The sequence below is a fragment of the Lactuca serriola genome, chromosome 9 (assembly GCF_051521515.1).
Source record: "Lactuca serriola cultivar US96UC23 chromosome 9, Lser_US96UC23_V15, whole genome shotgun sequence".
Lineage (NCBI taxonomy): Eukaryota > Viridiplantae > Streptophyta > Magnoliopsida > Asterales > Asteraceae > Lactuca > Lactuca serriola.
The window spans coordinates 190,092,268-190,164,356 of NC_136416.1; positions in this window are offsets into that span (position 1 = coordinate 190,092,268).

Sequence of the window (72,089 nt, forward strand, 5' to 3'; positions counted from 1 at the left end):
CCTAAATGAGGATTCAAAGATCAAAAACGGACGTCAGATGAAGAAGTTATGAATTTTTAACGGACTTTTCCTGTCCCGACCTATTAAAAATGTAATATTAAAAATAAAAGTCAAAATTAGCCGACGAAGTCTAAACAAGAGTGGAGTATATTCTCACCTACGCGTGGATATAAAGAACGTCAAAATCGAAACTCGTATGTGAGAGATACGAATTTTTGAAGTTCAGGACACGAATTCCCACACAAACAGAGGACTCACGATGTGAGCTAGTGACTGATGGGTTCCAGAGTCGGGCTATCATACGCCGGGTCTACATAAGGGGATAAGATCGAACGCACGACGTGAGGCACTCCATGCTCAGGACGTGAGCTCTATAAATGCACCCTATAAATATAAATCGAAAGTCTCAGGTTTAGGTGCTCAATTCTACTCTCCTTTCTACTATTACTCTGTATTAAGCATCCCGAGACTACCTTGACGCCCCGGTTACATGAACAAGCCCTGATGGAAGCCTGGAGTCCTTAAGTTCCCGAGAAACTTGCTTCGTTCCAGTCGAAGTGCTGCCCGAGTTAAACATCGTCTTCTTCAAACCATCACTAGTACCAAGTGAGTTCATACCCCTATATTTTCACGTTCTTAATATATTTTTGGGGGAAAATACAAGTGAAACGGAAAAAAAAAACTTATGTTAAAAAAGAAATCGTTACATACAGTTTCTAATGCTTTATCTACATTTTGTGTATAAATGTTAAATAAGTAAAATAACGTTATTACAAATGTTATACATTACATCCAAAGTGGGTAGTATACCAAGGTTTATCATTCAAATGAAACACACAAAAACTATAATATGTATATAGTTTACGAGATATTCATGATATTTTACACTCTATGAACACTATAAAAAGGAAATACTTACATTTACAAGAAAAATGGACTTTTCATAGGTAAATCTATTTGATACTAACTTTTGTGAGACATTTAACTTCACGTACTTTCAAGTACGCATTTCAAGTCCTGTGTTATAAACCATAATCTTTGGTAGGGAGAGCGTGACACTTGTGTATAGATCTATACGGGATTGACAATCCCGCACCTAAACTGTTAGCTACAGTTGGACCGACATGTTTGGGGTGATAGACATCATATCATTCCAATGCCTGAAGAATGTTGTTACAGGCAGTCTGGGTCAATAGTACAGTTATAAAACTCATATGAAGTATTATCAAATAACTTAGTGTTTATATATACATATATAAATCTACTTACACTATTTTAGGTATGGAAAATACTTATGCATTCCGGTTCTTGGAACTTTTAAAACCACTGTTCATTTATGGAAAATATTGGATTTTCTAAGAAACAAACTCAGTCACTTTATACAAAAAGACATACAATTGTTACACAGAAACACTTATAAACTCACCAACTTAATTGTTGACACTTTTTCAAAACTACTTCTATTTCTTAGGGATTCAATAATACGAGTAAACAACAGCTTTTGGGGAAGCAACGCTAAGGCGTCAATTTCAAAATTATTATATCATCATAATGTAATTTCCTTTGAAACATGTATTACACTCAACAATGTAACTTTTTAAATTATATTTATGATGGTTGTGTTTGCTTTCTTTACTATTTACTCAACTGTTATGATACTACATGAAGTCATCCGCCCTCGAACGATTCCGCCGTTCTGGTTTGGGTGTGTGACACATCTTAACAAGTTTGCACCGAATTCTTATGAAGGCATCTTCCTGGGTTATCCAACCAACAAGGTTGCATACAAGATTCTTATACGGCATACAAGACTAATATTCGAAAGCTTTGATGTCAAATTCGATGACTATTATGTCTGTAACACTAATCCTTCAACAGAAACAATGTTCATCCTAGAAAGTGATATCGTAACCTCCTCGAGTCCGCTAAACATTGTTGAACTTAACTATGACGACCTCTTCGATCCCGCAGAGACATCGCATCTTTTAGAATTTTTGGTGTGTTTGGTAGCACAACAACAACATGCAGAAGTATCTGGACCAATCATGTCTGAAGGAACATCATTCAATACTTCCACCTCACCGGTTGAGGGGGAAAGTTCAACTCCTTTGGAAGTTACAACCATCGAGGTTCTAGTACATGAAGTTGCTACTCCGACACCTATTCACAACCTGATCAATCCATCAATCGTGTCTGAAGACTCTGAGGATTAAAAAGTTGAAAACATTGATACAAGAACGAATCCAAGGATTATTAATCACTCATCAGTCCACGGGGAACCGACATCATTGGTTTAGGGGGAAGTCCCATTTTCAATCCAGGGGGAACTCCCACTACCAATTGTAGAACCGATCCAAATAGTTTAAGATTCATCTATGGTTAGTGCTCAAATCAAGGGGGAACTAATTTCTTCAAACAAACTCGAAGACTCCTCTGACGTAGAGGATATTCCTTCAAATGTAGCAGCAGAGCATCAGCAATGTAGTCTACATATTTGGATGAAAGATCACCCACCAGGTCAAATCATTGGCAACCCATCTTTAGGTATTCAAACTCGTTCCTCTTTGGATTTAAGTAACCATTGTCATTATGCAGCATTCTTGGCATCGGTCGAGCCCAGAACAACAAAAGAAGCACTTATGGAACCCGATTGGATCATTGCAATGTAAGATGAATTGGATGAGTTTGAACGAAATAAAGTTTGGAAATTGGTACCGCAGCAACAAGGCCACACTATTGTTGGTACAAGATGGGTTTACAAGAACAAGTTAGATGAATCTGGTATGGTGGTACGAAACAAAGCACGCTTAGTTGCAAAGGGGTATAGTCAACTTCACGGTGTTGACTACGACGAAACATATGCACCAGTTGCAAGGATGGAATCCATGCGCATTTTATTAGCATATGTAGCTCATAAAAACATCAAGGTCCATCAGATGTATGTGAAGAGTGCTTTCCCTAATGGAAAACTGAAAGAGGAAGTATATCTACAACAACCTCCAGGCTTTAAAAGCTCAGAATTTACAAATCACTGTTACAAGATGGAGAAAGCGTTCTACAAGTTAAAGCAGACACCTAGAGCTTGGTATGAGACTCTTTCAGAGTTTCTTGTCTCCTCAGGGTACAAAAGAGGTATAATTGATCCTATTCTGTTTAGATGAGCAAATGACAAACACTTGATGATCGTTCAAATCTATGTGGATGATATTATCTTTGGTTCAACAGATCAGGAAATAGTGGATGAAGACATAACTTTTGTACTACGGGTACAGGATGTTGCGGATACCCATTTATTGTGATTCATAGAGTGCAATAGCAATTTCTCATAATCATATTCATCACTTGAAGACGAAACACATAGAACTACGATATCACTTCATCAAAGTCCACATCCTCAAAGGTAACATTGAACTTATTTTTGTGCCAACTCATGAAGAAATAGCTGATGTTTTCACCAAGGCACTCGACTCCACAAAACTGAATGGATTTTTGGAAATGTTAGGGATGATGAACCCTGACCCGCAGTTCTTCTTGACAGAATAGATACCACAAACCTTATAAGGTCGTCAAGTGTAAATAAATTGCTTCTTTTTCTTTTCAAAATCAAAACTTTTGAAGCACTTTACTCTTGGATTAGTGTCTAAGTCCATAACTATGTTGGTATGTACTTGACCCGATGGTGCATGGTCCATTTGGGTTACCTTCACCAAAGCAATTTGATAGGATGAATTATGGAGAGAGATGATTAATTATGATTTATTAATATATTATGAGAATAATATATTAAAGGAGAAATTATATTGTTTAATTAATATTAGTCAATAATTAATTAAGAATTAATTTTGTGGCTAAAAAAGATTAATTAAACTTAAGGGACTATAACTATCAATTGTGTGATAGTTGAATATTGGGTGAATGGCCTCCATATTAGAAGAGTGGACGAATTCTATGGGGAAACCCATTAGAAATAGTCCAAGGCTTCTAAAGTGGAAGTCCATGGGCTACTTAGGGCCTAAGTGGTCAAATTACAGTTTCCTTGTTGGATAACCCTAATAGCCTCACATATTTAAGGACCCCTAGGGCACCAAAAACGTGGCTAACTGTGATTCCTTAGGGTTTCTATACGTTATTGGGTGCCTCTACTCTTCTCCTTCTTCATTCCCTAGCTCTTGGTGTTTGTGAGCCATTAGAGGAGTGACACTTGTGACTCTAAGCTCTCAGAAGCCAATCACAAGGAGGATTTGAGATTATTATTGCTACATAACAATCAAAGGTAATTTCTAAACCCTTAATTCAGTTTATAGTATGATAGATCTAGGGTTTAAAGTCTTGGATGAATGCATGTACAATAGAGAAACCTAGATCCAAGCATTAGGGTTTGCGTGAGCACATAGGATGTTCTTATGGCTAAAAGCATCATTTACTCACTACGGTTTTTTTTCTAGAATAACTTGCAGTCATCACCTCACATATGCTTTAAATGACAATGTATTCTACTTAATGAAGTTAATACATTCCTCAAACATTCAATTTGTCGCACATGATTTTTCAGTCATCTTTCAAAATACTTTGCTCAGTCGGGCCTATTTTTGGATGAAAAATAAATAAATCGATTTGCCTTAAACAAAATCTTTTTAAAAATCCTTTTCACTCATCCAATCACATCAAGCAACCATCGGGGTCTGATCCATTCCACTTCCACATTTTTACAATGGAGCAAACCATTTTTCACCCCACGATTAAACGGCGTGTCGTCATGGGCCTGCAACACAATAAATGCTACTCTTTTTCGCGAAAAATATTTCTTGTTGATTTAATTTAATTTAATCTGATAATCGTAAAAACCCAAAGGTTTTTAGCTTTAACAGCTGTAATTAAATCAGTATCAATAATTTTTGAAATCCAGAAGTATAAAAACCCCATTTTCTTCCCAAGATAGCTTTTGCGCTTTCTGCCCTTTACACAGACAAAATTCATCTTCTTCACCTTCTTGCAAAAACTTTATCAAGCAAGTTCTTCAAACTTTTCTACAACAATGGTGAAATCCGATTTATCAAAGAAACAATCTAAAGCTTCTGGTTTTGCACGACCAACTGGATCTGAATCAACTATCGAAGACCTAACTCCATCAATGGCAGCCAGTAATTACAGAGGAATTTTCAAAGACCACAACTCGTACAATGAAGCAATCAAAATCATAATCAAGTTTCTTCTAACTTAACCTCTGTCTGGATACTTGATTCTACCCTAATCCCACAACCAAACAAGGAACAGGAAATAAGGCCAAACCAAACATTCTCAGGCTATAAAATCTTAGTCATGTATAATTGTGATGTATACACTAGGCAACTACAGTAATGATGTCAATTTCATACAAGAAGTAACCCTAGGCTATTAGGCATCATATATCATACAATTCTATTATGCAATTCTTGAAAATCCCTAGACTATCACTGGCATGTTGTTCTACCATACACATTGTATCAACTAACAATATCGTAACTCAGGGTATAATTTTTGACTCTTGTTGATCATACACATCACATCCTTCCTTAGTCACTTTTGAAAACAAGTTTTGAAAATTGTTTTAAAAATTTTGTAGTTCCTTAGTTTGAGTATGGATTCACACGAATGCTCCTCCAATTCACTCCAACCAAGGCTCTGATGCCAACTTGTAAAATCTCAAAAATCGCAAAACATTTAGCTTTTCAAAAACAACAATTCAACCCACAATGTTTACAAAACCATTGCTTTAAAAGTGTTTCTCAGAAATCAGAGTGTCCCACAATTCCAGATAACATAAAACCGAAGGATGTGCATGAGCATGCCTTTTCCTTTCCACTAACCTCAGAAGTACCTGAAATAAAGATAAAACTATAAACCAACTCTTATTGAGTTCCCCCAAAGTACCACCTCATAACATAACAAAGAGCGGCATGCATACATAGCCTTCAACATGAATGGACCGCCTCATCGGGAATTCAGCCTACCTGGACCGCTCTCGGGCCCTTCGGCCTGAGTGGACTACCTCTCAGGCCTTCAGTCTATCCTGACCACCCTAGGTATCTTGTCCTTCAGTATCAGCTAGTCCGTATTAACCCAGTAAACCATAACATATCGATACATAACACTATTAATCAACAACAGCAAACACAGGTAGTGTTACAGATCTACCAGTATAATCACGTCACCAGTAACCTCATGTATTGACATAATATCATACATCAAATCTAGATATATCATCCAATAGGCTGACCTTGGTGCTTTCGACCCATAAGTATACTGAGGGAAGCACACCTCTCAGTCTGAATAAAATTTTGAATGAATCTATGCTCCGACAAGCAGCTCTACCTGACTCTTAATAATCAAAACATTTCCTATTCTAGATTAATAACAACTTCCCAAAATATCCTTGGTCAAAATAAGTTAAAATCAACAAATCAGTCGAGTCAACCTAGCCGTGTCAACTCAACTGAGTCGACCCAGACCTCATACGTGGGGCGTATTTCGGATGTACATAGGGAGTACACATTGTTCGAGGAATCGGGGCTTGAACTGTGTATGCACAGCGTACCAAATGGTATACCCAACGTACGCAACTGGACTTCTTCTTAACGAGTTAAGAGCTTAATACTTAAGCTATTACGACCAAATTGCAGATCTAGGAACCAAATATCAACCTTGACCATAAAGTTTACAGCTGGTGAGTTTCATACGTATTAAATGACAATGTTTGAATGAACTAAAATGAAATGTTTTGTTTTTGTTTGTTTCTTCCTAGAAAATCCCATATTTTCTATTAGTATAAATGTAGCCTTCTATCAAGACCAATGTTTGTTTCTAGAAAATTTATGTTGTTCCGTATGTGGGTAGCAGTTTAGAAGTTCCAAAACTGTAACACAATAATGTTTTTCATGCCTAAAGTAGTTAATTTATTTATGTGTAAAGTCGCCAAGACGTTTGAAAAACCCCGTAAATCAATGTGTTTTTAATACTCTAGGTGTGTTCTATAACCATGCTATTGACTGTATTTGCCTATACACAACGTTCTTCAGGCATTGGAATGTTCTGACGTTTGTCACCCCAAATGGTGTACTGTAGATAACAGTCAGGGCGCGGGGTTATCAATCCCATATAGATCTATACACAAACACCATTCTCCACCTCCAAGGGATTCTGGTATATAATATAGGACTTGAAGTGTGTACTCGAATATACGTGAAGTTAATGTCTCACAAAACTTAGTATAAAACAGATTTACGTGTGAAAATGTTCGTTTGTTCTTGTATGTGAAAGTAACTTCTTGAAATTGTGTTTCTAGTATGTAAAAGTTCGTGATGTTCTCGTAAAACTATACCTATTAAAGTTTTCTAAAAGTGTGTCTTGTTTGTATTGTAAACCTTAGTGAAATGCTCCCTTGTTATGAAAAGTATAACTTTTGTAGTGGCAAAAATAGACACATATACATAGAGTATAAGCAGAGTGTTTGATTTATATATATAACAACATTTTTCATTTCAAAAGACAAGATTTTATCGTGATATGTTTTGCATACGAAAGTTTCCCTATAATAGTTATAAATCACATATGATTCCATTGATAAAAAGTGTATAATGAATCTTTATATAACACACGATAATAATCGTGTGTTTTACTTGTGTTTCCCCCCTTAAAAGCATATAAAAGCATTTATAAAAGATTTAAAAGTGTGGATTATAAGGGTATGAACTCACTTGAAAGATCGAAGAAGGCGAGATGAAAAGCGCGCAGAATTTCGACTCGAGAAAACAGATTTTCTCGGGATTCTCGGGAGCACAAACGACCTTCAGGACTTGAGCACGTGCACAGAAAATGAGGCAAAAACGCAAGAAAGTTGAGAGAAATTGAGCCATTTCTTCGGAACCCTCGCATCCCTTTTATAGGGGCTGGGAACTGCCTCGGTACATTGGGCGTACGCGAGTATGCTAGGTGTACGCGTGCGTCATGCGTGACCGCCTCCTCGACTGCCTCGGAGCTTCGGATGGGATGGGGCATAGCATCGCATAGGGGCGACGTGGACGACCCGAGGCCTAGTCCTCGAGTACGCTGGGCGTAACTCGGATCGACCTGGTGACTCCTCCTTCAGATAATACCGAGATTAAATAATAAAATATATAATTTATTTATTTAATAAACTTCAAAAATTCATATCTTGTTCATACGAACTCCGTTTTTGATGTTCTTTATATCCACGTGTAAGTGGGACTACGCTCTACAACTTTCGTTTAGATCCCGTCGAAAAATTTTGAAATTATTTTTATTATTTATTTTTAAAAGGTCATTGTAAGAAAATTTCGTTAGAAATTCATAACTTCATTATCTGACATCTGTTTTTGCCAGACTTTTTATCATTGTAAAACCATTGCCGAGACCTTCGATTCTCATTTAGGTCATTCCGGCCAAAAGTCGCTCGATCTCCGTTTCGAGTTTTTAGCTATCTGTCGCTAAGCCAAACTTGGAAAAATCATAACTTTTTCATGCGAAGTCAGATTTGGGAGTTCTTTTTACGTACGATCACGGTTTAATGTCATCTAACATAGTAGGTAATTAATTTGAGAATTTTGGACATTTTATTTTTGAAGTTAATTTCATTATATCAAAAGTGGTTACAATACTTGGCTTTTTAGGTTATTACATAGAGTTGAAATATCGGGTTGTCACATCATCCCCCCGTTAGAGGGAATTTCGTCCCGAAATTTAAAGTAAGAAAGATACTTGTGAATCAGAGAAAAAAATGAGGGTACTTTTGTTTCATCTGATCTTCGCGTTCCCATGTGAATTCAGGTCCTCGCTTGGCGTTCCATCGAACCCTCACGATGGGTATGCGACTTTGTTTCGTTTGTTTGACCTCTCGGTCCATGATTTCTAACGGTTCTTCCACAAAGTTGAGGCTCTCATTGATCTCGATCTCGTTGAGTGGAATAACAAGAGTCTCATCGGACAGACACTTTTTCAAGTTCGAGACATGGAAGGTTGGATGTATGTTACTAAGTTCATGTGGTAGATTAAGCTTGTAAGCTATAGGGCCGATTCTGGCGAGAATCTCGAAAGGTCCTACATATCTTGGATTTAGATTTCCACGCTTTCCAAAGCGTATTAAGCCTTTCCACGGTGAGATCTTCAATAGAACACGGTCTCCTACCTGGAATTCCAAAGGTTTCCTCCTTTGGTCAGCGTAGCTTTTCTGTTGGTCTCTAGAGACTTTCAACCGTTCACGAATCTGAACAATCTTCTCTGTCGTTTCTCGTATGATTTCCGGACCGGTGAGAGTACTTACAGGAATTCATCCTTTAGCTAACTGTGTGTCACCAACTTCAGTCCAGCACATAGGGGACCTGCACTTACGGCCATAGAGGGCTTCAAATGGAGCAGCCTTTATGCTCGTATGATAACTATTGTTGTATGAAAATTCGACAAGGGGTAAATGGATATCCCATGCCTTTCCATATTCAATCACACAGGCTCTCATCATATCCTCTAAGGTTTGTATCGTTCTCTCATTTTGCCCGCCTGTTTGTGGATGGTAGGTTGTACTCATGTCTAGCCTAGTCCCCAAGGAACTTTGTAGTGACTGACAGAACCTTGACGTGAATCTACTATCTCTATCGGAGATAATGGATATCGGAACACCATGCAGTCGGACTATTTCCCTTATGTAAGTTCTTGTAAGTCTCTCCATCTTGTCAGACTCCTTGATTGGTAGAAAATGCGCGGATTTGGTTAATCTGTCGACGATGAGCCATATGGTATCGAGTCCACCCGTTGTCTTGGGCAACTTGGTTATGAAGTCCATAGTAATTCGTTCCTATTTCCATTCCGGTATCTCCGGGTGTTGTAGTAATCCCGAAGGTTTCTGATACTCGACCTTAACCTTAGCACAAGTAAGGCATTTACTTACGAAGGTAGCAATAGCAATTTCTGCTTTCATGTTAGGCCACCAGTACAGTTTCTTAAGATCCAGATACATTTTATATGAACCTGGGTGAACGAAATGCCTCGTGTTGTGTGCTCCGGTCATGACCACGTCTCTAAAGCCACCATGTCTCGGTGTCTAGATACGGTCCATGAGATAATATGCTCCGCCACCCTTTATTTCTAGATTCTTTTCCATTCTTCTCAGGGATTCACCCTCCACATGCTCAAGTTGCAAAGCTTCCAGTTGAGCCTCCTTAATTTGTGTGGATAAGTGGTAATGGATAGTCATAGTCAGCGATTTGACTCTCCGACCAGTGTATTCTTTTCGACTGAGGGCATCAACTACTACATTGGCCTTGCCTGGATGATAACGAATATCGCATCCGTAGTCATTGAGTAGCTGGACCCATCGTCGTTGTCGCATGTTGAGCTCCTTCTGATCGAAAATGTGTTGAAGGCTCTTGTGGTCGGTGAAAATAGTACTCTTTTTTCCGTACAGGTAGTGTCTCCAGATCTTCAAAGCAAATACCACTGCTCCTAACTCAAGATCGTGTGTTGTATAGTTTAATTCGTGTATCTTAAGCTGACGGGAGGTATAGGCAATAACCTTCCCTCTTTGCATAAGAACACAACCAAGTCCTTGATTTGATGCATCGCAATATACTACGAAATCTTCTATCCCTTCGGGGAGGGATAGTATCGGTGCGGTGCACAAGGCCTGTTTCAGTGTTTGGAACGCCTTCTCTTGCTTTGCTTCCCAGTCAAAGGCCCTGCCTTTCTGGGTTAATGTAGTAAGAGGTTTCGCATTGCTAGAGAAGTTCTTTATGAATCTTCGATAGTAGCCAGTGAGACCTAGAAATTGACGAATCTCTGTAGGAGTCTTTGGTGCCGACCAGTTCTCAATGGCCTTAATTTTGGAGGGGTCCATGTGTATCCCTTTTTCGCTAACTACCTGGCCCCAAAATTCGACTCTTCGAATCCAAAATTCGCATTTAGAGAACTTCGCATAGAGCTTCTCTGATCGTAGTGTTTCTAAGACTCTTCGTAGGTGCTGACTATGTTCTTCCTTACTTCGGGAGTAGATAAGTATATCATTGATGAAGACGATGACAAACTGATCCAAGTAAAGACGTCACACCCTATTCATTAGGTCCATGAATACCGCTGGTGCGTTGGTTAATCCGAACGGCATCACTACAAATTCATAGTGTCCATAACGGGTTCGGAAGGCTGTCTTGGGAATATCCTCCTCTAGTACTCGTAATTGGTGATATCCGGATCGTAGATCTATCTTCGAGAAGTAGTTTGCTCCTTGAAGTTGGTCAAATAGGTCGTCAATGTGGGGCAGCGGGCAATGATTTTTGACAGTAAGTTTGTTCAGTTCTCTGTAGTCAATGCACATACGGAATGATCTGTCTTTCTTCTTTACAAACTAGATTGGTGCTCCCCAAGATGAGAAGCTTGGTCTAATGAATCCTTTTTGGTGGAGTTCGTTAAGCTGACTGGAAAGTTCTTGCATCTCTGTTGGTGCCAGACGATAAGGCGATTTTTCTACTGGGGTTGCCCCTAGAACTAAGTCGATTCTGAACTCGACTTGGCGTTATGGTGGTAATCCCAGTAGTTCTTCTAGAAAGATATCGGGAAAGTTGTGTACTTCTTGAATGCTCTTAATGTCCTTTACTTCCTGACTCGTATCGACGATGTGTGCAAGAAATGCATGATAATTCTTCCGCAAACACTTTCGAGCTTGGATGCACGAAATGATGCGAAGGTTTGAACTTGATTTGTCGCCGTAAATCACTAGTGTTTCGTCGTTATGGAGATTAAGACGAACTGCTTTCTCAAAGCACATGATGTCGGCATGAAGAAGACTTAACCAATCCATGCCGACTATGACGTCGAAACTTTTAATTTGGACCGGCATGAGGTTGATTGGGAAATAATGACCGTCTAAAGTTAATGTACAACCCATGTATATGTAGTTAGTGTTTTGGGTTTTTCCGTTTGCCATTTCTATAGTGAATGATTTTTCTAACATGCTAGGTTTATGTTTAAGTAAGTGAATAAAGTTTTGACTCACGAAGCTTCTCTCTGCTCCACTATCAAATAGTATGCATGCATATGAACTATCGAGAAGAAACGTACCAGCAACTACTGTAGGATCAGCTATGGCTTCTTCATGGCCTATAGCCAAAACTCATCCCACCCCGCCGGTATTCGCTGCCTTCAGGCAGTTTCTTTTATAGTGGGCCACCTCGCCACAACCGCAGCACGCTTGGCCTACACCAACGTTGGGAACTTGAGTGATCAGCTTTACGGGGGCTTTGCAGAAACGGATAGTGTGTCCCTTTCTGTTGCAGTTGGAGCACTGCATTTCCCGACAAGGCCCATGGTGGTGGTAAGTGCATTTGGTGCTCTTTGGAAGGTTACCCACATAAGGCTTTGTTGGGTAGAGATGTGTAGGAACGGTAGTAGGTACAGAAGCAGCATTCACTGTAACTAGTTGTTGTTTCATCGAGGATTCTTGGGAAGACCCACCCTTCCCCTTATTCCATCCTCTCTTCTTGTTATTGTTGTTGTTGTTGTTTCCCTTTTGTGGTTCTGCTGCACAAATTGTTAAATTCTGATGACTTTCGTGATTAATAAGAGATTGTGCCAGCTCTTTGGCACTTTCAAAAGTGACAGGTTTTGAAGCTAACACGCTTGACTGAATTTGGGGCGACAGTCCCCAAATGTATCTCTCTATTTTCTTGCTCTCATGAGCAATCATATCTGGGCAAAGGATTGCCAGATTGCAAAATCAGTTAGTATAAGTTTATGTCGGTACCAATCATTCCAAGAGTTTAGAGTTTGAGCTCGAGTTTTTAAATCTCTCCTCGTGGACAGGACTCTCTCATCAGCATGATTTTTAAGCTCTCACAGCTTATTAAATTCGCCACCATCAGAGTAAGTACCTTAACGTGGCCATTCCACCAAGTTAAAGCTCTATCAGTAAGCGTGTAAGTTGCAAACTTGACTTTGCTGTGCTCAGGACAGGAGCAGATTTCAAAGACTGATTCTGTCCTTTCGATTCACTACCTCAAAATCATCACACCACAAGTTCCATTAAACATCCGAGGTTTGGCATTCGTAAAGTCCTTATAGGTGCATTCTTGGGGTTGCCCTTGACTCTCACCATGGTTGGAAGGAAGTGTGCCAATTCCCAAACTAATAGTAACAGGGGTATTGATCTATGACATGGCAGCCGCTACAGCTGCGGTGACTGCTGCTTGGAACATGGCAGCATCAAATTGAGGAGGTGGAGGCGGTGGTGGTATCGGTGCTTCTCCACCGTTGTTTCGTCTCGGGTTTCGACGCGGAGGCATCCTTCAACTACAGGTTGAGAAGATAAAGATAAGAATTCCATAACATAGAAAAAGAATGTGTCTCATGAACTAAATCACTATAGATCAACAACAGATGATAGTACGAGTTTCAAAGATAAAAGAATGGAAGTTATTTGTAACTCCGAAAATATGAAACAAGCGTATGGTTTCTCCATAATATTTTAAGGATTGAATGAAATACTCAATGTAGTAATAATAGCGTGCCAATTATATTAATATAGTAGTTGATACAATGATCATGAAAATTTGACCCCCATAAGGGTCTGTGGTTACAAAGTTAAAGAAAAATAAAACTTTTAGCGGAGGTCCTAACTTATAACAAAATTTGGGATTTGGCAAGAACTACTTCCGTCGTAGGTTGCGCTTGGAGCTTGACTCCACATCTGATTGCTTTGATTCCATAAGATACCTATCGAAGGCGGCTTGTTGTTCCCTCAATTCGGAGAGGGCTGCAATCATTTGCGCTTGGAATGCTTCGGTTTGGAGTTGGGCATTATCCTGAGCTCTGTCCAGCCTACGGATGTCGGAAGTGTGAACCTGTACTTCCATGTTGACTTCCTGAATCCGGCTAGCTTGAACTCCGGATTGGTAGGACTGGTTGGCTAGTTTTCCCACCATGAATGGGAGTGCTTGATCGGCTGAACGTCCGCCACGGACATCATAGAAGTCTCGACACATGTCGTAGGGAGGGCGTAGACTTTGTTGTTGGCTCCAATGGTGGAGGTGACTTCCCTAAACGGGAGTCGGTCCTTGAAAGTTTCTCACGAAGATGGGAGGTTGTTCGGGTGGTGGGTTGATTACTTCCGGCTCTGAGTCGGTACCGGAGTCCTCTTCTTCATCCAATTCTATGGGTTCTTCATCCTCCTCGGGATCCTCTTTGATCCATCCCCCGTTGCCTTGGATGGGATAGTACGGGTCGTCGGGGTGGTGAAATCCAACCATTTGACTGTACGAGAATAGGGTTATAAGAATTGAATAAAATTTGGAACATGTAAGACTAAACATGTAAGTTAAGCTATTTTATGAAACAAATACTCCTATAGTATTTAAATTCGTGTGTTTGATTCTTGTGATGTTTTGGTAAGTTTTGACTTGTTGCTCACTATGAGCATTCCTCGATATACATTGGTCCAATCTTGGACAAATATAGTTGATCATGCTATATTTGGCCCAAATCTGATTACAAATATCGAGTCTTAATCGTAGTGTCCAACTAGTCTAAATACTTCTTGTATAGTTATAATCATGAAAATAAGTCGTTGTATGCATGTATTTGTACTTAAATGAACTAACAATTTAAGTTTAACGAAACGCGGCTTAGGCGTAAAAAAACTGCTTTGTCAGAGGGTATTAGTCCCTTAAGCATTTATAGTTTGTTTATCTTATATGTTTCGATGTACTTAGTTCACTATAAACATTGCTCTGATACCAATCTGTCACACCCCCAAACCGGAACGTCGGAAATGTTCGGGAGCGGATGACTTCATGTAGTACCGTAACAATTGAATAAATAGTAAAGAAAGCAATATAACCATCATATATATAATTGAAAGTTTACATTGTTAAAATTTACATGTTCAAAACCAATTACAATATGATGCAAAAATATGAATTTAAATTGGCACCACAGCGTCCCTTCTTCAAAAGCTATTTGTTACCTTTAATTACTGAATCCCAGGGACATACAAGTAATTTTGAAAGAGTAGATCATCATTTAAGCTGGTGAGTTTCATAAGTATTAAATGAAAATGTTTGTATGAACTAAAATGAAATGTTTTGTTTTAGTTTGTTTCTTCCTAGAAAATCCCATATTTTCTATTTGTATAAATGTAGCCTTCTATCAAAACCAATGTTTGTTTCTAGAAAATTTATGTTTTTCCATATGTGGGTAGCAGTTTAGAAGTTCCAAAACTGTAACACAATAATGTTTTTCATGCCTAAAGTAGTTAATTTATGTATGTGTAAAGTCGCCAAGACGTCTGAAAAACCCCGTAAATCAATGTGTTTTTAATACTCCGGGTGAGTTTTATAACCATGCTATTGACTGGATTTGCCTATACACAACGTTCTTCAGGCGTTGGAATGTTCTGACGTTTGTCACCCCAAATGGTGTACTGTAGCTAACAGTCAGGGCGCGGGGTTGTCAATCCCGTATAGATCTATACACAAACACCATGCTCCCCCTCCAAGGGATTCTGGTATATAATACAGGACTTGAAATGTGTACTCGAATGTACGTGAAGTTAATGTCTCACAAAACTTAGTATAAAACAGATTTCCGTGTGAAAATGTTCGTTTGTTCTTGTATGTGAAAGTAACTTCTTGAAATAGTGTTTCTATTATGTAAAAGTTCATGATGTTCACGTAAAACTATACCAATTACAGTTTTCTAAAAGTGTGTCTCGTTTGTATTGTAAACCTTAGTGAAATGCTCCCTTGTTATGAAAAGTATAATTTTTGTAGTGCCAAAAATGGACACATATACATACAGTATAAGCAGAGTGTTTGATTTATATATATAACAACATTTTTCATTTCAAAAGACAAGATGTTATCGTGATATGTTTTGCACACGAAAGTTTCCCTTTAATAGTTATAAATCATATATGATTCCATTGATAAAAAGTGTATAATGAATCTTTATATAACACACAATAATAATCGTGTGTTTTACTTGTATTTCCCCCCTTAAAAGCATATAAAATCATTTATAAAACATTTAAAAGTGTGGATTATAAGGATTTGAACTCACTTGAAAGATCGAAGAGGCGAGACAAAAACTGAGCAGAATTTCGACTCGAGAAAACAAATTTTCTCGGGAATCTCGGGAGCACAAACGACCTTCGAGACTTGAGCAAGGAAACCGGGGCTTTGGGATAGCACGTGCACGGAAAACGAGGCAAAAACGCAAGAAAGTTGAGAGAAATTGAGCCATTTCTTCGGAACCCTCGCATCCCTTTTATAGGGGCTGGGAACCGCCTCGGTACGCTAGGCGTACGCATGCGTCATGCGTGACCGCCTCCTCGATTGCCTCGAAGCTTCGGAAGGGACGGGGAATAGCCTCACATAGGGGCGACGTCGACGATCCGAGGCCTAGTCCTCGAGTACGCTGGGCGTAACTCGGATCGACCTGGTGACTCCTCCTTCGGATAATACCGAGATTAAATAATAAAATTTATATTTTATTTATTTAATAAACTTCAAAAATTCATATCTTCTTCATACGAACTTCGTTTTCGACATTCTTTATATCCACGCGTAGGTGAGACTACGCTCTACAACTTTCGTTTAGATTCCGTCGGCAAATTTTGAAATTATTTTTATTATTTACTTTTAAAAGGTCTCGGTAAGAAAATTTCGTTAGAAATTCATAACTTCATTATCTGACATCTGTTTTTGCCAGACTTTTTTCCGTTGTAAAACCATTGCCGAGCCTTCAATTCTCATTTAGATCATTCCGGCCAAAAGTCGCTCGATCTCTGTTTCGATTTTTTAGTTGTCTGTCGCTAAGCTAAACTTGGAAAAATCATAACTTCTTCATACGAAGTCATATTTGGGCGTTCTTTTTACGTACGATCACGGTTTAATGTCATCTAACATAGTAGGTAATTAATTTGAGATTTTTGGACATTTTATTTTTGAAGTTAATTCCATTATATCAAAAGTGGTTACAATACTTGACTTTTTAGGTCATTACATAGAGTTGAAATATCGGGTTATCACAAAAATACACCCTTATACTATATATAACTTTAAAAGTCTAATATTATATATGCATAACTTAAACTGCTAGTCTTACCGTTAGTAGGCCTCATTCACGAAGTTGATCTATAAGGGGGGTATAAGGTTATGGCCTATAAAATGGTCGTTTAATGGGTGTCCACTCTCACCCACCGCTTCCTTTATTGGTGGAGGGTTGTTAGCCAAACGAGTAGGATAGGGAAAACCCTCTCCTCATTAAAAGTATAATGAATGTTAAAGTAACTAAATTTTTTACAAAATTCCCAATCTTAGTTACTTTAGGCAAAACTGAATTGATGCAATTCCATGAAATTACACTTTGTACCCTTGCTAAGACGTTAGTGGAGCGTGTGTGGTTAACCGGCACTCTAAATGGGTTCTAAGCAAAGGTAGTGAAGGGTGACTCAAGGTTTTTCATAGTTCGGTGGAGCGTGTGTGGTTAACCGGCACATCGAATAGATGACTCTATCATTGGGGGCACCATGTAAGTTTGCATGGTTATTCACACCCTGTTTTGTGATCCTCGGCATCCGAGTCACAAAACGAGGGGCATATCGAGATTTAGACATGCCATTGTAGAGTTCAATGAATCTCAAAGGATCTAGGAGTTTTTCAATACATTTAAATCCTAATCTCTTTTTTGTTTTTCATGATGGAAATTAGTGAATCGTCATTCACTTACCTTCAAATGTTATGCAATTTGGGTTACGACATTCCTCTCTCAAGTTGTAGAGTATTGTGTTGGGTCCTGGCCTTAATATTTGATTTTCGTGATTTATTAAGGACCCAATCAATCAAATAACTTGATTTTTTCCCGTTATGTAGATGTCTGAATCTAACCGTGGTCTTCCCGAATCCCATGGAAAAGGTTTTCCTCTTCAAAGTGAAAGTCTATTACACAATGTAGGTGAAAGATCGATCCCTGCATTGTGGACAAGCTTGGTTAAATTTCCTCCACCTCCTCCTATTGTTCTCCCAAACCACAAGATCGAAGAATTGAAAAATTCAAAATCACTCAAGCCCTGTTGGCAATGAAACATGAAGATGGAAAATCCATGTGTGCTCATGTCCCAAGGATGAAATCACACATCGATAGGTTGACAATGTTGGGTGCATCTTTTCCAAAGAAGTTGGTTGTAGACTAGGTTCTTCAGTTACTCCCTAAATCATATGAGAAGTTCATAAGCGAGTTTTATGTGATGGATCTTGATGCGACCCTCATTGACCTAACTTACATGCTTATTGCTGCTGAATCAGAAATGATTTGGCAAAGTAATGGATCATATTTGTTTGGTAATTCAACCAACCATGCTTCTGTGGTCGCTCCAGAAGAAGCCACATGTTTCTACTGCCAAGAGAAGGGGCGTTGGATACGAAGCTGCCAGTGGACCTGAAGAATCTAAGAGATGGGAGAGTCAAGAAGTATGGCTCTACTTCAGGTAAAATCCACTATCTAACTCCATTAAGTTTATATTCATTGATTCTTAATACATAATGTGAGAAGATTACATTTGAATGTTTTGCAGGATCAGAGAAAAGAGAGGAAGCTGTTGGATAAGGTGTCTAAGTCCATAACTATTTCTGGTATGTACTTGACCCGACCCAGCATGGTCCATTTGGGTTGCATGGCACCATGCAATTGGATAGACTAAATGAGAGAAATTACACTTGGGAATTATTAATATATTATAAGTTCTAATATATTAATAATATTATTTAATTAGTTTGATCAAGAATTAATTTAGAATTAATTAAGTGATCAAAAGATAACTAATTAAATATATGGGTTGATTATGTAAATCATCCATAACTTGTATACTGGGCTAAGAGGCTCCATGGATTATCAAGTTGGGTTCCACCCATAGGACGCTCAATGGGAGTTACAAACCCATGGGTCCTGGAAATGAAGAGTCATGACACATTAGGGTTTACATGGTGTAACCCTAGATGTGTCAACACTATATAAGAAACCCATTCTCCACCAAAATTGGCTATACATATGAAACAAGAGGGATAGACCGATTTTAGAAGTGTGTGTTTTCTCTAAAGTCATTCCAAGAGCATTTGGTGTTGTGTGAAGCATTTGATGCATCACTATTGGGGTGGTAGGCTCACAAGGTTTCAAGGACCATAAGCAACAACAAGGTAAGTCATTCTATCTTTCATTCAAGTTAAAATTGTTCCCCATGAATGCTAGATAGGAATATAAGCTTGGAATTCAACTTTTCATGATATTAGACAAACATAGATCCAAGGTTATTAGGGTCAGAGTAAAGTTAGGAAGCGTTAGAATGCTCAAAAACCATCAGTGGTATCAGAGCCTAGGCTTGTTTGTTTGTTATTTGTGCAAAATTTTTGAAAAAAGTCGATATTATGCCATCTGCCTGATGAACTCGCCGAGTTCATGTGTAAATTTATCCTACTCGCCGAGTAGGTTCGTTCACTCGACGAGTAGGAGCCTCAGAATGCAGATTTTCGACTTTTGTTGCTGGAAATGGACTAGAAACATTACCCTAAATTGTTTTGGTACTTGAAAACTTGTTTTAGATGGTGTAATGTTTATGCTAATCCATTGCAATTACAATTATCAAAATTACAAAGTTTTGAGTGTAATATTTTATTCTTGAAAATGTTCATATTCATGTTCTTGAACTTATGAAGATTAGATGATCATAAGAATTATTTGTAACTTACTTGGTAGTTTAATTCTTGATCATAATGTGTTTTAATGGAGTCCATAACTTGTCCTCAAGTTATGGAAAATCAAAAGTCACACTTAGAATTTTAAAAGTTAAAATTCAACCCTTATACTTTATAATATTGTAATTTAATATATATATATATATATATATATATATATATATATATATATATATATATATATATATATAACAGCAAGTCGTCTTACCGCTAGTACGCCTCATTCACGAAGTCGGTCTATAAGGGGGGTATAGGGTTATTGCCTATACAATGGCAACTTAATGGGTGTCCACTCTCACCCACCGCTTCCTTGATTGGTGGAGGGTCGTTAACCGAACGGGTAGGACAAGGACTTATACATTCTCATTAAAAGTATGATGAATATTATAAAGTAACTAAATATTTTATTAAATTCCCAATCTTAGTAACTTTAAGAAAAATGTGAATAAGGTGCTAATCCATGAAATTACACTTTACACTTTGTTTAAGTCGTTGGTGGAGCGTGTGTGGTTTACTAGCACATCGATTGAGTGATAAACTTTAAGGGTACCAAGTGATTTGCATGGTTACTTCCCACCTCATTTTGTGATCCTCGGTATCCCAGTCACAAAACTTGGAGGGCACACTCGAGATTGAAACATGCCTTTGAAAAGTTCATTGAATCTCAAAAGAATCTAGGAATTTCTAAGAAACAATCAAAAACCTAATATTTAATATTTCGTTTTTCATGGTGGAAATTGGTGAATCGTCATTCACCTACCTTTCAAATATGTTATAGCTTGGGTTACGTCATACCTTTTCTAAGTTACAATATATTGTGATTGGATCCTAGCCTTAATATTACATTTGGGTGTTTTATTAAGGACTCTCTTAATATCTAAATTAATCTTGTCATGTTCATTCAGATGTCTTCAAACAATGCTGCTTCTGGCTCTAATCCTAATCCCATTTTTGGACTCAAAATGTTAAAAATATAAGGTTAAAGGGCCCAAAATGACAAAATACAAATTCTGATGGATGAAATGAGTCAAAACAGTTTCAACAATGTATTTTCTGGAAATATTCTCTTTTGAAGGATTAAAATGTGAAATTTTAAGCATAATGGGCCAAAAATGAACTTTTCGGCCCAATAAAGCCTAAATTGTGAGATTTTCAAATTAGAGGGGCTGAAACTGTATTTTTCTGTAAAACAGGGGACTACTAGTGGTCCAAGTCCATTTCAAGGCTTAAAAATACTTTTCATATTTAAAAGGGACCAAAGATGCAAAAAAATTCTATTTTGGGCCAAAAGTGTAAAGATTGCGAAAATAAAGGTTTCAGCCGAGAAAATTTCATTTTGAGGGACTAAAACTGTTTTTCAAATAACTTTGAGCTGAAAAATACCTTTTCTACAAGTTTTGATACTAAAGTGCCAAGAAAAATGGTTTAAGGACTAAAATAGAAATTCTTTTATACAAAGGGTCAAAAGTGTAAATTTATCCAAAAGAAAGGGGCTGCAAAAAGTAAAATTCTAATGTTTTAAACAATAAATCCGACATGATGAAATACTAGTACCACAACTACTGACGAAACATAATACACCTTCAACACCAAAAATCGTTATCAAACGAATTGATATGGTCTCGAATCAATAATGAATCAAAAATCTACACACGACGATACTACAATACACACGCGGAAATTTTGGGAATTCAATACACACGCGGAAATTTCGGGAAGTCACTACACACGTGGGAATACACCAGACATCGATACACCATCTTTGGGCCCAAAAGTTTCAAATCGTGCTTGTTGGGCCTAGCTAGCCCAATGACATGATCTTTAGGCCCGAAGGAAACTCGCTTACATGTATTTGGGTCTTATATGACCTAATTCCGTGTAAAAGAACTTTCAATGGCTTTTGTGTTGTTGGGCCCCAAGGGTCCTTTGGTACTGCTAGTGAAGTCGAGAATTCACCAAATGCGAGTCGGGCTAAGGGCCCTTCGCATTCACGATAGACTTGCACGACTTATGGAAATATCGGGGGCTTCGCACCCTCTTTTCCTCCTTGGTTGTGGGGCTATGAGAAGTCCGGGTGAGTGGATTAAGTGAATAGTGCGAACGACGCCTAAGAGATCGTTTGTATGGTTGTAAACTAGTCATTTTCATTAATGTGTGTTTATAACAATTCACAATCCATAATTAATCCAATGTCACCGGGACTCAACGAATACACACGTCGCAACGAAATAACAAAATATAAAAACACTTGATTCAAAGTATTAGGAAAACATCGGGTTTTCCTAGGGTTTTCAATTAATACACCTACGAAATGCATACCGAGTTTAACAAATTGTACTTTTACATTTATAGAAACAAACAAGCATACTTACGGATCTTCACACTTTTTATACTATGCTCTTTTCAGAAAATATCGGATTTTCTAGTGATTTTCAAAACAATACAAACCATTATATTTCAAACATTACTTATGAACTCACCAACATTTCATATGTTGACGTTTTTCAAAATACTTGTATTCTCAGGTAACAGGTAAATCGAAAAGGAAAAATGTACTCAGTAACGTCTTGTTGTTGTTTTAATTGGTATCGAACAATTTAATTTTGGGCATGTAATATTATGGATCAATGTACCGAATGTAAACGCTACCAGTTGTAATATTTCAATGCTTGGTAATGTATGATGGTATGTTTCATGTATATTCATTGTGATGATATTCAATTGAGTCACAATAGCCTTCGGACGTTTCCGCCGTCTGGTTCGGGGGTGTGACATTCACTTTGGCTGAGATTTCTGACGTGACCTGGGAGAGGTTCACCACTATGTTCAGAGAGGAGTATGTTCCCCCGGTGGAGAGGGAACGGTTGATTCAGGAGTTCTTGACCCTCAAGCAGGGTATTGATTCTGTGGCAATGATCACCAGGAAGTTTCATGAGAGGGCGATGTTTTGCCCTGAGCAGGTGTTATCTGAGCAGGCTCGTATGAGCTGTTATCTGAGTGTTCTGAGGAGGGATATTCGCGAGTTCATGGCGAACTCGACTTACCGTACATTAGCTGAGCTCCAGGAAAATGCCAGGAAGAGGGAGATCGAGTTGGAGACTCAGGCAATGGAGGAGGCCGAGTCACAGAGGGTGGATCGGCGGCCAACTCAGTCTCAGCCTGCAGCCAAGCGGGCTACACCCACTGATTCGAGTTCTGGGGGCGTGAAGGGCCGCACTTGTGGGAAGTGCGATAAGAGTCACGAGGGGCCGTGCAGGGCTGGGGTGTGCTACAAGTGTGGGAAGGAGGTGCATAACACAAGGGATTTCCCCAAGGGATTTTTGGTTTGCTTTCATTGCAACCAAACCGGCCATTGGAAGGCCGAGTGACTTTTTCAGGGATCAATGCAGGGATCTGCGCCTGCTGCTAGGGCTACCGAGGTTCGGCCCGTGAAGGCCGAGGCCCCGAAGGCTCATGGGAGAGCATTTCAGTTGACCACGGAGGAGGTCCGTGCGGCGCCCGATGTTGTGGCTGGTATGTAATCTCTTTCATCTTTTATTTGAGTTGAGTTTTTTTATGCTTATATGATGATATGCCTAGGTACTTTTCTTGTGAGTTCTATGCCTGCGTTGGTATTATTTGATTCGGGTCCGAGTCGGTCGCTTGTTTTCGTAGCTTTTGGTCAGCATATTAGTATCCGTAGAAAGGCGTTGGATCGGCCTCTGCAAGTTTCCATAGGTAATGAGGGAGCAGTGTATGCTTCGGATGTGATTCGAGGATGTGTCCTTGAGATCTTTGGTGTGGAGTTCCCTATAGATCTGGTTTCGATCGCGATGGGGGACGTGTGTGTTATAGTGGGTATGGATTGGTTGAGCCGATATGGAGCTGTGATAGATTGCGAGCGTCAATTGGTGACGATTCGAGACACTATTGGGGGAGTTCTTACGGTGTACAGCGAGGGTACACGTACGGGGTCAGCATTTTGCTCGACCGCCAGAGCACGACAGAGTCTACAGCAGGGCTGTAGGGGATTTGTAGCATATGTGATGGATGCGAGGGTTGGTTCGGAGAGACCGAAGTCAGTTGATGAGATCCCGATAGTGCGTAAGTTTGCGGATGTGTTTCCAGAGGAGTTGTCGGGTGTGCCTCCGGGGAGGCAGGTAGAGTTTGCTATTGAATTGGTTCCGGGAACTGCGCTATCGCTAAGGCGCCTTATCGCCTTGCGCCTCCGGAGATGCAGGAGTTATCCTCGTAGCTTCAGGAGCTTCTGGGGAAGGGGTTTATCAGGCCGAGCAGTTCGCCATGGGGGGGGCCTATTCTTTTTGTCAAGAAGAAGGATGGTTCGCTCCGGATGTGCATTGATTATTGTGAGTTGAATAAGCTAACAGTCAAGAACCGTTACCCATTTCCGAGGATCGATGATTTGTTCGACCATTTGTAGGGAGCATCTTGGTTCTCAAAGATCGATTTGAGGTCTGGTTATCATCAGGTGAGGGTGCGGGAGGAGGACGTCCAGAAGACAGCATTCCGGACTCGTTATGGGCATTACGAGTTCGTGGTGATGCCTTTCGGACTCACTAACGCACCGACGGTGTTCATGGATCTCATGAACAGGGTGTGCAGACCAATGTTGGATCGCTAAGTGATTGTGTTCATCGACGACATATTGGTGTATTTGAGATCAAGAGAGCAGCATGAGGAGCATTTGAGGGAGATCCTCAGAGTTCTGAGATCGGAGAGACTTTATGCCAAGTTCTCCAAATGTGACATCTGGCTACGAGAGGTTCAGTTTCTGGGGCACCTCGTTAACCAGAATGGGATATTGGTCGATCCGGCCAAGATTGAGGCGGTCATGAGGTGGGAGATGCCGAGATCCCCCACTGAGATCAGGAGTTTTCTGGGTTTGGCCGGCTATTATCAAAGATTTATTAAGGATTTCTCCAAGATCGCCGTGCGACTCACCAAGTTGACCCGGAAGTGTGTTGCGTTTCCTTGGGGTCCGGAGCAGCAGACCTCATTCGAGACACTTCGCCAGAAATTATGCGAAGCCTCAGTGTTAGCTCTTCCGGAAGGGATGAAAGATTTTGTGGTCTATTGTGATGCATCTATATCCGAATTGGGAGCGGTGCTTATGCAGAGGGGGCATGTGATTGCATATGCATCGAGGCATCTTAAGCCTCATGAGTCGAGATATCCCACTCATGATTTGGAGCTGGGAGCGGTGGTGTTTGCCCTCAAGATCTGGCGACATTATCTGTATGGGGTTCGGTGTACAATATACACGGACCACAAAAGCTTGAAGTATTTGATGGATCAGCCCAACCTGAATACGTGCCAGAGGAGGTGGTTGGACGTGGTCATGGATTATGATTGTGAGATCCTGTACCACCCGGGCAAGGCTAATGTGGCAGCCGATGCATTGAGCCGAAGAGCGGAGGGCGCCCAAATACGAGATGTTTGTTTGAGATTGACAGTGATGACCTCGGTGTTGGACGCTATTCGTGGGGCCCAGGCTGAGGCTATGAAGCAGAAAGCCAGAAGAGAGAGCGAGTTGTCGGGATGGTATCGGAATTAGTTACCGATAGCCGGGGGCTTATGACATTTCAGGGTCCGATTTGGGTACCGTCTGTGGGCGGCACGCGTACCATTTTGATGGAGGAGGCTCATCGATCGAAATTCTCGATCCATCCCGGGGCCACTAAGATGTATTTGGACCTGAAAAGGGGTTATCGGTGGCCCTGTATGAAGAGGGATGTCGCATGGTTTGTAGAGAGATGCTTGACCTGTCGCAGGGTGAAGGCCGAGAACTAGCGTCCACATGGTAAGCTACAGCCATTAGAGATTCCCGAGTGGAAATGGGAACAGATTACCATGAATTTCATCACCAAATTGCCGAGGACCACGAGGGGTGTTGATGCAATTTGGGTGATTGTGGACAGATTGATTAAGAGTGCTCACTTCCTGGCCATCAGTGAGAGCTAGGGGTGCAAATGAGCCGAGCCGAGCCCGAGCCTAGCCAGGCTTGGCTCGGGCTTGTTTAAGTTATACGAGGCTCGATCTCGAGCTCGGCTTGATTCGAGCTTTCTTTTACTGAGTTCGGCTCGAGCTCGTAAAGAATTATACAAGCTCGGCTCGGGCTCGGGCTCGGCTCGTTTGTCGTTGATGTGCCTAAATAAGCTTAAGCTTGGCTCAAGCTCGTTAAGAAGCTCGTTTACTAATACCCGAAATCCATAATTTCCTAAATGTGTTTTTATTTTAATATAAGAAAATAATAATAAATTATATTATATAAAGGCTCGTTTAGGCTCGCAAGCCTAATCGAGCTTAGTGACATAGGCTCGAGCTCGAGCTCGTTTAATAAACGAGCTTAATATTAAGCTCGAGCTCGGATCGGGCTCGTTTAAAACCCGTTTCGAGTCGAGCTTTTAGCGAGCCGATCCCGAGTAGCTCGCGAGTAACTTGGCTCGTTTGCACCCCTAGTAAGAGCTCTTCCATGGAGAAGTTGGCAGAGATGTATGTGAGAGAGGTGGTATCACGGCATGGAGTGTCGATCTCGATAGTCTCAGATCAAGATGTACGTTTCACTTCCAGATTCTGGAAAACGTTTCATGAGGAATTGGGTACGAAACTGCATTTTAGTACCGCATACCACCCACAGACTGATGGGCAGAGTGAGCGGACGATTCATACGCTCGAGGACATGCTCCGGGCATGTGTGTTGGATTTCGGCAGGAGTTAGGACATGTTTTTTCCCTTGGCGGAGTTTTCTTATAACAACAGCCATCATTCGAGCATTGGGATGCCGCCCTTTGAGCTGTTGTATGGGAGGAGGTGTCGAACCCCTATTTGTTGGGGAGAAGTAGGGCAGCGTGTGATGGGCAGCACCGAGATTGTGCTTCAGACGAAAGAGCAGAACCAACAGGTCAGAAAGACGTTGTTGACCGCTCAGAGTCGTCAGTAGAGTTATGCGGACAGACGCCGCTCCGAGCTCGAGTTTCAGGTCGGCGACTTCATGCTCCTGAAGGTCTCTCCTTGGAAAGGAGTGATCCGATTCAGGAAGAGGGGCAAGTTGGGGCCTCGATATATTGGTCCTTTCAGGTTGATCGCGAGGGTAGGCAGGGTAGCCTATCATTTCGAGTTGCCAGCAGAGTTGGGGCAGATTCATGACACTTTCCACGTGTCGCAGTTGCGAAAGTGTATAGCCGATGAGTCGGCAGTGGTTCCATTAGAAGATATTCAGGTGGATGCGAGCATGAATTATGCTGAGAGACCGGTGGCGATCAGGGATCGTAAGATCAAGGTTTTGAGGAACAAGGAAGTGCCTCTGGTGCAGGTCCAGCGGCAGCATCGGAAAGGGTTAGAGTTGACTTGGGAACCAGAGCATGAGATGCAGGAGCAGCATTCAGAGTTGTTTGCAGAGTGAGACTTCGAGGGCGAAGTCTGATTCTAGTGGGGGAGAATTGTAACATCCGATTTCCCAAGTATTATATTTTGTTCTTTTATTTTTAGGTGTTGAGGGGAGACTCAGCGAGTTGGCGTCTAGACTCGCCGAGTATGGTCGCGGATTCGAATGCGAGTTCACAGCTGGACTCGGCGAGTTCATGAGTGGACTCGGCGAGTCCATGCAGTTTAATGAAACCCTAATTTCCAGGGTTTGAGAACTATTTAAAGGGTCTTAGGGCCGTCATTTGCGGCCACCAACCCCCAGAGAGAAACCCTAAGAGTGATGGGTTTTAGCCATAAGAACTTTCCTATGTGCGCATGCAAAACCCTAATGCTTGGATCTAGGCTTTCTAATTAAACATGCTTTGAATCCAAGACTTGTAATGACTATTTAGGAATAAGAACAATGTTAAAACAGATCTGGAATCATACCTTTGAATCCCTTGTTTGATCTTGTTGTCTTGGAGCTTCTAGAGTCACAATTGTCACTCCTCTAATGGCTTACAAACACCAAATAGCAAGGAGGATGATTTGGGAGAGAGGAGAGGGGAGGAAATCGGCCAGGGCTTCTCTACGTTAGGTCAAGTGTCGATTTTGTTATGCCATAGGGTCTATTTATACTTGTAGACTCCTTAAGGGTTACATCTTAAACCCTAATTGGATAATCTTCTCTTAAAGCTATCCAAATCCATTCCTTAGATAGCCATGGACGATTTGAAGCTATCCTTAGCTTCTAGAATCCGCCCAATCCTTATCAATATGGATTTACAGTCTAAAGTTTAACTATCAAACAATTGACAGTCTATACCCTCTTATTTAATTAATCTCTTTAAGTCACCAAATTAATTCCAATTAATTCTTTGACTTATATTAATCAAATAACAATATTATTATTCTTAATATTATCCTCATAATATATTAATAATATTTATTCTCTCTTAATAAATCATCCTATCAAGTTGCTATAGTGAAGGCAACCCAAAAGGACCATGCACAACCGGGTCAAATACTTGCCTAATATAGTTGCAGCCTTAGACACTATTCCAACAGTCTCCCACTTGGATAAGTCTAGTAACTATATGCACAAGTACAATTCGGTTTGCAATCATAGCTCTCAAAGACGCTGTCAAACTCTGATCTAATCAATCTTGTCCTTTAGATAAGGGATCGTACAGTCCTCTGTTAGATATCATGCTGACAATCCTATGGAATGGTTAGTCAAGCATTTAGGTTTCTCGATCTCTGATTTATTTGACATAGAACTTAATCGAACACATCAATTCAGTTCTGACCGGGCCCGACACATAAGTCAAGTCAAATCATCGAGCGGACAAGATATCGCTTTTACCTTCTCAGATAAAAGTTACAGATAAACTTCGACTTATATGCATTTACTTATTCATTAACCAACTATACACAACAATGCGTTTTATAACACCGAGTTACTGATGCGTTTTCGCGTTATCAATGTGCAATCAATTAACAAATAACAAACCATATATCTAGGTTTTAAGACTATATGATATTATCGTCTTGCGATCACCCTTTTATATCATATTCCATAAGGTGATTCCAGCAAGCGCGGGTTTGTTCCAATGCTCAAAACTAGTTTATAAGCACTCATGAACGTTGCAGCAACCCTTAGCCATGTCTAATACCATTTAGACAATCTACACACCAATTCATGACAATCTTCATTCATATCTACTTCCAACATATGAACGATTGTGGACAATTTGAATAATTCGATTATTCCTAATAAACTCAATTATTTTGGAAGTCAAAACATGCAAAGTGCAACAATAGTTAAACAATTAACATAAGACAATAACATTACTCATAAATAAAACTCCTTTATTTAATCATCAAATGTTAATTACATTTATCTATTACACGTTTCTAATACTATCTAATCTATGCTAATATCATCCTTCAGCCCAATACTCCTAGCATGCTGCAAGTGCTTAACCCTACACAGTCCCTTCGTAAGCGGATCTGCTGAGTTATCTTCTGATGATATCCTCTTTACTATGAGTTGTCCTTCTTCTACACGATGTCAAATAAAGTGATATTTTATGTCAATATGTCTAGATCTACCATGATCCCTCGGTTCCTTGGTCAAGGCAACCGCTCCTTCATTATCACAGAAAATCTCCATGGGCTCCTTTATGGCAGGTACAACTCCAAGATAACCGATGAAGTTCTTCATCCATATTGCCTCCTTCGACGCTTCGCTTGCTGCAATGTACTCTGATTCGCACGTTGAATCAGCTACGGTTTCCTGCTTGGAACTCTTCCATGTCACTATTCCTCCATTTAGGGTAAAGACCCAGCTCGACTGCGAACAGTAGTTGTCCCTGTCGGTCTGAAAACTGGCGTCACTATACCCTCGCACCTTCAAGTCATCACTCCTTCCGAGGACTAAGAACCATTCCTTCGTCCTCCGAATGTACTTAAGGATATTCTTCACCGCAATCCAATGTGCTCTGCCAGGATTCCCTTGATATCTGCTAACCATGCTCAAAGCGAAGGCTACATCAGGGCGAGTACAAGTCATAGCGTACATGATTGAGCCAACTGCGGAAGCGTATGGTACTCGGCTCATTTCTGCTATCTCAGCTTCGGTACTCGGACTTTCAGTCTTACTCAACTTGGCATTACTTTGTATCAGTAATTCTCCTTTCTTCGAGTTTCCCATACTAAAACGTTTTAGTACCTTCTCTAAGTAAGTGTTCTGACTAAGTCCTATTAATCTCTTACTTCTTTCTCTTACTATCCTTATTCCCAAAATGTAAGAAGCCTCTCCGAGGTCCTTCATAGCGAAGTACATCCTGAGCCAGGACTTAACCTCCTGCAGAGTCGGGATGTCGTTTCCTATGAGTAATATGTCATTGACATATAGAACGAGGAAGCTTACTATACTCCCACTGGCTTTGACATATACACATGATTCATCTTCGCTTCGTACAAATCCAAACTCTTTGACTTTCTCATCGAAGCAAAGATTCCATCTGCGAGACGTTTGCTTAAGTCCATAAATGGACTTCTCAAGCTTACACACTCTATTCGGATGCTTTGGTTCCACAAACCTCTCTGGCTGAGCCATGTAAACATCCTCAGCCAACTTTCCGTTAAGGAAAGCGGTCTTGACATCCATTTTCCAAGTCTCATAATCATGAAATGTGGCAATAGCTAGCATCACTCTAATAGATTTTATTTTCGTAACTGGTGAGAAGGTCTCATCATAGTCAACTCCAGGAGTTTGAGTAAAGCCCTTCGCAACCAATCGCGCTTTATATGTGTGTACGTTTCCATCCATGTCGGTCTTCTTCTTGAAGATCCATTTGCACCCAACGGTCTTACGTCCGGGCACATTATCAACCAAATTCCAAACTTGGTTATCATACATGGATTGGATCTCGCTATCCATTGCCTCTTTCCATTTCGCAGACTCCGGGCCTGCCATGGCTTCCTTATAGGTATTAGGTTCATCAAGATTTATTAGTGAACCATCACTAATATACGTGTCCCCTTCGGTAGTAATATGAAAACCATAAAACTAAGGATGAACTCTAACTCTATCGGAAAGTCTAAGAGGTAAGGACTCGTCAATCGGTTCAACCAGAGTTTCCTCCTCGGGTTGAGTGACAGTGGTAGAGGTTCCTTCATCTATCGACTCTTGAATCTCTTCAAGCTCGATTTGCCTCCCACTGTCTCCTTGGCCTATGAGTTCTCGCTCTCGGAAAACTCCTCCCAACAAAGACAACATTGTCCTTCGGTCTATAGAAGAGATATCCAAAGGATTTCTGCGGGTAGCTGATGAAAATACATCTCTCTCTTCGAGGTTCGATCTTGTCGTGAGTATCTCTTCTTACGAAAGCCACCCAACCCCAAACCTTGATATGTGCCAACGAGGGAACTTTCCCTGTCCACATCTCGTGAGGTGTTTTGGCAACCTTCTTAGTAGGGACTCGGTTAAGGATATGGGCGGCAGTCTCCAAGGCATACCCCCAAAAAGAGATAGGTAGTGAAGCACGACTCATCATAGAGCGAACCATATCCAATAAGGTTCCATTACGCCTTTCGGCCACACCGTTCAACTGCGGTGTCCTAGGAGGCGTCAATTGTGAAACTATTCCACACTCCTTAAGATAATCATGGAATTCAAGACTTAGGTACTCTCCTCCTCGATCGGATCGAAGCATCTTGATTTTCTTGCCCAATTGATTCTCCACTTCATTCTTGAACTCTTTGAACTTTTCAAAGGTTTCTGACTTTTGCTTGATTAAATAGATATACCCATATCTACTATAATCATCGGTGAAAGTCACATAGAAGCGGTTCCCATCCTTCGTGGTTGATCTAAACGGTCCACATACATCGGTATGTATTAGGTCCAATAGACCCTCACCCTTTTCGCTCGTACTCGTGAAGGGTGACTTAGTCATCTTTCCAAGTAAACAAGACTCGCATCTGTCATCTTCCCTAAGGTCGGATGACTCCAACACTCCATCCTTTTGGAGTTGGCCTATGCGTTACTTGTTGACATGTCCAAGACGACAATGCCACAAGGATGCTTTATCCATACTAGTGGAAGAATCTATGTTCAAAACACCATTTCCTAAGTTATCAACAATCATAATAGTTTCATAAATTCCATTACATGGTATAGCTTCAAAGTAAAAAACACCATTTAGATAAGCCAAAATAGAACCATTCTCATTATTAAAAGAAAATCTAAAACCTTGTCTATATAAACCATGAAATGAAATGATGTTTCTAGCCATTTCTGGCGAATAGCAACAATTGTTCAAATCTAAACATAAATTATTCCTAAGCACTAAAGAATACATTCCAATCTTGGTCACAGGCGACGATCTTCTGTTCCCCATGATTAGATTGGTTCTTCCTTGCTCCACATCCCTACTTCTTCTTAGTCCCTGCACATTAGAACAAATGTGGTAACCACAACCGGTATCAAGAACCCAAGAAATAGCATGATTAGAATCGTTAGATTTAATTGTGTATATACCTGCTAAAGATGGCTTGATCTTTCCTTCCTTGATGGCTTGCAGGTACTTTGGGCAGCTTCTCTTCTAATGTCCTATCTTGTGGCAGTGGTGGCACTCTGCCACCTCAGGGTTAGGGCAGGGCTTAGCGGGATCGACTTTGGTCCCACCAGAAGAGGCACCATCTCGAGCTTTAACCTTGCGATAGTTCTTAGATGAAGCCTTCCTCTTCTTTCCCTTTCCTTGACCAATAGCCAAGACAGGAGCAGCGAGCGGATTGGGAGTTGGTGCAATAGACTTGTCTTTGAAGTTGCTCTCAGCGACCCTCAAGAGAACTTAGAGTTTGCTTAGGGTGACCTCCTCTTTGTTCATGTGGTAGGTCATCCTAAATTGATTGTACATCGGAGGCAAAGAGTGAAGCACCATGTCGATCGCCAAGTCTTCCCCAAAATCAACATTTAACTTGCGAAGGCGGTCGACATACCTTTGCATCTTTTGCAGGTGCACGGTAAGAGATTCTCCATGACCCATCTTAGCGGAAATCATGTTAGTGAAAATCTCATAACGCTCTTGTCTCGCGTTCTGGTGGTATCTCTCCAATAAGTCTTGATGCATCTCGTACGGGTACATGTCTTCGTAGGACTTTTGGAATTCGGAGTTCATGGTAGCTATCATGATGCAATGTACCTTCGTTGCATCTCGCTCATGAGTTTCAAAAGCGGTAATTTCAGCCGGAGTGGCGATTTCAGGGTTAATTTTCTCGAGCTTCTCATCGAGGATATACTCCTTATCCTCATAGCGAGCAATGGTGCGAATGTATCTTATCCATTCGCTAAAGTTCGTTCCATCGAAGGTGACCTTTTGGCAAAGGCTCATTAACGTGAAAGAACTAGCAGCAGCGTTGTTTGCGTTCGACATCTACAAATAGAAAGGACAAAGATAGATTAGAATATGAATCCCTAATTATCACCCAATAAGAAAAATTAGGGCTAGGATCCAACAACAACATTTACATATTAGAAAAGGGATGCCGTAATCTAACATGTAAATAAATTGAAGGTAAGTGAATGACGATTCACTAATTCTCCACCATAAAAACTAACTATAAGACTTAAATGTATTGAGAATTCCTAGGTTCGGATGAGATTCATTGAAACTATTCAATGACATGTTTAAATCTCGATATGCCCCTCTTGTTTGTGACTGGGATACCGAGGATCACAAAGCGGGTGTGAATTACCCTTTAAATTCACATGGTGCCTTCATTGTAACGATCACCTATTCGATGTGTCGGTAAACCACACATGCTCCATCGAACTATGATAAACAATGAATCACCCTTTGCCACCTTTGCTTAGAACCAATTAATGTGCCGGTAAACCACACACGCTCCACTAACTTCTTAGCAAGGGTGCAAAGTGTAATTTCATGGGATCGCATCAATTCACTTTTCCTAAAGTAACTAAGATTGGGAAATTTTAAAAAAAAATGTGTAGTTACTTTGTATTACTTATTATACTTTTAATGAGAGGATGAGGTTGCCCTATCCTACCCGTTCGGCTAACGACCCTCCACCGATCAAGCAAGCGGTGGGTGTGAGTGTGCACCCATTAAGCGCCATTTTATAGGCCGCAACCTTATACCCACCTTATAGATCGCCTTCGTGAATGAGGCCTACTAACGGAAAGACTAGCATTTTAGTTATACATACATATATATATATATATATATATATATATATATATATATATATATATATTATTCTTGTAATATTATATTAGTATAGGGTTGTATTTTAAACATTTTAAAATCTAGGGTTTGAAATTTAAATTGTCTAAATTAAAACTTTAAATCACAAAATATAAATTTCAAAACTTGAGGACAAGTTTTAAACATTTAAAACATGGAGGATCAAATAACAAATAATTTCAATTAACAATTAATTTCCTAATTATCTATATTTGATTTATTCAAGATTTCTTTCAAGATAATTACCAAAATAATCAAAATAATTAATTAATTATCATATAAGGAAATTAAATATTTTATTAGTTGATAAATATCTTTAATTAGATCACGATAATAGTCATATATATCAAAAAATCGGATTAGGGTTGATCTAATATGATTAAGGTAGGTTTCCATAAGATAATCATGAAGAAATCCCGTATCTAGCCATTCCTGACACTTGGACTCGCCGAGTGCACCAAGGGACTCGCCGAGTCAAGCCAACTCGCCGAGTCCACTATGGGACTCGCTGAGTCCATGACTCAGAAACACAAAAATCGAATTTTGCAGTTTAGTTTCAAAAAAATAAACAACAATTTAATGAAAACCAAGCTAGGCTCTGATACCACTGATAGGTTTTAGCCATAAGAACTTTCCTATGTGCGCATGCAAAACCCTAATGCTTGGATCTAGGCTTTCTAATTAAACATTCTTTGAATCCAAGACTTCTAATGACTATTTAGGAATAAGAACAATGTTCAAATAGATCTAGAATCATACCTTTGAATTCCTTGTTTGATCTTGTTGTCTTGGAGCTTCTAGAGTCACAATTGTCACTCCTCTAATGGCTTACAAACACCAAATAGCAAGGAGGATGATTTGGGAGAGAGGAGAGGGGAGGAAATTGGCCAGGGCTTCTCTACTTTAGGTCAAGTGCCAATTTCCCTTTGCCATAGGGTCTATTTATACTTGTAGACTCCTTAAGGGTTACAGCTTAAACCCTAATTGGATAATCTTCTCTTAAAGTTATCCAAATCCATTCCTTAAATAGCCTTGGACGATTTGAAGCTATCCTTAGCTTCTAGAATCCGCCCAATCCTTATCAATACGGATTTACAGTCTAAAGTTTAACTATCAAACAATTGACAGTTTATACCCTCTTATTTAATTAATCTCTTTAGGTCACCAAATTAATTCCAATTAATTCTATGACTTATATTAATCAAATAAAAATATTATTATTCTTTATATTATCCTCATAATATATTAATAATATTTATTCTCTCTTAATAAATCATCCTATCAAGTTGCTATGGTGAAGGCAACCCAAAAGGACCATGCACAACCGGGTCAAATACTTGCCTAATATAGTTGCAGCCTTAGACACTATTCCAACAAAGAGATCTAGAGCGTTTGTGAGGAAGGAGAGGCCATTCTTGAACCTTTTGTGGGTGTTTTTGCAAGAAGGAAGTGTTCAAGGCAAGAGGAGGCTAAAGGAGGTGCGATTTTGGTGGTTTTTAAGCTCATAGAGATTCTTAGTGTTATGGTTTTCTAACCCTTTTAGAGGTTGATTAAATGGAGCATTTGGTACCTTCTCGAGTTTGTGTTCTGGATCTAGACCCAAAGAGGTCCAGAGGCCTTAACCCTTGGAGCTTTATGAGTCCTTTTGGGAGCCATGAGCTAGGAATGTCATTTTTTGGGGCTAAATCACCATTTTGGACCATTTAGATGTTATATGAGTGCCAAGGTCCGAACTTTACATGATTATCATGCTTGGGGAGGCCAGATCTATGATTATATAGAATAGATCTGACCCTAGGAGTTGTATAGAGTTTGTGCATGGCATGAACTCGCCGAGTCCGAAGAACAGACTCGGCGAGTAGTATGAAGGTTGCCCGTTAATCACTCAGTGAGTGGACTTGCCGAGTTGGGGAATAACTCGGTGAGTCAGGGAGAGTCAGGGGAGTCTGAGTTCAAGTTGGAACTCGCCGAGTTGTTCTTGAGAATCGGCGAGTTAAGTCGGGGTGGCCCTGCAATTCACGCCAGGTGGAACTCGTCGAGTCAGGGGAAGTACTCGACGTGCCAAGAGAGGGACTAAGAGAGTTAGTGGACACGTGTGGACTCGCCGAGTCGCCCTAGTGCACTCGACGAGTCAGGTCAATGTTTGACCGTTGACCTTGTTGACTTTTAGGGTTGAGTATAGCGTATTTATGAGAGTATTTACTTTATGTGATTAGGTGGAGGCTAGATCACATTTCTACCGAGTCAGATACTTACCGAGATATCAAGGTGAGTCTTCTCACTATACGTTACCTAGAGTGGTATTATGTGTTGACCAGAGGGTCTTATGTGTTACGTATGAGTTTATGTGTTATGTGATATATGTATGTGTATGATGTTATAGACCGGATCGGAGGGTCCAACGAGCTATGACCAGACCAGAGGGTCCAACGAGCTACGGTATTGGAGGGTCCCGTTGAGACACATCGACCGGAAGGTCGTATTATAGCCTCAAGTGGCGTATATGTTGTATGCGGTATTTTGGGGAACTCACTAAGCATTTATGCTTACAGTTGTTGTGTTATGTGTTTCAGGTACTAGTGATGAGCGTAGGAAGGCGCCGGCTTGATTCGTACACACTTATGGAGTTTATGTTTGAGATTCTGGGGAGATGTTTTGTGATGATAACAATTGATACAATATGTTTTGGCAATATTTTATGATTATATGTATGTTTTAAAAATGAAAAATTGTTTTGAAAATTTACGTTGTTACAAACTCTCCCCCACTTAAACTAAACTTCGTCCTCGAAGTTTGCAATGGCCCACCGCCTACGATCTGCTTCCAATATTCCACTAAATGATCCATCACCAGTTGCCTACCTTCGCTGGTCTTTCGCCCGGTCATTCCGACTAACATTAATCCTTGCGGATAATAATCTCGGGTCAACCCTGACCCTGAACATTCTGGAAACACAACTTACTCAACCTACAATCCTTCTGGTACTTACCGAGTACTGCATTGAACCCATAGAGGTTCACCCTTCTTTCCTTGCGCGATTTCCTTGCCTACCCAAGGCAATGCTCCATAACCAACTATTTCCTCTGTCACTGTGAAGATCCTATCTTCACCACTCCATTACTACCGCTACCTCTAGTTTGGGTCATTATCGCTAGTATCCACTGGGTATTTCTTTCTACTATAATTTGGTGTCGAGCACCCCACGATCAACTAACTGAATTCCACCACACGCTGCATACCCGCACTACTACTGACTGGAAATTCTGCTATTCCTCATCTGACTTCCAGATGAACTGAGACCACCCTGGTCCCTACCAACCAATCAATATTTGGATTTCCGGCTCCCACCGATCGCTGTCCTAACACAACTTCTAGTCGCTCCCAGCGACTTTCGAAGAAACTTCGACCACCTATAACTGCTCAATCTATTCTGCCATACAGGCACTACAATTCTTGGGATCCTCGATCCCCTATCTTGACACTAAGGTCCCCACTAGGTCCCACCTGTGCTGCTAAAACTCACGGGCCTCACCCACAGGTCTCAGGTCTCACCTATACTGCTATTCTCATACGGGCCTCACCCACGGGTCTCACCCAACTATATCTTGGAGCGGCCTCTCCCAAGGTCTCACCTCTCTAGGGATATACAGGCAAACTCCCTATCATTCTCATCTATTACCCATTCATGATCCCTATCTGATCACTAGGAGATAATGGCCCCGCCCCAACTCTGCCAACGAAGCTACTATGGAATGCTACGGCTTGCCCGCAGTCTTACATCACCTTCTATCACCGTCTGCTAGTGAATGCTATGGCTGCCCCTTAGTCTGACAACACTTCCCACCACTGACTGCTAGTGAATGCTACGGCTGCCCCGTAGTCTTACAACACTTTCCACTACTGACTGCTGGTGAATGCTACGGCTGCCCGGTAGTCTGACAACACTTCTCACCACTGACTGCTAATGCGAAAGCACCCCATGCTATCAGTTCTCAAGATCTTCCTTCTGACTCACTCGAGCCCTACAGGCAATCCCCCATCCTGAATTCCCAACCACATACTAACCATCACCAGTACACGCACTGGCTGGGGGGAGGAGTTTCTCAAGCTCCCAACCCTGGACTTCTCAATCCATCAATGTTGTACCACTTCTTTTTCCTTCTCGGAGGTCGCGCACTCATTCTGGATCTGCGTGCTCTTACCTTTGCCCGCTCGGAGGATTCTCCCCCACTTCGATCCGTCTTAACCCTTGCTGCTCAATGCTCGAAAAGAAATCCCCATCCTCGCTACCATTCCATAAACAACCTGCTGAGGAACCCCAAGCATACCATAGCTAGGGATCTAACCAATCCATTTGTAAAATCATACGGCTCCGAATTAGCGAGGCATACCAAGTCCCTCCCAGGCATGCTACAGTTACTGCATCCTATGCAACCTTCCCCAATAAAGCACATTCCTTAACTACTATTCAAATATCCAAGGTATGCAGATGGCATATAACTCGATTACAAGCAAGCCACACAAAATAAAATACTCATACCGATAATGTTGCAGAACCATAACAATATAATCATGCACAAATAAAAGAACTGAAAACAGAAATCGCATACCTGCAACGTCCGATGTTGCTCGCGCCTCCAAGGTAGTCATCTGAAAAGACCTGCCTCCTACCACAGGCGCCTCTGCACGGACCTGACGGCCGTTTGTGATCCTCAAAGTTGCAGGGGCAAGTGCCATCACCCGTCCTGTTGAAAACAAACTGGTGCACTGGGCCTTCCTATGGCCCCGCTGATTGTAGTGAAAACATATCAAGTCTGATCCCTGTGTCGTGGTAGCAGTACAAACCTTGCTAAAATGACCAGTCCGACCGCACTTGAAGCAGCCAGACTCACCGTCGCTACCACTCCTGCACGCGCCTCCGTGCGCCCTGCCACACTTCCCGCATCGGCTGCGGTCCTGATAATCCCTCGATCTCGAATCCGATCCCTTGGGCCTTTTTCCCGAACTCGCGGCTACCTCATCCGGCTTCCTCTTCCGGATCTGCTCCAAATCAATTTCCCTCTCCCTGGCCCGAGAAATCATATCCTCCAGCGTTTTACAGCCAGACCTGCTCACGAACTCCCTGATGTCAGCCCTCAACATCTCGTGATATCGGGCCTTCTTCATTTCCTCATCTGCAACATACTGCGGTACAAGAAGAGCCCTCTCCCTGAACTTGGCGGTGATCTCCGCCATAGTCTCAGTGGTCTGTGTCAAATCCTGAAACTCTCGTGCCAACTGCTGCACCTCAATAATTGGCGAAAACTCCGCCCTGAACTTGGCCGAGAAATCGCTCCAAGTCATCGCGTCCAACGTGGCATCATCCCCCAGAGCATGACCAATCTCCTCCCACCAATCCCTCGCTCTATCCTTCAGAAGACAGGAAGCGAGTCTGACCTTGTCCTCCTCAGGACACCGGCTCGTACGGAACGTGTTGGCAACATCAGCCAACCATTTGCTTCTAGCGATGGGGTCCCTAGTCCCATGATAATCTGGTGCCCCGCAAGCCCTGAACTCTTGAAATGTCAAGGTACGCGCTCCCATCAAAGCCATCATCTCGGTACGGAGGGCTCCCAGCCTCTCATCCAAAATCTCCAATATACCTTCCTTGACCGTGCCAAAGATCACAGGAGTCTGATCTAGAATATTGTGCGTAACCTCGACGGATATCATCTCCCTCATTCGCTCCTCGAGTTGCTCGGCCCTTGAACCCGAGCCTGATCCCTCTCCGATGCCTGATCCGTCCGTTGGTCTCTCTCGCAATGTCACCATGCTGAAAATATACCACAACCACTATCAGAATATTGATCACTAATGCGAGACCAAACACACCCTACCAAGTTCCCAGACTTGTCTCGGCCTTTCTCGAATCGAGTACGAATCCTTTGCTTTCAGTAGTACGGGCCCATACTACCTTCCACATCTATCCGTACTTTCCTCAGGAATTGCTTCGACTCCACCAGGTCCCTTATCCACTACTACTGCTCCCAGCACTATCTCATCCTAGGCTTACCCTAGGGAAACCTCTGACTCAACTCAACCATTCCTCAGCTGCTGAAGGTCTCCTTGTGATGCCAATTAGCCATTACCTAGATACCATCACATGTGACGAGGCTCAGATAATCCTTCGAGTAAAAGACTTGTCCCTACAACGGTTAGACTCAAACGAGAGGTGCGCAATAGGGCCAAATCCAACACTCTGAGATTATTCAACCCTGATCACATGTGACGTGACGTATTCACCTAATGGCTAACTCCCATCACTCAGAATCCCACAATGCACAAAGCAAGCAGCATTCAGACAAGGGAAAATCTAACGACAACATACTCAAGCAATCATATCCACATAGCAAGAAACTGAACTAACATGCAACACAAACTCATAGACTCACACAAACTCATAAACTCAGGCATAACCTAAACAGGCTATCCTACTACTGTCTAATCATCACTATCATGCAACTCAAAGCACACATAATAGGCACAAGAGGCATCATCCCTAGATCCTTAGTCCTATTCTAGCATGCTGTTCTATTAACTGATAATCATAACATAAACTTGTATGGGTATTTTGGGGTACTTACTTGAGCTCGGCTAATTGCATGCACCACACCCTTGTCTCTTATCAAAATTCTTTTCTTTCTGACTTCTTTTCGCTTTTCGGAAAACTGTTTCATTTCTAAAACACTTTTTACAAAACTTGTCTTTTCATTTTGAAAACTTTTATCCCAATCCCTTAGTTTGAGTTCAGACACACCCGAGGGTATGTCCGAATCCCTCAAACCAAGGCTCTGATACCAACTTGTAACGTCCCAAAATTCAAGACTAAAAATTTCTTTTAATAAAACATTACTTTAAGCAAAGTCATCAATCCTAAACATAAACAGAGTATTAATTTCCAGAACACATGTTCGTTATCAGAGTAAACATTCCCAGACTGTCTAATCTATGGTGTGTGCCATGCGATCACCCTGAGGTCTTCCCTCCGCTACCGGAAGTAACTGAAACCAAAACTGAAAACCGTAAGCACGAAGCTTAGTGAGTTCCCCACCCTACCACATACTGCACATACTGGGCCACGCCTGCTATCCTGGGCCTCGCCCGTTACCTTGGGCCCCGCCCACTACAACGGCCCCGCCGCTCCAGGCCCCGCCTGGCTTCGAGCCCCGCTCGGATACATATCTGTTTCACTTAGGCCTCGCCTGTCACAGGGTCTCGCCTGCCAACAAATAATAACACATAAACATATCACAACACATAAGCTAAACACATACGAACCGATCCTATCCTAAGGCATCGCCTAACCTGGGCCTCGCCCCTGCCCTGCTACTGATGAGTCATGGAACCCCGTCCATGCTCCTACTGATTGTGAGATACGGGCCCAGCCCACACTCACTCTTTTCCTAACTCGGGCCTCGCCCCTGATCTGATGCTAATGAGATGTGGAACACCATCCACACTCTGCCATTGGTGAGTTACGGGACCTCGCCCACACTCACCTCCCTACCAGGCACGTACAAGCATCACACAGACAACAAGTATATACTATCACATAAACCATTCCTTGGGCACCCACCCGCTACCATTAGACCTCGTCCTGAATATCATACTAGCATACTGTGCCTAGGGCTAACCCCCGGGTCTTCTACTCATAACTACATGGACCGGCATTGTGGCCTTAGACCCATTCACACAAACGGAAACTCACCTGCACTCGCTGAACTTGCTGATGATACCACTAGCCGCTGCTTGGAAACTCTCTGAACTCCTGCTCCACTTGCTCCCCGAGCTACCAATATCAATGCAACACTGAGTCTAACTGACCCCCAAAAGACAACCAAGTCAAATCTGGTCAAAGTCAAAGTCCTGCTCAAATTCAACCTTCCAGGTCAACCCTACTCGCCGAGTCACCCTACAGACTCGCCGAGTTCATATCTTCAGAGTCCTTCCATTCGCGGCTCAACTCGCCGAGTCAGTCCATGACTCGCCGAGTCTACCGATTTCCGAGTCCTGACCTGTCCAACCCACCGAGTCTCCATTCAACTCACTGATTCGAGTCTCAACTCGAAGGGTTTAGGGTTTTACGACCTGACTCGCCGAGTCCAAGAACAGACTCGTCGAGTCCAAGACAACCTTCAACAGACTCGCCGAGTTGTTCTTCCAACTCGCCGAGTTCATGCCCAACTTCATCCAACTCGACGAGTTGTTCATCCCACTCGTCGAGTTCCTCCAAATCTTCATGCTACTCGCCGAGACTTCTCAAAGGATGCGCCGAGTCTATTCAGATCTTCATACATGCAAAGGACTTTTGAGTCATACATGGACTCCAAACTGTAAATCTATCCTTCCCAAGCCTATTCCTCACGTAAAGTTGCAAACTTTACGTGTAGAGAAGGAGATCTAGGCAAAATACACCATAAACTAGGGTTTAAGGCAAAGAGGCTCCATAATCAACTCAAGGACAGATACTTTATTTTTCACAAGATCATAATATGCTTAGATCCGAAGCAGCAACTTCATATCTGGCTTCTAACTCAAATAGATAGTTAATCATGGCTAAAAAGCCCCCAAAACTCGCAACCATAATAGATCTAAGGGAGGGAAATGACTTAATACCTTCAATAACTCAGAAATTTTCCCCAATCTTCAGACTAAAGGCCAATCCTTGAAGCTTCAATGATTCCCCTTCTTCTTCTTCCTTCAAATCACTCAAAAATGGCTTGGAAGCTTGAATGAGCAACAATGGGGCTTAGGGTTCGATGTTCTGGGTGAAAGAGGCAGTAAAGGAACCCTAGGGGAGAGAATGAGACATTTAAATAGGCTCCAAGTTCCGAATTTAGGGTTTTCCTCGCACATACCAGACTCGCCGAGTCTCCTTGGCCGACTCACCGAGTCGGTCACTTACTCCTCGACCCGGATCCCGCTCGAACTCGTCGAGTTCCTCCTTGGACTCGCCAAGTCGTCCCTTAAAATTAGGGTTTCCTTTCCTTTCTTGGCCTTCCTGACTTTGGTTGTTACATCATACTAGTTTCTAGGCATAAGGGAAGAGTTGGGGGCACTTTGGCACCCAAAATAGAGTTTACGGTGCAAGAAGATCTTGGACCATAAGCTCCTTTTTCTTCTGATTCTTGAGTGATTTCTATGATATCTAAACATGTAGTAAGCTTTAAAACACTCTAGGGTAGAAGTACTTACAATTTGGGGCAAAAGATTGAAGATCCTTAGGAGAGAATTCGAGCTTTTCTCTAGTTGAAATTGAAGAAATGAACTAAAAATGGCTAAGTGCCCTTTATATAGTCCGTTGATTAGTTGGACCAAAAATATCATTTGAGCCGTAAACTTCAAACTCTTGGAGTTTTGAAACTTATTAGAGGCAGAAAATACTCTAGGGCATCCTCTCTCCTGATATCTCCTAAAGTGTAAATCCTGAAATATTCAAACTTATTCTAAAAAGTCTGAAAATTAGCAGCAACTGCTCTGACTTCTATTGACCTGACATGTTTGTACATAATAGAAATTTCGGGTTTTCACAGTTTATAACTATTTTGGTATGTACTTGACCCGATGGTGCATGGTCCTTTTGGGTTGCCTTCAGCAAAGCAACTTGATAGGATTAATTATGGAGAGATAGGATTAATTATGGAGAGAGAGGATTAATTATGATTTATTAATATATTATGCGAATAATATATTAAAGGAGAAATCATATTGTTTAATTAATATTAGTCAATAATTAATTAAGAATTAATTTTGTGGCTAAAAGAGATTAATTAAACTTAGGGGACTAGAACTATCAATTGTGTGATAATTGAATATTGGGCTAATGGACTTCATATTAGAGGAGTGGACGAATTCTATGGGGAAACCCATTAGAAATCATTCAAGGCCTAGAAGGAGGGAGTCCATGGGCTGCTTATGGCCTAAGTAGTCAACTTAGGGTTTCCTTGTTAGATAACCCTAATAGCCTCACAAATTTAAGGACCCTTAGGGCACCAAAAATGAGGCTAAATGACTCCTTAGGGTTCCTAGATGTTTTTGGGAGCCTCTCCTCTTCTCCTTCTTCATCCTCTTGCTCTTGGTGTTTGTGAGCTATTAGAGGAGTGACACTTGTGACTCTAAGCTTTTAGAAGCCAATTACAAGGAGGATTTGAGATTGTTATTGCTACATAACAATCAAGGTAAGATCTAAACCCTATTCTTATGTTAATATCGATTATCACATGCTAGATCTAGGGTTTAAAGTCTTGGATGAATGCATGTACAATAGAGAAACCTAGATCCAAGCATTAGGGATTACATGAGCACATAGGATGTTCTTACAGCCATAACCCATCAAATATATCATAAGGTATGATATATAATTTTATGTACATCGTTTTAGAGTAAAAGAGTTTTGTCTTTTATATAAATGTACATAGGGTTTATATCTTATAAAGACTAAATGGTTTTTTATAAACATTTTGTCTTTTTCTCCTTAAACTCTTGGATTATAGAGAGGGAGGAAAATCATGGTATCTTTTTTATTTTAATTAGGACATCCTTTATAAGCATGTCTAAACATAATTATTAAGCACAAGGCATCACAAGCATGGTGTGCCTTAAGGTGTTAAGACACATTGGGTAAATATTACGTTTAAAGGCTTTCAACTCTCGCTCATCCCTCTCACTTGAAACAATCACCTTGCATGTCCTCTCTCACTCACTCTCTCTCTCTCTCTCTCTCTCTCTCTATATATATATATATATATATATATATATATATATATATATATATATACTATGTTAATTAGTTAAGACAAAGTACAAGAATGTTGATACTTTTTTTTTCTCTCCTTTAGAGAAAAAAATTATCTTTTGTTTTAAAGGTTTAGTAGTCTTTTGTTTCAAGAAGAACTAGAATTCAAGTCCCCTGGAAATTATTGGTGGATATCACTAGGGGAGCGCTACTTGTGCTGTTTCCATTTTCTTTAACATTCAACACTCCAAGAGGAACTAAAAGCTATAAAGGTTGTTATTTATTTTCTTCTTCTGGTTGTGTTAGTCTTTCATGTTAATGCAAAATGATCTCTTGGTGGGAATAAAATTGTTTTATGTTATTCAAATTTTAACTGCTTTTGTTTCCATCTTGTATTTTTGAAACTAATTTTTGAATAAAACCCAACACTAGCACCGGAAGACCCATTGACACCAAAATTATTTTCCCCTAGAAATCGATTAATACTAATTCCCATAAATGATTAACAACAAAAAAATTATACTATGTTAGGAGACATACTACTAGTAAAACTAAAAAATATTTGATAGCACTGTCGTTAAGAATCTGTATAAGTATGTTTGATCTAGGAAATTGAAAAAATAGACATATTTGATTAGTGTGTAATATGCACTTGACAACAACCAATATAATTAACCTAGAAATTGTATCACTACTTAAACATTCACCAAAGCATGCATAGTCTAGAGAGATATACTACATAGATCCCTCCAGTCACATCCATCTCCCTATATAAGAAAAAGTTACTCTAAAATTTTCATGTACAATCTCAATTTTTAGTATCTAATTGCTTTATGAGTTTATGTAACAACAATGATAATACAATTACTCTAATATTAACAACTTGGAACATTAGTCTAGATTATCCATATGTTTCGTACATAGCTCTGAAATGCATTTTTCCAGTCTGAAATTTGTAGTGTCAGATTCCAGACAAGGCTACTGTCAACCACCACCAACTCCTCCTTAAATACTCTGAAATGTGGTATTATGGAGTAGGTGGTCATTTTTAAAAAAGAAAAAAAAATGGTTAGTTTTTCAAATAGTTCATTTATAATAGTTAGTTTAATGAATTTCTCCTATTAAACTACTTATTATTTAATAATAATCAATCGTATAGTAAGTAGGAATTAATTGAAAAGTTTTATATTAATAACGTGGCAAATTCTAAAAGAAACAGGCAACAATTGTAAAAACAGATATATAGACGAAGGACGATTTCTACCAAAAAAAACACACACTTCACTATAGCTATGGTTGGAAAATTTTAATATATATATATATATATATATATAATATTTAAAATAATTAAAAGTTTTGAAAATTCAAGTTAATGTCATAAAAGATAAGTAATTTATTTTGAATAAATTTAGTTTGGATAATATCAATTATAATATAGAATAATAATAATGATAATGATTTGGGGCATTGTGATTTGAGAGAAATGGAAGTTGAAATTTCATTTTATGTTGCTTTGCAACATGGGATATAGATTTTTTTGGATGAAGTAAAATATTGCATGGGATAGATGTAGGATGAAAAGGTTTATGAGATTCTTTATTCTTGATTTCGAATTTCTAGAGCCTTGATAGCCCAACTTTAACGCTAATTTCGATTTAATAATAATATAATTGGAAAATATTCAAAATACGAAAGTATAGATAAGTTACGAAAGTATAGATAAGTTAGTCTTCTTTTCGCAACAACTTGAATCACATTAATCTGAGTATCGAATAGTCATATATGATCAAAATACTTTAAGTGAAGTATTGTTGGCCAACCATATCATTTTTCAATATCATTTTTCTACAGTTCAACTTTAAATTTGATTTCAACTATAACAATGTCATCATTTCCAAAAGCACAAAACATTAAATTTGTAGATAATTTGTTTCTTTTCGCATCAACTTGAATCACGTTAATCCGATAAATGAATAGTCAATTATGAACAAAACACCAAAGTAAAGTAATTTTGTCCAATATCTTTTTTTCTATTGTCCAACTCTAATGCAGATTTCGACTACAATAAGGAGAGATTTGGGAAATATGCAAAACAAGAAATTTGTGGATGATTAAAACATTACAATAAAGTAAGTTTGTTTAACAACATTTTTTCTGCTTCTCGACACTAGAATCTAATCTACACATGTGAATTATATATAGTAGGAATTAGCATCGTTCGGTTTGGGTTGGTTTTTGGCTAAAATCGAACCAACATGTAGAAAGTCGGTTTTTTGATTTTTAAACCCATGTGGGTTCAGGTTGCATGGTTTGGTTTTTCGGTTTTCCAGTTTAGTTTTTGGAAAATTCAAACCCAAACTGCCGGTAATTGCTTTGGTTTCATTTTTCGGGTTTTCAGTTATATCAATTTTTTCAGTTTTTTGGTTTTTTTCTGGGTTTTTGTTCACCCTAATAGATAGCTCTTACATTAAAAAGATTATTTGTCATGAGTAACAATTACGTATTAAGTAATATATATATATATATATATATATATATATATATATATATATATATATATATATATATATATATTGATTTTAGTTGTCATAATTGTCAAGTAAATATTATACTTAAAAAACAAAGGGCTTCTAGCCTATCTGGTGTTGTCTCCATCCTTAAAGTCGATGATTCAAGTACCACTATGGATATAGGTTGAATAATTTAGGAGTAGTTTAGTATATATTTGTATTTGCCGTTCCAAAAAAAATATATTATATACTTAAAAACTATCGAATTGTTGTGATTAATTACTTCAATGTTGAAGGGTTTTTCAAATTTCAAATGAATATTATGAATACTTTGGACTGTATTTATTTAGATTATGTCATTGTCAATTATAAAACTGTATATGTAGATATAAATTTAGATATAGATATAAATATATAGAGGTTATTATCTATATAGAGTGCTTTAATGATCAGATTATCAAACTATTACAGCCGCATTAATCAGTGTTAGAAAACAAATCCAAACACCTATTTGAGAATATAATCACGTTTCTCTTCATTAATTTTGAGTTGTTTGACCGTTGTTTTTATAGTATCATGTGACAAAACTGAAGTCAAAACCGAGAAGCGACTACAACTAAAAAATATAAATTATTGAAGAAAAAATAGTTGTTTTGGACCTACCAAATCGATGTTACGTACAAGAACAATTGTTTTTAATGTGATTTTATCCACATAATCTTCATAATAAAAGAAACAAAATCGTTTTCTTGGTTTTCTCAAATATTTATGGATGAAAATCTGTCATCTATATTTCGAAATTATTTGATGGAATATCGTTGGTCTCTGTCTCCGGGCCGGTTGGTGAGGCAATGACTACTGCAGTTGTTAAATTAATATTTAGCCAATAATATGAAATAAGCCGGTTGGTGAGGCAATGACTACTGCAGTTGTTAAATTAATATTTAGCCAATAATATGAAATAAAAAATATTTTTTTTTTGTTTTACTATTCTATTTTAATTATTTTTGTTAATGTTTGGATCATGCATCGAAAGGCTACGTATATATTTTTGGTGATATTTAAAAGTCATGTGCATCTCATGCAGTACAACATTATCTCCCTAGCTGGTTTTAATATTCGTTTGTTATATGATTACACGTCATGATTGTCACTTCAGCATCAAATGACCGAAAATTTTATATTATATGTTTATCTTCATGCCAGATTTTGATGGCCTAATTCAAAAGTTTGAAATCGATAAATGTGAATGAAGTAATTTAGTTGTGTTTAAATTTCAAGCTAAATGAGATTTGCCCGCAAGTGACTTTGAATTGTATAATCAAGTATGTGGAGCTCATTATTCTCTTCAAAATTATCTGCTTAGTTTTAATATTCGTTTGTTATATGATTACAATTTATTATTTGCTGCTTGACCATAAAATGGCCGAACATTTTAGTTTCAAAATTTATCACCATGCAAGATTTTATGAACGGAATTTGAAAGTTTAGCCGATAACTTTGAATTACGTTATTTAATGTGGTCTAAATTTTAATTTAAAATGAGGCTTAGGACTTTATCCCGTGTCCCCACCTCCGAAATTTCTCCATCCCATACCCCCTCCCCCAGAAATCTCGAGCCTCCCCGCCTCCAATTTTGTGGATCGCCGCTACACTCGCCCCCGTTCCCGGTCCCTCATTGATTTCGAGTTGTATTTTTGAGATAAAATGTTTTTTTGGGTATAAAATAGTTATTTATATCATAATTTACATGCTAAAAACGAAAAAATTACAACATCTATCAACGTTATATTAAAATTTTAAAACATAATATTTTATTGAATTTTAGAAGCTCAAAATCATTACTATTATTTATTACATTTATATAATTAATTTGTGTGTGTGTGTATATATATATATATATATATATATATATATATATATATATATATATATATATATATATATATATATATATATATATATATATAGAATATACTAATGGCCCCCAATTGGGATTCTGGACATGACTGCCCACCATATAAGGTTCAAAGTACTCCATAAATTATGACAATGGGACCCCTTGATAATGTGTAGGTTATTAGGCCCAATACTTGTTTTATTCCCTATGTATTGTCATGTACTATTCATTATTAGGGTTATGACTCAGGCAAAATGTAGCTGCCCAACATAAAAAAGTTTCTTACATAGAATATATTTACTTTAATATTTTCTTATAGTGTAATTTCCTCATGTTCTTTAATAAAATGTTTTGTTCATTCGACATATCTTCATTATTGTGTTCATTCTTATTTTCCGCATTACCTTCATCAAATCGTTCTTGGGGTTTTACTCAACAAGTGGTATCAGTGTGGATCTTTGAAGATTTGATTGATTTTTGAAGTATCGATTCTTGATTTGATGATTTTCTACACAAGTTATTAAAGATTTTTGGTGTTTGGCGGTTTGGAATCAAGATTCTTATTTAAGCTACTGTTCATGAAGATTTCTGGTGTTTTTCTACTATTCATTGTGGTATTTTTCTGTTCTTTGCATCTGATTTGTTCTAAGATCAAATTCTTTTGATTCATTTATTTTCTATAGATTTATGTTTTAGCCCACATAATCGTGTTCCTGTTCATCATATTCAATGTTTTAAATTTGGATCTGAAAATCATTTATGCCACCGATCGTAGCCCAATTCTTTCTGATCTTTATTTTATTCAAGACGATTCTACTGTTCTTGTGCCCATTATTGTCAGCTCCTGTTCATCATTTGACCCAACAAGGAATCCACAAGTCAAAATACCTTATTCATTCAACTTCATGTAAATTTAGCATTCTTAAGTTCTACTGGATTTCATAACTTTAGTTTTCTATTTGATTCACTTATTGTTTTGGTATTGTTCTTGAGTTTTGGTCTTAACATCGATTTTGTTTAACCTACTCGATTTTGCTCTTGAGTATTTTTTGACCCAATTGACGGTTGACAATGATTTTTCTGAAATAGTCCTCTTTTATTATCAGTATGATCGATTGTGATCATGGGTCAACATGTAACATCCGGAATTCCAGGTATCATATTTTAATTATTTATTTTTGTCAAGGGGAGGGAACTCAACGAGTTGACGCCTAGACTCGTCGAGTAGGATCGCGATTTGCTGACTGTTAATGAAGGAACTCGACGAGTCGGGGGGTCGACTCGACGAGTCCGCGATGTGGGCAGAAACCTTAAATCCTCGGGCCTGTACCCTATTTAAGGGATCTTATGGCCCTCATTTGCGGCCACCTTCACCCTTGAGAGCACCAAAGAACCAGAGAGCGTAGAGAGAGAGAGAGAGAGAGAGAGAGAGAGAGAGAAAAGGAAGCCATTTTCTTCATTTCTAGTGTGATTTTGCAAGGAAGAAGGAAGGAGGGCAAGCTAAACGGCTTAAGGAGCTCAGCTCTGTTACCCTTTTATCAGAGGAGGCTGCTAGAGGTATGGATCTATGCTAAATCTCGTGTTTATGGTGATCTACTTGAATCTAGGGTTTTATTTCCCTTTCTTTAGCTTGGATTCGAATCTTTTGAGAACCCAAGGTGGAATAACTCTTAGATCTGGACCTTAAGGGTTCCAAAGAGTCCCAACCATCCTGCTTTATGCTATTCCTTTGGAGATATGAACCTAAGGTGCCATTTTAGAAGCTATTTCACTAAAATAAGCATCATGGACGTTGCATGAGTGTCAGGATTGGACCTTTACGTGATTATTGAGCATTGGGAAGTCAGATCTATAAGTTAGAGAAACATATCTAACATCAGAAGGTCATTTGAGCATGGCCATGGTACAAACTCGTCGAGTCCATAAGAGAACTCGACGAGTCGAGTCGGGGTTGCCCCACGAGTCATGACCAGTGGTAACCCGTCGAGTGGAAGGTTCACTCGACAAGTCGAGTGAGGCCTTAGAAGGATTTAGAGGACACGCTTGGACTCGCCGAGTCACCCATGTGCACTCGACGAGTCTGGTCAAAGTTTGACCATTGACTAGAGTTGACCATGGGGTTTTGGTCCAGATGATTCAAGAGAGGTCAGAGAAGCGTAGAATGTTCTTCTACCCTTATTAGAGATGAGGACATGAGAGGATTTTGATTAGAGATGTTATCCTGTTGATAGGAGGAGGCTAGGTCGGGATATTTGAGCACGAGAGTTTATCCGACTTCATACAAGGTGAGTCTTTTCACTATACATTACCTAGAGTGGTAGTTATGTGCAGACCGGAGGGTCTTATGTGTTATGTATATGCTTGAGATTATGTGCATTGTGCTATATGTGTGTTATGTGTTATATAGACCGGATCAGAGGATCCAACGACTCATGAGGCTAGAGGGTCCTCAATCAGACCGGATCGGAGGGTCCAACGAGCTATGACTGAACCAGAGGGTCCAACGAGCTACGGGACTGGAGGGTCCCGCTGAGACACATCGACCAGATGGTCGTACTAGGATATAGCCTTGAGTGGCGTATGTGTTGTATGGGGTATTTTAAGGAACTCACTAAGCATTTATGCTTACCGTGTTGTCTGATATGTGTTTCAGGTACTAGCGGGGATCACGGGAAGGCACCGACATGATCTGTACACACTAGAAGAAGATTTGTTTGAGAGTTTGGGTTTTGTTATTATTATGACATTGACATTATGAGATTTTGAGAACTATTATATGAGTTATGATTGTTTTATTTAAATGAAAAAAAAATTAAATTTTTACGTCGTTACAAATTGGTATCAGAGCCTTGGTTTGAGGGATTCGGATGCACCTTCAGGTGTATTTGAACTCAAACTGAGGAATTGAGAAATTTTTCCATAAAAGAAGCAATTTTTCTAAAAAGTAAAGGAATGTGAGGAAAGCGGAAAGAAGCAGTGTGTACGATCAGCCAGCGCCCAAACGGTGATTTTTCAAAATACCCTTACATTATGTGTTATGAGATATGATATGATATGTTATGGATGCTAGAGTAGGCTAGGTATTCCTATTAGGACTAGAGTGGCCTGATTTATGATGCCTTAGCCTAGGAGATTATTGCTGCTATAAGATGCTCCGAGAGTAAGTAGGTAGCTATGAGGAGCTTATGAGAAGTCTACCAAAGGGTAGCCTATGCTTAGAGATATGTAGAGTACTTGTGATCTAGGATCCTAGGAGGAGGACTTGGAATGAATGTTGTTGCGGTGTGGAAGGTAGTGTAGGGCCCGTACTACTGAAAACACCGGATCAGTGTGCAGTCCAAGTAAGAATCCTTAGGGTACTAAGGAGCAAGTAGGGTTGATTTATCGAGTGTGAGTATACTCGAGCAAGTCTCTGATATATTATGTTGTACTTCAGAGACATCATGGTTGGGACACGCCATAGACCAGAGACCAACGGTGTGAGTAACGAGGAGCTTCGTCAGATGATCCACGATAAGGTGGCTGCGGCTATCCGCGCAGAGATACCGGAGATGTTTGGGTCTATCAAGACCACTTGATCGAGACGTTTGACGAGAGATACGTAGCGGTTACTGAGGCTGCGGCTGCTACAGCTGCTACAGCTACTACAGTTGTGGTTGCTGCTAGACCTCAGGGGGTGACTCGTTGCTGTTCCGGGAGTTCATCAAGACGAAGCCACCAGAGTTTGATGGGACACAGGATCCGATTGTTGTGATGTGATGGATTTCTGATATCGAGGGATGCTTCTACACCTGTTCATGTCCGGAGCATCTAAGGGTTCGGTTCACACTGAACCAGCTTTGCTTGGGAGCAAAGGACTGGTGGAAGTTAGTGACGGTGGATTTCACTACTGCGGAGATCTCAGCGATAACCTGGGAGAGGTTCACCACCATGTTCAGAGATGAGTATGTTTCCCCCGTTGGAGAGGGAACGATTGGCTCAAGAGTTCTTGTCCCTCAAGCACGGGACAGAGTCCATGACGGTGATCACACAGATGTTTCACGAGAGGGAGTTGTTTTGCCCAGAGCACGTGTCGTCTAAGAAGGTACGCATGAGTCGATACTTGAGCATAATGAGGAGGGACATTCATGAGTTCATGGCGAACTCGTCATACTAGACATTTACTGAGATCCAGGAAAATGCCCGGAAGAGGGAGATTAAGCGGGAGACTCAGGTAAGGGAGGAGGCCAAGTCTCAGAGGAGGGACAAATGACCGGCCCAGGCTCAGTCAGCCGCCAAACGGGCAAAGCCTGCTGATTCGAGATCTGGAGGTCCGAGGGGCCGCACTTCTGGGAAGTGACGCAAGAGTCATGAGGGAGTGTGCAAAGCTGGGGCATGTTACAAGTGTGGGAAGGAGGGGCATTTTGCGAGGGATTTCCCCAAGGGATTGTTGATTTGCTTTCATTGCAACCAGACAGGCCATCGGAAGGCCGAGTGCCCACAGCTGCTGCAAGGAGCAGCACAGGGATTTACACCTGCTGCACGAGCTACTGAGGGGCTAGTGAAGGCCGAGGCACCGAAGGCTCGCGGGAGAGCCTTCCAGTTGACAACGGAGGAGGTTCGTGTTGTGCCCGATGTCGTGGCAGGTATGCATCCTTTCATTATTTACTCTGAGTTTGAGATATTGTGCTTATATTATGATAAGCGTAGGTACTTTTATGGTGAGTTCTATAGCTGCTTTGGTGTTATTTGACTCTGGTGCGAGTCAATCTTTCGTGTCTTTAGATTTTAGCCACCACATCAGTATCCGTCAAGAGGCGTTGAGTCGACCTCTTCGAGTTTCCATAGCTGACGAGCGAGCAGTTTATGCTACGGATGTGATCCGAGGGTGTATACTTGAAATCTTCGGTGTTGAGTTTCCAATAGATCTAGTCGCGATTGCGATGGGGGACGTTTGTGTCATTGTGGGCATGGACTGCTTGAGCCGATTTGGAGTTGTTATCGACTACGAGGGCCAGTTAGTAACGATACGAGACCCTAGTGGGGGAGTAGCGGGTTTGTAGCTCATGTGATGTATACATAGTTTATAGCAGGGTTGCAGCGGGTTTGTAGCTCATGTGATGTATACATGAGTGGCCGCAGAGAGGCCGAACTCGATCGAGGATGTACCGATAGTGCGTGAGTTCCCGGATGTTTTCCCCGAGGAGTTGCCGGGAGTGCCTCCCAAGAGACAGGTGGAGTTCCGCATTGATTTGGTTTCGGGGGCAATGCCTATCGCCAAGGCGCCCTACCGCCTTACGCCACCAGAGATGCAGGAGGTATCCTCACAACTTCAGGAGCTGTTGGGGAAAGGATTTATCAGGCCGAGTAGCTCGTCATGGGGAGAACCAATCCGTTTTGTCAAGAAAAAGGATGGTTCACACCAGATGTGCATTGATTACCGGGATTTGAACAAGTTGACGGTCAAGAACCGTTATCCATTACCGAGGATCAATGATCTATTCGATCAGTTGCAGGGAGCATCTTGGTTCTCTAAGATAGACTTGAGGTCTGGATATCATCAGATGAGGGTGCGTGATGAGGATATCCAGAAGACGGCATTTAGGACTCATTATGGGCACTACGAGTTCGTGGTGATGCCTTTCGGGCTCACCAATGCACCAACAAAGTTTATGGATCTCATGAACAGAGTATGCAGACTGATGTTGGATAGATCGGTGATCGTGTTCATCGACGATATTCTAGTGTATTCGAGATCTAGAGAGCAGCATGAAGAGCATCCGAGGGAGATTCTTGGGGTATTGAGATCGGAGAGGCTTTACGCCAAATTCTCCAAGTGTGATTTCTGGTTACGAGAGGTCCAGTTCTTGGGGCATCTCGTTAATCAGAATGGGATATTGGTCGATCTGGCCAAGATTGAGGTGGTGATGATGTGACATCCCCAAAATCTTGGCCAGAAAAGACCGATTTTCATTTATGCTTTTAAATATTTTCAGAGTAAATCCTTTTGATTTGAAAGAGTTGCGGAATTTGTTCCCAAAACAAAACATGATAAAATAATATTTATCAAAGCATTTCATCAAGAGATGCATTTCATTATATAATCAAAACTCGGGATGTCATGTTCCGATACAGACCATAAAGCATAAACGATAAACATTACAAGTCATTCAACAAATATATACATATACAGACTTGTAAACAAAACAACAAGATGATCCATCCATCTTACGCCCTTGTGCCACTTCCTGTAATACAAATAAAACTGAGTGGGTCAGGCTTGGGAGCCTAGTGAACATATAGGGTTTTCAACCCACAATAAATAAGTTATATTTAATTTCACCAACCAATCACTATCCCGATTACCCATTCCCGTTATCCTCACTTTACGTCCCTAAAACAACTATCTCAAGGGGTTTCCTCAACAATAGATATCACTGCGAAGGGGTTTCCTCAACAATAGATATCCTAAAGGCAACCATGAGGGGGATAGAGTACACCGGTGAACACATCGTTCACAACACCTACAGGTTATGAACCTGCTAGCGTTCCACTGGACTGTCTAGAAAGAGTCCGTGGTCGTTATCCATACTCCGCTAAATAACTAGATCAACAACAACAACAACATCGAGGCCTCTCATCTGTTTATTACACACCAACTATCTACCCATGTTCTACCCAACATATTAGTAGATAATATATATTTTTTCATACGTAGTTTAAAGAAAACCTGTATAACATGCTTTAATCAACACATATATCACATAACAGATGAGGCACACACACACATAACACATATCTCATAAAGAAATAAGCAGATCTATAAGATAGAAGAGAGTGAATACTCATTCACACATAACACAACCAAATATATACACATAGCATGTATTTTTATATAAAATACTTCGTATTATTGTATTAGAAGAAATAACTACACACTCACTTGATCAGAAGACGATCCGACAGCACTACGGCTTATAGAAGTAGTATTCCTCAGCAGATCTGGAAGATCTCCTCGAAAATCGAACTTCTCGCGGGCAGAGCTTCGACTCGGGAACCACGCTTCTCAGGATCTTCGGGATCTCGGGACTTGCCTCGGGGCTAGAGTATGATACCGGGACTTCGGGGTAGCTTCGGCACGAAAAACGATGCAAAAGACTAGAGAGAAGAGAAGAAATTGAACAACAAATAAGGCTGTCTTCGGATCCTTTATATAGAGGCTGGAGCCTCGGAGTACGCGGGGCGTACAGGGCTCCGAAATCGTCATTGCATGCGTCATCCAAAGTGTCGACACTATCGGAGTACGCGGGGCGTACCTCGGATCAGACGGGTGACTCGGCTTCGGATAATACCTCCGATTTTTGATTTAATTTTAATTACAAAATGATTAATAAACTTCGGAAATTCATAACTTCTTCATACGAACTCCGTTTTCGTCCATATTTTTACCGTTGAGTTCCTATTAATGAGACCTTCAACTCTCATTTAGGTCGCGTAAGCCAAAAACCGCTCGAACTAAAATTCGAGTTTCGGGCCGTGCACTGCTAAGCCGAATCTTAGAAAAATCATAACTTCCTCATACGAAGTCAGATTTGGGCGTTCTTTTTATTGACGCTCTTATCTTAACATATTCTACAACTTTTGTTTAGATTGATAAGGCTAAATCTCGCTCTATCTTAAATTCACTATTTACGATTCCCGGTGCCGTGCCGGTTTTGCCGTAAAACTTCGACAGGTCATAACTTCTTCGTTATAACTCGGATTTCGGCATTCCTTATATCTCCGGAATCCTTGTTTCGACCACTACAACTTTATCCAATGATATCAAGTTTATTTTAAACTTAAATTTCAACGCTTATTTTTATTCTTAATTAATCAAACCACATAATTAAGCAATTAAGCACAAAACACATAATACTCAAATAATACATTATTATTATTTCAAAACGGGTTACAAAGGTTAACCTAGACTATTATATTTCTAAATATGGCAAGCCCGGAAACACAGGCGTTACAATTCTCTCCACCTTAGAATGATTTCGTCCCCGGAATCACACATCAACAAACAAATGCGGATAGTGACCCATCATGTCACTCTCCGTCTCCCAGGTGAGATTCGGCCCATTCGTGTGTTTCCATCGGACAAGCACCTACTCGACCTTCTTGCGTCGCAACTTCTTAGTCTTTCGGTCAACAATTGCCTCTGGTTCTTCAACCAACCTTTTGTTCTCATCAATTCTCAATTCAGAAATTGGAATTATGTCGGGAACTTCTCCCGTGAACTTCCTCAAATAACACACATGAAAAGTGTTGTGAATTCCATTCAGCTCTTCGGGTAATTCGAGCTTGTAAGCTTGGTTCCCAACCCTCTGAAGAACTTTAAACGGTCCAATAAACCTTGGACTCAACTTTCCCCTTTTTCCAAATCTTATAAGTCCCTTCCACGGCGAGACTTTAAGCAAAACCGAATCTCCAACCTCAAAAGTTATCGGTCTCCGCTTCTTGTCAGCATAGCTCTTTTGACGATCCTGAGCCGCTAACATTCTTTCCCTAATTATTTTCAACTTTTCAGCAGTTTGATGAACCAACTCCGGTCCCATAAACTGCTTTTCCCCAGCCTCAAGCCAACAAGACGGCGTACAACACTTCTGTCCATACAAAGCTTGGTAAGGTGCCATCTTAATGCTCGAGTGGAAACAATTATTATAGGAAAATTCTACCAACGGTAAATGTTCATCCCAATTACCTAGGAATTCCAGAGTACATGCTCTCAGCATATCTTCAAGTGTTTGTATCGTTCGTTCGCTCTGACCATCAGTCTGCGGATGGTAAGCTGTACTTAAACACAACTTGGTACCCAATTCCTCTTGTAGACTTTTCCAAAACCTCGATGTGAAACGGCTATCACGATCCGACACAATCGTTAACGGAACACCGTGAAGCCTCACAATTTCCTTCACGTTAGAATTCGCAAGCTTCTCCATAGACCATTTTTCCCTGGCCGCTATGAAATGCGCACTCTTAGTGAATCGATCAACGACCACCCAAATCATGTCGTGACCATTCTTTGTTCTGGGCAGTTTAGTGACAAAATCCATAGTAATGTCCACCCACTTACCCATAGGCACAGGTAAAGGTTCTAAACTCCCGTACGGTTTCTGATGTTGTGTCTTGACTCTCGCACAAGTCACACACTCGGCCACATACTTTGCAACATCAAGCTTCATCGTCGGCCACCAGTAGTAGGGTTTCAGGTCCCTATACATTTTAGTGCTACCCGGATGAATCGAGTACATGGTCTTATGAGCTTCTTCCATCAGAAGATCTCTAACTCCTCCTCTCTTAGGTATCCAAATCCGATCTTGGAACACCTTCAGTCCATGACTGTTTACACCGAACACCAACGTTTTGCCCAAACGTTCCTCCTTTCTGTCATTCTTCTCAGAAGCTTCGCTCTGAGCTTTCTTTATACTTTCCAAAATAGTTGAGACAACTTCAATTCTCAACGCTCTTGGCCTTTTCCTTTCGGGATTGACTTTCCAACTGAGAGCATCAGCAACAACATTAGCTTTACCGGGGTGGTAAAGTATCTCGCAGTCATAGTCTTTAAGTAATTCTAGCCAGCGTCGTTGCCTCATATTCAATTCTTTCTGATTAAAGAGGTATTGGAGACTCTTATGATCAGTGAAAAGTTTGCACTTCGTGCCATAGAGGTAATGCCTCCATATTTTCAGAGCGAAAACTACCGCTGCCAACTCCAAATCATGAGTCGGGTAGTTCTTTTCATGCTCTTTCAGCTGTCGAGACGCATATGCTATCACCTTTTTTCTTTGGGTCAAAACACAACCCAATCCAACCCCAGACGCATCGCTATAGACAGCGAAGTCTTCAACTCCATCGGGTAGAGAAAGTATCGGTGCCTCGCATAGCTTCTCCTTTAGCTTCTCAAATGCTTCCTTATGCTTCTCACCCCAAGCATAAGTAGCTCCTTTGTGGGTCAAAGCTGACAATGGACTAGCGATCGAAGAAAAGCCTTGGATAAACCTTCGGTAATATCCTGCTAATCCTAAAAAGCTTCGAATCTCCGTGGTACTTTTCGGTTGTTCCCACTTCGTCACAGCTTCGATCTTCGCTGGATCAACCATTATCCCTTCTTGGTTGACCACGTGACCCAAGAATTGGACTTCACGAATCCAAAAATCACATTTGGAGAACTTAGCATACAGCTTCTCCTTCTTCAAGACTTCTAACACTTCTCGCAAGTGTCTGCCATGCTCCTCCTGGCTTTTCGAGTAAATCAGAATGTCGTCTATGAACACTATCACAGATTTATCAAGGAACGGGTTACAAACCCTATTCATCAAATCCATGAACGCTGCTGGAGCATTGGTTAGTCCAAACGACATAACCAAGAACTCGTAGTGTCCATATCTAGTTCTGAATGCAGTCTTCTCGATATCTTGCTCTCTTACTTTCAGCTGATGATATCCTGACCTAAGATCGATCTTCGAGAAATAGCTCGAACCTTGCAATTGATCGAACAGGTCATCAATCCTCGGCAACGGATATCTATTCTTTATTGTTGCCTTGTTCAGCTCTCGGTAATCAATGCACATTCTCATACTTCCATCTTTCTTCTTCACAAATAACACCGGAGCTCCCCAGGGTGATGAACTAGGTCTAATGAAACCGTTGTCCAATAACTCCTGAAGTTGCATCATTAGCTCCTTCATCTCCGTCGGTGCTAATCGATAAGGTGCTTTTGCAATTGGCGTCGTTCATGGCAACAAGTCAATACGGAATTCCACTTGTCGATCAGGCGGTAATCCAGGAAGATCTTCGGGAAATACTTCCGGATAATCACACACAACTGGAATATTCTGCATCACCTTCTTTTCCTTCTTAGCATCAATCACGAATGCTAAATACGATGTACACCCCTTGGTCAAACATTTTCTGGCTTTCATCAATGAAATGATTCCAGAATTCACTCTGCGTTTATCTCCATACACCATAAACGAATCTTTCCCAGGCGGGTTTACTTTGACTATTTTCTTCTTGCATAAAATTTCGGCGTCGTTGGCGCTAAGCCAATCCATTCCCAATACGATGTCGAAACCATTAAGTTCGATAGGCAATAATTCCTCGTGGAACTTATTCCCATTCAGATCAATTAAGATGTTTTCATGCGATAGCTAACAGGTACAAACTTGCCACTAGCAACTTCGACTAATAAGGCATTATCTAGTCTAACAACAGGCAAAGCTAGCTTTCTACCAAATTCATGCGATATAAAGGATTAGTTGGCTCCAGAATCAAATAAAATTTGGGCAGGCAATTCGTTAACGAGAAAGGTACCTGAAGCGACATCAGCTTCATCTTTAGCAGCTTCCAGTGTCATCTGGAATGCTCTCGCCTTTGGCTTTGGCGGAATGTTGGGTCTAGCTGCCTCCTTCTTCTTCGGGCAGTCCCTCGACATATGACCCTCCTCACCACAACCATAGCAAACTTTCTTTGTGAGGGTACACTCATTGGCATAGTGCCCTGGCTTTCCACACTTGTAGCATGTGTTTGCCACCTCACATCTTCCATGATGCTTCTTCTTACATTTGTCGCACCATTTCGCTTCACCTCCACCTCCCCTCAAACCAGACTTCGAGAACTTGTTTTTCTTGTTGGACCCTGAAGTTCCATCGAACTTCCTCTTTTCACCAACATCTATTCTTTCCAGACCCTTTTCCTTCTGCTGGGCCTCCACATTCTTAGCTGCACGAACAGCCGTTTTCAGAGTGGTTGCCATTTTGACTGTCGGACCAAAGTCAGCAGGCAGTCCGTTAGCAAACCTCTCAATCTTGGAGAGTTCCGTCGGCACTAGGTACGGAAACAACTTCATCTTCTCAGTAAATGCAGTAGCATAGTCATCTATGCTCATCTTCCCCTTCTTTAAGTTTTGAAACTCATTGTTCAGATCAATCAGATCTATCTCTGAACAATACTGCACCCTCAGCTTTTCCAAGAACTCCTCCCATGACATTTTCAGGGCTTCTCCTCGTGGCATAGTATCTGCCAACAACTTCCACCAACTCAAGACCCCAGTCTTCAGTTGTCTAACCGCAAATACGGTCTTCTGTTTGTTGCTACAGTCGCAACTTTCAAATACCATCTCCATTTCGGAGATCCAATCCATTATCTCAACAGGCTTTGGGCTCCCAGAAAGACTTGGCGGTTTGGCGCCCAAGAAGTTCTTGTACATACGCCCATCCTTGTTGTTTCTCCTTTCTGGATCGTTCCTTCGTTCTCCTCGAGTCCCAACTTGACTCACCATGCGACTATTGTTCCCTTCCTCCGATTGCTCGGGAATCAATTCAGGTTCCTCAATAGGTATGACAGGTTCATCCCTATTATTATGCAACATTTGTCGCATCTCCTCCCTTTGTTCGGCTAGCATAGCCCGAATCATGGCTTGCACCGCAACCATTGTTATTGGTTCTGGTGCTGCTGCTACAACAAGTATCTGCTCAATCACTGGCGGTTGATTCCTGTTTTCATCCGCGTTTCCAACGCCACTCCTTGTTCTCACCATTTTTGATCTACACACCGAATAATTTCACCTTATTACTCCAAACGATTACATGCTAGTTCTAATATCGTATACATACGTTTAGAATCCTAAACACATAAACCTTCAGATCCGGTCGGCAACAGACCGTAGATCCGAACAAATAATATCATATATGGCAACATATAACATTTAGCACATAAAGCATTTTAGGCAACTTTCCTAAAATAAACTAGTGCTCGTGTCTAAAATCCAACAGACACACATCTCATCATTCCATTTAGCATTCTAAGTTTAAGTCTAGAAATCCTACAAATTCCTAGTTCGCTTAAACTAATGCTCTGATACCAACTGTGACATCCCCAAAATCTCGGCCAGAAAAGACCGATTTTCATTTATGCTTTTAAATATTTTCAGAGTAAATCCTTTTGATTTGAAAGAGTTGCGGAATTTGTTCCCAAAACAAAACATGATAAAATAATATTTATCAAAGCATTTCATCAAGAGATGCATTTCATTATATAATCAAAACTCGGGATGTCATGTTCCGATACAGACCATAAAGCATAAACGATAAACATTACAAGTCATTCAACAAATATATACATATACAGACTTGTAAACAAAACAACAAGATGATCCATCCATCTTACGCCCTTGTGCCACTTCCTGTAATACAAATAAAACTGAGTGGGTCAGGCTTGGGAGCCTGGTGAACATATAGGGTTTTCAACCCACAATAAATAAGTTATATTTAATTTCACCAACCAATCACTATCCCGATTACCCATTCCCGTTATCCTCACTTTACGTCCCTAAAACAACTATCTCAAGGGACCTAATCTAGGATTTTCATCGGGACGGACATCACTGCGAAGGGGTTTCCTCAACAATAGATATCCTAAAGGCAACCATGAGGGGGATAGAGTACACCGGTGAACACATCGTTCACAACACCTACAGGTTATGAACCTGCTAGCGTTCCATTGGACTGTCTAGAAAGAGTCCGTGGTCGTTATCCATACTCCGCTGAATAACTAGATCAACAACAACAACAACATCGAGGCCTCTCATCTGTTTATTACACACCAACTATCTACCCATGTTCTACCCAACATATTAGTAGATAATATATATATTTTCATACGTAGTTTAAAGAAAACCTGTATAGCATGCTTTAATCAACACATATATCACATAACAGATGAGGCACACACACATAACACATATCTCATAAAGAAATAAGCAGATCTATAAGATAGAAGAGAGTGAATACTCATTCACACATAACACAACCAAATATATACACATAGCACGTATTTTTATATAAAATACTTCGTATTATTGTATTAGAAGAAATAACTACACACTCACTTGATCAGAAGACGATCCGACAGCACTACGGCTTATAGAAGTAGTATTCCTCAGCAGATCTGGAAAATCTACTCGAAAATCGAACTTCTCGCGGGCAGAGCTTCGACTCGGGAACCACGCTTCTCGAGATCTTCGGGATCTCGGGACTTGCCTCGGGGCTAGAGTATGATACCGGGACTTCGGGGTAGCTTCGGCACGAAAAACGATGCAAAAGACTAGAGAGAAGAGAAGAAATTGAACAACAAATAAGGCTGTCTTCGGATCCTTTATATAGAGGCTGGAGCCTCGGAGTACGCGGGGCGTACGCCTGTACGCGGGGCGTACAGGGCTCCGAAATCGTCATTGCATGCGTCATCCGAAGTGTCGACACTATCGGAGTACGCGGGGCGTTCTCGTGTACGCGGGGCGTACCTCGGATCAGACGGGTGACTCGGCTTCGGATAATACCTCCGATTTTTGATTTAATTTTAATTACAAAATGATTAATAAACTTCGGAAATTCATAACTTCTTCATACGAACTCCGTTTTCGTCCATATTTTTACCGTTGAGTTCCTATTAATGAGACCTTCAACTCTCATTTAGGTCGCGTAAGACAAAAACCGCTCGAACTAAAATTCGAGTTTCGGGCCGTGCACTGCTAAGCCGAATCTTAGAAAAATCATAATTTCCTCATACGAAGTCAGATTTGGGCGTTCTTTTTATTGACGCTCTTATCTTAACATATTCTACAACTTTTGTTTAGATTGATAAGGCTAAATCTCGCTCTATCTTAAATTCACTATTTACGCTTCCCGGTGCCATGCCGGTTTTGCCGTAAAACTTCGACAAGTCATAACTTCTTCGTTATAACTCGGATTTCGGCATTCCTTATATCTCCGGAATCCTTGTTTCGACCACTACAACTTTATCCAATGATATCAAGTTTATTTTAAACTTAAATTTCGACACTTATTTTTATTCTTAATTAATCAAACCACATAATTAAGCAATTAAGCACAAAACACATAATACTCAAATAATACATTATTATTATTTCAAAACGGGTTAAAAAGGTTAACCTAGACTATTATATTGCTAAATATGGCAAGCCCGGAAACACAGGAGTTACAGATGAGTTGGGAGGTATCGAGATCCCCCACCGAGATCAGGAGTTTTCTGGGGTTGGCCGGCTATTATCGGAGATTTATCAAGGATTTCTTCAAGATTGTTGTGCCACTCACCAGGTTGACCTAGAAGGGCGTTGCTTTTATGTGGGGACTAGAGCAGCAGACTTCATTTGAGACGCTTCGCCAGAGACTATGCGAAGCCTCGGTGTTAGCCCTTCCAGAGGGAATGGAGGATTTCGCGGTGTATTGTGACGCATCGATATCGGGGTTGGGTGCGGTGATTATGCAGAGAGGGCACGTGATAGCGTACCCAACGAGGCAGCTGAAGCCTCACGAGGTGAGGTATCCCACCCACGATTTGGTGTTGGGGGTCGTGGTGTTTGCCCTCAAGATATGGCGTCATTATTTGTATGGGGTTCAGTGTATCATATACACGGACCACAAGAATTTGAAGTACTTGATAGATCAGCCCAACCTGAACATGTGCCAGAGGAGATGGTTGGATGTGGTAAAGGATTGTGACTATGAGATCCTGTACCACCCGGGCAAGGCTAACGTTGTAGCCAATGCCTTGAGTCGTAAGGCGGAGAGTGCGCCGACACGAGGTAGTTGGATGAGGATGACAATGATGACTTCGGTGTTGGATACCATCCGAGAGACCCAGGCAGAGGCTGTGAGACTGGAGAACCGCAAGAGAGAGCGGTTGATTAGGCAGGTATCTGAGTTTGTTACCGATAGTCGTGGGCTTATAACATTTCAGGGTCAGATTTGGGTGTCGTTTGCGGGCCGGGCACATACCATCCTGATGGAGGAGGCGCACAGATCGAGGTTCTCGATCCATCCCGAGGCCACTAAGATGTATTTGGATCTGAAGAGAGAGTATTGGTGGCCCTGTATGAAGAGGGATGTGGCATGGTTTGTTGAGAGGTACTTGACATGTCATAGGGTTAAGGCCGAGCACCAACGTCCGCATGGCAAGTTGCAGCCACTTGAGGTTCCCCAGTGGAAGTGGGAATAGATTTCTACGGATTTCATCACCAAATTTCCGAGGACCGCGAGGGATGTTGATGCAATTAGGGTGATCGTTGATCGGATGACGAAGAGCGCTCACTTCCTTGTTATCAGTGTGAGCTCTTCCACAAAGAGACTGGCAGAGATGTATGTGAGATAGGTGGTATCGCGGCATGGAATACCGATCTCAATTGTGTCAGATCGAGATGTACGTTTCACTTCCAGATTCTGGAAGAAATTCCATGAGGATTTCGGTATGAGGTTGCATTTCAGCACTGCTTACCACCCACAGACGGACGGACAGAGTGAGCGGACGATTCAGATGCTTGAGGACATGCTTCGAGCATGTGTGTTGGACTTCGAAGGAAGTTGGGACACATACCTACCATTGGCTGAGTTTTCCTATAACAAAAACCACCATTCGAGTATTGGTATCCATCCCTTTGAATTATTGTATGGGAGGAGGTGTCGGACTCCCATCTGTTGGGGAGAGGTAGGGCAGCGAGTGATGGGTAGCACTGAGATAGTGCTTTAGACGACCGAGCAGATACAGCAGGTCCGATAAAGGTTGCTGACAGCTTAGAGTCACCAGAAAAGTTATGCGGATAGGCGACGGTCCGAGCTCATGTTTCAGGTTGGTGACTTCGTCCTCCTGAAGGTATCTCCTTGGAAAGGATTGATTCGATTCTGGAAGAGGGACAAGCAGGGGCCCCAGTACATTTGTCCTTTCAGGATGCCTGCGAGCATGGGCAGGGTAGCGTATCCTTTAGAGCTACCTGCGAAGTTGAGCCAGATACATGATACCTTCCATGTGTCTTTGTTGAGGAAGTGTATAGCGGACGAGTCGACAGTAGTGCCACTAGAGGATATTCAGGTGGATGCAAGCCTGAATTATGTTGAGAGGCCGATCGAGATCTTGGATTGGAGGATCAAGGTTTTGAGGAACAAGGAGGTGGCCCTAGTTCAAGTCCAGTGGCAACATCAGAGAGGGTCCGAGCTGACTTGGGAGCCAGAGTTGGAGATGCGGGAGCAGCATCCAGAGTTGTTTGTAGAGCAAGACTTCGAGGGTGAACTCTGATTCTAGTGGGGGGGGGGGGAATTGTAACATCCGGAATTCCAAGTATCATATTTTAATTATTTATTTTTGTCAAGCGCAGGGAAATCGACAAGTTGACGCCTAGACTAGTCGAGTAGGATCGCAATTTGCTGACTGGAGTAATGAAGGGACTCAACGAGTCGGGGGGTCAACTCGACGAGTCCACGTTGTGGGCAAAAACCCTAAATCCCCGGGCATGTGCCCTACTTAAAGGATCTTATCGCCCTCATTTGTGGCCACCTTCACCCTTGAGAGCACCAGAGAACCAGAGAGCATAGAGAGAGAGAGAGAGAGAGAAAAGCCATTTTCTTCATTTCTAGTGTAATTTTGCAAGGAAAAAGGAAGGAGGGAAAGCTAAATGGATTAAGGAGCTCAGATCTGCTACCATTTTATCAGAGGAGGCTGCTAGAGGTACGGATCTATGCTCAATCTAGTGTTTATGGTGATCTACTTGAATCTAGGGTTTTCTTTCCCCTTCTTTAGCTTGGATTTGAAGCTTTTGAGAACCCAAGGTGGAATAACTCTTAGATCTTGACCTTAAGGGGTCCAAAGAGTCCCAACCATCCTGATTTATGATATTCCTTTGGAGATATGAACCTAAGGTGCCATTTTAGAAGGTATTTCACTAAAATAAGCATTATGGACGTTGCATGAGTTCCAAGATTGGACCTTTACATGATTATTGAGCATTGGGAAGTCAGATATATAGGTTAGAGAAACAGATCTGACCTCAGAAGGTCATTTGAGCATGGCTATGGTAGAAACTCGTCGAGTCCATAAGAGAACTCGACGAGTCGAGTCGGGGTTGCCCCACGATTCATGACCAGTGGTAACCCAACAAGTGGAAGGTTCACTCGACAAGCCGAGTGAGGTATTAGAAGGATTAAGAGGACACGCTTGGACTCGCCGAGTCACCCATGTGCACTCGACGAGTCTGGTCAAAGTTTGACCGTTGACTAGAGTTGACCATGGGGTTTTTGTCCAGATGATTCAAGAGAGGTCAGAGAAGGGTAGAATGGTCTTCTACCCATTATTAGAGATGAGGACATGAGAGGATTTTGATTAGAGATGTTATCATGTTGATAGGAGGAGGCTAGGTCGGGATATTCGAGAACGAGAGTTTATCCGACTTCATACGAGGTGAGTCTTTTCAATATACATTACCTAGAGTGGTAGCTATGTGCAGATCGGAGGGTCCTATGTGTTATGTGTATGCTTGAGATTATGTGCATCGTGCTATATGTGTGTTATGTGTTATATAGACCGGATCAGAGGATCCAACGACTCATCAGGCCAGAGGGTCTTCAATCAGACCGGACCGGAGGGTCCAACGAGCTATGACCGGACTATAGGGTCCAACGAGCTACGGGACTCGAGGGTCCCGTTGAGACACATCGACCGGAAGGTTGTACTAGGATATAGCCTTGAGTCGCGTATGTGTTGTATGGGGTATTTTGGGGAACTCACTAAGCATTTATGCTTACTCTGTTGTGTGATATGTGTTTCAGGTACTAGCGAGGATCACGGAAAGGCGCCGGCATGACCTATACACACTGGAAGAAGATTTGTTTGAGATTCTGGGTTTTGTTATTATTATGACATTGACATTATGAGATTTTTAGAACTTTTATATGAGTTTATGGTTGTTTTATTTAAATGAAAAATTGTTTTAAATTTTTACGTCGTTACACTAGAATTGCCATTCGATGTTAACTGGGGATTCATATTGATGAACTAATTGTTTGAAGTTTAAAGGACCGATAAAGAATAGATGAACAACGGATGAAATTGGTTGAATCTCAATTTAGATGATCAAAACCGTATGTCAAAATCAGATTAAAAGGTTTAATGTCGAAATTGGAACTGTAAAATCACTTCATTGGAACACAATCAAATTCAAAGGACGATGGCAGTAGATGCATTAGTTTCACAGCCGGAATGATTTGGGTATATGTTCGTAATTGTTGGTCATTTTGAAAATCAAAATTGGAACGAATAGACTCACCTACAAGTATAATTGGAACCGAAGGCTGTGTCGGAACAATTTTGACCATGGCAATCAGACGTCTGTTCAGAATCAGAACAAATGTTTGAGGATTTGGAATTGTAATGATGAGTGGCTTAGAATCGGAATCGGAAGTGTGATGTTAGATGGCTTTATTCGAAATGAAAAGGGTCTCGGAATTGTAACTCACATTTACAATCGGAAAAGATATTGTACTCGGAACGTCGGGGTTGATCGGAAATTATTTAGATTCGGAATTTTGGTTAATTTCGGAATTGGTTTTCAGTCGATGTCTCGGAATCAAAATTCAAGTTACGACTCGTGAGGTTGTGTTCGTTTATCCAGGGGTAAATGGGGAAGAAGACTTCAATTTAAATATTTGGTCCTTGTAACTTCAACATCTTGGCAGTTTTAGTTCTGTTTTCGAAATTGTTACAAATAAAGGGGAAAATGATAATGTTTTACCATTTTAGTCCCCTGACTTTTAGCAATGGGACAGTTTCTATCGTATATTCCGAAAAGTTTATAAATTTAAGGGTTGTTGAACAAATATGGATTTTTCATGAACATATTTTTTCTTGAATAGTAAATTATGGATTCCAACAAGTCTTGACGGTTCAGATGGTCGTTTTTCTCAATAAAATCAAATTTTTTCGACTATTTTGGATTTTAAACTTTATTGTTTATTCCATTTTGTCGTGGGGGAGCATAGTATTTGTTTATCCATTCAAAATCATTCTCATGACCATTTGAAGGTTTTATAATCACATTTTTTATTATAAAAGGGGCAGAATTTGATATGGTCATTCGAAATTGGATTGTAACTTTTCAAATTTGAAGATTTTTGATGAAGCTTGTGGTTGGTGTCGATATGAGGGATGCTTTTACAGAAAAGTTCAAGATGAACTCTTCTAAAGGTTTTACAGAGAAGTACCTTTTACAGAAAAGTTCAAGATGAACTCTTCTAAAGCTTTGATATATCTACGACTTTTAGTGATATCTCAATCAAGTGACGTTACGAATCTTAAATTTGGTTTGTTACATGATATTTTTGTGGCTTATATCATTAGCTTATTTGAAGATTATTGTGACTTGGAGGGGGAGTTCTTCAACGACATGAAGTGATTTTGTTTCTTAATTCTGAAATGGATTTTTATGGCGGGTTAAGCTTTTCTTGAAGATCTTTGGGATTACATTAGAAAATGAAGTATAAAAACATTACTTCAGTGCTTGGTTTCGCATTTATATATCCTAAAACTCGTTTTGAAGACTATTGAAGAATCAAGATTCGTGGATCGCTTTTACTATTCCTCGTCATGAGATCCTTTCTTATTTGCTAGATGCTTGTCTTGGAAGTTGAAGCCTTATCATCCATTCTATACTTTGAGGGGGAGAATGTAGGGTTCAAAGTACTTCATGGATTATGGCAATGGCCCCCCTTGATGATGTGTAGGTTATTAGGCCCAAGACTTGTTTTATTCCCTAGATATTGTCATGTAATATTCATTATTAGGGTCAAGAGTGAGGCAAAATGTAGCCGCCAAACATAAAGAGGTTTCTTAGGTAGAATAGATTTACTTTAATCCTTTCTTATAGTGTAATTTCCTCATGTTCTTGAAAAAAACATTTTGTCCATCCGACATATCTTCATTATTTTGTTCGTTCTTATTTTCCACATTATCTTCATCAAATCGCTCTTAGGGTTTTAGCCAGCACACCCTCGTCCGTACCTCGAAATTAAAATGGGGATTAACCCTACCCCTGCCCCCAACTTCAATTTTATTAACAAATATCTCCCATACGGGATCGCCCCCTACATGTTTGGATTCACACAAGAGTTTTTGACATCCCTAAATTTAAATTGAAAATTTAAAAGTCTTCTAAATATTCAAAAGCCAAATATCATACTCTTGTCTATAATTAAAGCGTTCAACTTGAAAGCATGGAAAATATAAGTTAGACTTGGAATGTCTAGTATGTCATACTTATGTCAATTATAAAGGTGTTTGATGGGTAAACATTTCAAACCCAAAATCAAACCTCTTAAATAGTCTAAAACACTACAGAATAATAAAACTCATTAGTTGGGAAAAACAAGCATAATTAAGTGCCATTACTCAACATCAAATCATCACCAAAATCATTTCTACATAAAATACAATGTGATGATTTTTCGGGTTCTATAATCGGTTATCTAGGTTTTACTTCTAGCTCCTATTTCTGATTGGCGTGCGTCGTGGTTGGATTCCGACTATGAAATCTAAGCAACATCAAGAAAGAAGATCTTTAGGTATGTCCGAGGGACTATGCCCTAGGAGCAAGCTCTAATGATCGTGTTATATCACTACTGTAAAGAGAGTCGACTCCTCCCAGTGGAAGGGAGCCGACTTTATGGGAACAAAGGTGTATTCATTAGAGAGATTAAAGTGAGTGAAAAGGAGTTTGCTATTTATAGGAAGGGGAAGCGAAGGCATTGTACTATGATATTAGCTAAAGTACTAGTCAATTTATAAAATATTAGATCCGGTGTCCTTCCTTGATCTTCTTTTATTATACATGTATCATGGAATGGGTTATATCTTTCTATTATTTCGTCTTTCTATCATTCCATTTCTATCCTTCCAACTTATATCCTTATGTTTAGGAGGTTGAGGGATGGTCCTTCGTTACAATGTAATGCAAATCCTTCTAAAATCCAACCCAAGTCAATCTTATATTCCAACACATCATCAAATTATCCAAGTGAGTCATTACCTTGTAATGGGTCCACCTGCCCCTTCAAATTTGTGAGTACACCTCCTTACAACGTGTCTACATCCCTACCAAAATTATGAGTAAACCTCCCCATAATGGGCCCACCTCATCATCAAACCTATTACAAGTGACTTATCATGCAAGTACTACATGAAATGATTTGTTTCCCAGTCATGCAAGTCCTGAATGTCTAAAATACTATCACAATACCATAACACCTTAAATTGATATTCAAGTCAAAATGATCGCACAAGCCAACCCGCCTTAAGTAAATGCAAAAGTTATATAGAAAAAGGAAGTGAAAAACAATAAAGTTAATTCTATTATAAGGAAAGTTCATATAAAAACTACCTTATTAAAAGTGTCACACATACATATAACCTACTCTTAGCATATATATATATATATATATATATATATATATATATATATATATATATATATATATATATATATATATATAATACTAAGCGTGAAACTCAATCACACTTCAAGAGTAGGATAAAAGGCATGTATTATCTGTAAAAACTCACCTTGATAGCCTAACAACAGATATATAAGCCTTACATGTCATTTATTGAAGGTTATCACCGTTTTCCTATAACATGATTCGTAGTATCTAGGAAACACATGGTATGGATGCATCGTCATTTAGTATGGTTTACAAAGTTATAACAATATCATTCGTTCCAGATTGTTCTGTAACAAAAATCTCATCATATCTAAACAGTTTGGATAATACCATTCTCAAGTACGGGCATATAGATTATTTTGTTGTTGTATAACCGACTTCATCTTATTTACTATGTATAAGGTATCATGTATTTGTAATTGTACTTTCTATGCACATACAGTCAAAGATGATGGTGAATAATTTCATAAATCGATATTAGAAACACTACTAATCAATCAACTAAAGTATAATATACTCCATCTTCTATATAAATGTTTTAAGCTCCATGAATGACTTGTACCCTTGAATTTTCACTTATGGGTTTAACTAGGATAGAAAAACCTTACTCCAAATCATATTTATATCTTGAATACATTATTCAATT